A 63,161-nucleotide genomic window follows, 5' to 3' on the forward strand; every position below is an offset into this window, starting at 1 on the left:
AGGTCCAATGCAGCCATTTTTTATCTCAATATTCAAATCATTTCTAGGAAACAATTAAGCTAGCCTCGTACAAACCATCCTGGATATCCGTGTAGGGAAACAATGTGAACTCGCGAGACCAGGGTGGTTCGTACAAGGCTACAACAAAGTACCTTACTGTGATCGTTTTCAATAAAAACGATAAAAAATAGCTCCTTATATAGCTTGCTTGAGAAATAGCAATTACTCAAGCAAGAACTTTGCTAGGACTGTCTGGGAGTGGTTTGAGTGCAGAAGAGAAAACTAAGCATTTGCTGTTATTGGCAGAGAGGTTTGGAACTCTTTCTTATTGGTCTATTAACTAATTTACCACATGGTGATGTCACCATGGAAAGCCAAACTCCATTCCACCAAAACAGGCTGAAATTTCAGGCAGTCTTTTCAAACAGCTCTTAAATTAAAAGGGCATTATCATAAATTTCACAATTTCACAGTATTATTACAACCTCAGTGTGGAAATATATATAAAACAAGAAAATCTAGTTTTGACTGCACAGGGCCTTTAAAAGAATGAAGCCATTTGTGTCTAAAGTTCAAATGGACCAGTAATAAAGAAATAACCTTTCACATTGTACACTACATTTCCCATCAACCCTCTCTCCTAGGTGGTAATCCCTGACCCCTGTAGGTGCTGCTGACCTCGGGCACCCTCCCATTGGAGGCTAAGTAGCGTTAGCATCAGAGACATATTCTCTACATGGCTATGGTTAGCATTAGCATCCTCTCTGGCTGTTCCTCACATGGACAGGTAGATGGCGATGAACTGATGAGTTCTGTGGACGTGGAAGGCTAGGGAGGGAGGGAACTCATTGGAGGGGGGGGGGGGGGGGGGTCAGGGGGTGTTGGTACCCAGGGATGAGAACCCATTGGGGGTGTAGGGGCATGGTGCTCCAGGCTCTCCTGGGGCTTGGATGACTTCAGGCTGGTGACGTAAATGGAGACAGTCCAAGTCCAACAGGTGGGGTCAGTCCCTGCTGCCTAGGAGATGGAGGGTGTGTGTATACTATGTACCAATGTATGACTAAGTGTGTATGCCTATGTTTGTTTGTATGCATCATGGGTCTGTGTGTAACTGTTTGGGTAAGTGCAGGTGTCTTGTCCTCATCGGCCCTTGCTATAGCCAGGAAAGAACTGGTCCAGCAGCAGCTGTAGAGTCTTGTTTAGGACCATGACGTAATCCTTCCCCAGGTCGTGGCGACAGGCAGGGCAGGTATACACCTCAGCACGGAACGACCGCTGGAGACAGGTCTGGGGTAGACCAGGAACAGACCGAGAATGCCACAGGTCAGTCAGAAGTCAAAGAACGACAACTCCTTAACTGTACAGTGCCATATGGTCATTTCTAATTCTACACCTGTACCTTCATGTGTATGAAATCATAAAACGACAATCGGACAATAATCACATTTAAAACAGCAGATTCAGTTGAAACCTTGAACCCGACACACACACACACACACACACACACACACACACACACACACACACACACACACAGTTTGTGGACACCAACCTTGCACACGTTGTGTGTACAGACTGTGGTGATGGGCTGGTAGACCAGCTCCTGGCAGCAGACACACATAAACGTCTGTTCCACCTTCCTCAGGAAGTTCTAAAGACACAGAGACAGGAAGTACAGGTACAGACATCACCATGGAAACCGCAGCTTCACATCCATCATCATAGTTGTTCCAGTAATATTAGTCTTAAAATCAGAACTGTGTGTCGGTGTAATATTGGTCGTATACAATTAATTAATGGGACGGAGTTGTGAGCTGCTGTTGTGTTCGTTTAGATGCTGTTTGTGCTGTTGCCATGGCGTCTGCTGTACTGTGCCTTGTTGCGTCATGGCATGTCGCATTGTGACCTTTACGTACCGGCCCCTCCTTGAGGTGTCCCATGGCCTCGTCCCAGTTCTTTCTGTTGGGCTGGTCTTCCTTTATGAGGCTTTGCTGCTGCTCTGTCAGCTGGAACGACTCCTCCATCTTCTGACGCTTGGCTCGGGGCTCCGTCGATTCCTTACACACCTCTGAGAGACGCATACCAACACACATTGTTTACGGATGCATGGACACATATCGTTTCTATTCAAATATGGGTAACATTTTATTTGACACCTTTAAAACACCCCTGAAATGCCTTGGCATATCTAGTTCTATATCTATTGGAAATGTCCCCCCTTTCCCTAGCGACAATTCCACCCATGCATACATAGCAGTGCACCAGATATAAACTGTACACACAAAGGTTAAAAAAACCATCTCTCTTCTGTCTCTGGCCTATATCCCTGGCGGTGTCTCAACAGGTACCTGTCTCCTGACTGCCGTTACTCTGTGACTGGTCTGTACCCTCCATGGGCTTCTCTTCCTCCTCCTCTTCATCCTCCTCCTCCTTCACCTTCTTCAGAGGTTGTAGCCGCGGCCGGCCCCGTCCAGGGTGCTTCTTGCTCCTGGTGGACCCTGGACGAGCATTAGCCTCCTTCTTGGTCTTGTTGGCCATGGCCTCCACGTAGCCTGGAGGATACTGTAGAGACAAAGAGAAACCGATGAAAACAAAATGGCGACCAGGGGGATCCTGTAGAGTAGAGGCACAGAGACAGGAAAATGAAAACATCGGTAAGTATTACAATGCATTATAACTAACTCATAATGCACAATGATAGGCAAGAGGATACTGTACTAAAACGCACACGAAAACAGTCAGACAGACAAAAATATCAACTTTAAACAAAGGACACAGAACTACACACAATGGAGAGGCTGCTCAGTTTTACATTCAATTGAGAAATGAAGACATAAAAGAGACAACAGCAGTCATAACCAAACCCCCGTCCTCTCATACGGTTATAATGTCCTAGAAAACAGCTCCGTAAACCCCTCACCTGCACAGCCAGGCCCAGTGTCTGGATGCGCGCCAGCCCCTCAGGTGTCCAGGGAGCAGGCTCCAGGTCATCCCTTCGCAGCAAGTACCTCCACACCAGGAAACCACACTTCCCTTTCTCTGGCCAGTACTTCACCACCTGAGACACATTAGAAATAGAATGACTGACCATCCACAGAACAGACTACAACGTGAATGGCCGTTCTAGCAATTATAATTGTATGGGTACGTAGTGCCCCATTGATGCTGTTTAACTAACTGGAGATTTCTGGTGAGAAAGGAACAGCACTAAAGATGTGGTCATCAGGGATTGATCTCAAAAATAACATGCATTTCCTCATCTTGTCTTGTTTGAGAAGCAACATCCCTGAAACCACATGGGTTGTGATTACCGTGCTGGTCTGGTCTATCTGGGGAAATCAACATGGTGCTCAAAAGGCATGACTCCTAATGAGGATCAACCCCTCTGATATCTGCACCCCATTTATTTTCACTCGGTTTGTATTACATTTGTAATGAATTTTTTATTTTTCACAAGGGACTAAGAGAGACTACTTACATACATAAAGGGTCCAAAAGGACCTGATATCCAGTCCATGTTCCTGAGAGGGGGATGTTAGTGCCCTAGCTATGATTGGGAGTCCCATAGTGCGGCGCACAATTGGCCCAGCGTCGTCCGGGTTAGGTTTTGGCCGGGGTAGTCCGTCATTGTAAATAAGAATATGTTCTTAACGGACTTGCCTAGTTAAAGATTAAATTAAAATAAAAGCGAGTGTACCTTGTAGATGCCATCGTATCTGTTGCCCTCCTCCGGAGCGTACTTGCTGATGCGTCGACCCTTGGAGCTCCGCACCACCCTCACCGGCTTCCCCGCACGCCAATTCCTGGATTCCGCCCCATCCTTGTCATTGATGGGGGCGTCACAGTTCAGCGCCAGGGCCCTGAGAGGTCAAGGGTTAAAGGTCACGTGATAACTAGAACTAGTGGATGTTCCTGAAACCAGTTAAATAATTGTTCTGTGTTATAATTGTGTGTTGATGTTTTTGATGTGGGACGACCAGAAAAAAGGTCTGATAGTGAAAAAAGGTATCTATTTGAAACGTCAGGGAGAGAAACAGGCCAGGTGGTACAGTACTTTGTTTACTGTACCTGTTGTAGTGGGTCAGGGTCTGGTCAAAGGAATGCTCCCCGATGCGCTTGTTCCCTGAAAGGTCGCGACCCCCGCTGCCTGTGTAGGTGAACTCATCTCCCCTGTCCTGAGGGGTAACGTAGAGGTCATAGGGTTAAAAAGAGACACACACACACCACACACACACACACACACACACACACACACACACACACACACACACACACACACACACACACACACACACACACACACCTCTTAAAAATACTGTCTCAGGACATACTAGCCAATCCTTGTATTTTTTTGCTGAGTAAGTGGAAATCTCTTATATGACAGCCCAAAGCGCACAGCTAAATCAACATAGTTACAATTCGAAATCCAGTCAAAATAGCTAAATCCATCCTCCAAACAAATCATAAACCACGTTTCCATGCAAGTAAAGTCATATCATGACAGCTGTGATGGAAACAGGAAGTTTTGGTAAAATTTTATATATATGACTTGGTAGGATATTTGTGTCTAAAATTAATTGCGAGAATTGGCGGTGGAAACGCCTTTAGGTGCAAATTGTTATATAATAACCATCATATCGTTGTAACGCGATGACATGGTGTATGGTCCTCCCACTGAGACTTGTGAAACCATGCGGTTGATTAGGCCACAGATGAAATAACCTATGATGAACTTCACCGGGTGGTGAAAGTCAACGGTGGTGATCTGAATGCTCCTATTCTGATGACATGATAATCGACGCTTGACTGTCTTTGACAAATAAAAATATTCTCGCTCTAATAATCTCATGTAGACTAGTTTACCCGAACAGTCTACCCACACTGTACCTGCAAGCTGTTGGCTATAGAGTGCAAAGACCAGAGTAGGCACATTTGCTATTTAGCGCAACCGTTTTTGTGACAAACTATTGGTCGAGTTGAAAATGTGATGGAAACACATTGAACTTTCGACTTTTATTTGGTACATGAAAACTTAAGCGAAAAAGTAAATGTGTGCACTAAGTCATTACTTACTGATTTTAGAATATTCGTATGAAAATCTGTCACCAATTGGATGTAAACCTAGCTAATGTGAAAACATTCATCATAGTGCTGTTAATGCATTCTCCAGAGCTATGCTGTACAGTGACCATCCTTTAAGAAAGTCAAACGCGTTAGAGGGAGAGAAGGAGTGGAGAAAGAGAGACAGCGGTGTGACAACCAGATGGATGGGTAGACTACCATCCTCCCCCAGTGTCTACCAGGCTAAAAGGGCCAGAGCAAACAGCATGGGACATCAGAGGGTCTGCCAGACAGAGGAGGGAAAACAGGGAGAAAGAACGAGATCTCTCTCCACCTGTTTTTTCTCCTACACTCCCACGCTCCTAGATTGCTTAGCTCAAACAACGACAGACATTCAAAAAAAGAAAGACACCCACCACTTCATCTTCGAAGCCCCCAGCCAGCACCAGCGAATAGGAGCCATCGTTACTGCGGCCGTGGATACCTCCCACGTGGGGCCTGTGCACTCCCGCCTCGCTCACCTTGGAACAAAGGAAGGGAGAAGATAGAGGGAGTGAACAGGAGTGGGGGAGAGTCAGGATGGGTGATATGGGGGGGAGAGAGGGGGGGGGGGAGGAACGATGTTGTGATAGATGTGATTCTGGCTATGTAAACAAATCCTTAGTGTCATAATATTAGATAACTATGAACCTCTAAAGTTAACTGAAAATAACTATTTTCCAGAGTCAACATCTTCATGATTAGAAAATATTACATTTTCTCTGTTCTCTCCGAGTTTCTGAGAAATCACCAAACCTGCATCACCCCAACTGTATGGTCACATGGTACCAAACCTCATTACCATTGGCTCACCTGAACGCGGAACTTCCATGTCGTTCCCACGGGAACCCCAGGTACGGGCCCGTAATGGTTGGAGGGGACGATGGTACATTCCTTAGTGCGCCCCACACAGGCCATACCCTGTAACATCAACATGGCATTCAGGGGAAGAACTTAATCATGCATGCTTTAGCTAGCATGTATTCACACGTTGGACCACACACATTACATAAACCAAGGACTTCCTAGTACAAGCTTTAGCTACCATATAGCCTAATCAGACCTGAATAGTATTGTATGTATAACAAGAATCCATTATCCAGGCTGGAAATGTTTATTTTATTAAAGTGTTGGACAATTGGATTCATTCCTCAGTGTTTCTCTCTCATAACATTCCCAAACCATGAGTAACCCCCCCTCCCCCAACAACACCTTATTTAGCACATAAATACATACTAATGTACAGAATAGTCTGTTTTCAATTAGCATTCTATGCCTTCCAAATGGCACTAAATTCCCTATATAGTGCACTGCTTTTGACCAGAACCTTATGGGCCCTGATCAAAAGTAGTGCACTACATAGGGAACAGGGTCCCGTTTGGTACGCATCCATGGTGTATTTCTGGGAAACAATGGGGTTAGCTATTTTCCCCTACTTTGGTTCCAGGAAAAGAACTTCACTCTGCTGAGTCATTTTAAATAGCATTGTTACCATCGCCTCACAGCGTGAGAGGGAGACAGCAAACACTGTGGCTTAGTCAGAGTAGCTTATCGAGGGACTGTCTGTGTTACCTGGGCCTGGGTTGCGTTCAGTAGAACACATTGTAGCAAAACGTTTTAAATGGCATTGTTACCATCGCCTCAGTGTGAGAGGGAGTTAGCCAACACAGAATAACACACATCTTAGTGAGAGCCGAGGAACTTACTGTGGGCCTGGGTCATGTTCAGTAGGCACCAAACAGAAGACTACGGAGTAAAATGGGAAGGCACAACCTGGACTTGTCCAATAAGAAATAATACTTATTTTAGTTTGACATTGCAAAGTACAGTTTTGTTCAGTAGGGCACACTGCCGCAAAACATTTTGCAACAGAAAACAAAAATGAGTAGTTCTTAATGGAAGTCCAGGTAGTCCATCCCTGTCTCAGTCCGTTCTCTTCGGGTTTGGTGAATAATGAACATACCCAAGCTTGGTCACTGCTACCTGCTGCCAATTGACTCCTTCAGGAGCACTCAGTAACTCTGCTACCAAGCCGTGAACAAGAGATCTACTTTGTTCTGCTAACACTGACTCAACAGGCCAACGGCTTCTGTTAGCGGAACAAAGTGCTAGACAATGACAGTTCTGTTTGCCACCCCGTGTGTGTGTGTGTCTCACTCATTCTGTCTGCTGCCAAAAGAACCAAGGAGGTCCTCCTTCTGAGTGAGGCATTAAAATATGAGCTCCAGTCCAGGCCAAGATATCGCCTCTTTCTTCCGTTGAAATATGCAATGAGTCAAACAAATTAAGTTACCCCACATAGTTTAGCTGGAGTCCTTGACAGCCAGAGAACAAATTCAAAGAATCGTTTCAAATTCCAAATTCTCTCCCCAGTTCCCCCTTTAGAATTTTGATAACCACAAATAGTGATAATGCCAATGACCTGATCTGACCCAGGGTTGGGATCAATTCCATTTCAATTCTGCTGAAACTGAAAATCAATAACTTTACTTACTGACTGAATTTAAAAATGGAATTGGAATTAGATGGAATTAGAAAAGATTAGGTTCATCCCAAATGGCAACTTAATCCCTACATTGTGCACTACTCTGTACTACTTAGTTTTAAAGTAGTCCACTATGTAGGGAATAGTGTGCCATTTGGGATGTAACCTTAGTCCCTCACCTTGGGCCCAGGGATTACTGTCAAGGACCCTGTCTGTCTCACCTTGCCCCAGTCCCTCTGGCTCTCTGTATGGGCCCAGGGGTTAGTGTCGTAGACCATGTGTCTCACCTTGCCCCAGTCCCTCTGGCTCTCTGTATGGGCCCAGGGGTTAGTGTCAAGGACCCTGTCTGTCTCACCTTGCCCCAGTCCCTCTGGCTCTCTGTATGAGCCGAGGGCATCTTGGCTTTCTTCTTACTGGCCTTCAGCTTCTCCCCGGCCTTAACCACCTCACTGGTGTCGTTCTTACAGGTGGGACAGTACCTGCCGAGCACAATACAAGAACCATAACTCCCTTACTGATCTACTGCCTCAGAGCATGATCAATACAGGAAGTCAATGTAGATGGAAAGGAGAGAAACTACTACTGGTAGTATACTGTTGGTGTCAGTGTCTCTTGTATAGACAGTGTGTTACTGAGACATCTATGAGAGAGAAATCTGGCACCTACAATAAAATCTAGACTGTGGCACCCAAAGGAAAATCTAGAATGTGGAACTTATTCATATGGCTAAAGGCATATCTATATCTCAATCAGCACTAACATGTAAGCATGACTATTACACTCACAATGCACTCATTATAGTCAATTGACATCGTGCATCATACTTGCTCCACCAGCCATCAGTGCACAGGTCTACAGGTCTTGTCTACATCCCAAAGGGCACCCTATTCCCTATATAGCGCACTACTTTTGACCAGGGACCATAGGGTCATCCTGTGTGAGTATAGCACCCCCAGGTGGTCTGGGAGGACCAGGTCAGAGCTCACCAGTCCTCGTCGTCAGGTATGGTGGCTAGCGGTGGGTTGAGACAGTATATATGGAAGGCCATGTTACACTCATCACACAGCAGCTGCATATGGGCATCCTGCTTCCCTCCACACACGCAGCACGAGCAGAACCTGCACTCCGACTCGGGGTCCGTCTTGCAGTGCTTACACTCCGGCCCGCTCTTGCCTGGATCCATCCCGGCGCACAAACATACACACACAGACGCACATGTAAGCACATACAGCGGTGTGCACACACTCACAGACACACAAATACATATGCAAAGAATTGGCACACACACAGGCAAACAAAACCACAAGACAAAAACAAAATACCCATAAGCCCACACGCACCACAAACACACATGCATGTATTGATGCCAATAACCCATGTAATCTTGCCATTTAAATTGAACATGCAGAATACTATATAAGAAGGATTTGAAATGTATCAATTTCAGGCTAATTGATGAAAACAATTTCAAGTTAATTCTTTGCAGTACCCCCTTGACCTCAGCGCTTCTAGAACAGCTGGCGTACTAGGTAGACCTATCTCAGCCCTAATTGGCCGTGGTATGCCCCATCTCAGCCCTGATTGGCTGTAGACTGTAGTATTGGTATGAGTGTGCTGAGGCCTACGTTTGAACTGTCCATCTACAGCAGACAGCGAGTGTGCTCCAGTCTTCTCAATCTGATAGATCTCATCCAGAAACAACAGTTTACAGTCTGGGATGACGTCCCCTGGCCCTCTGGGGAGAGAGAATGTGTTAATCAGTCCATCAGAGCTCCACAGGGAATGTTCTCGACACCCACTCAGCCAGGCTATTAGGATGTTTTGAGGTTAACAAACAGAAATAGAGAAAGTCCTCTTAACTTATGTAAGCAGAAATATCTAAGTTACATAACTGGCATAATCATCTGACCTAGAAGAGAGAAACAGACTTTCCCAACGGAAACTGTCCCATGACAGGTCTCTGTTACCCCAACATGCCCTCTCTTACCCCAGCATGTCCTCTCTTTGTCCTCTTACCCCAGCATGTCCTCTCTTTGTCCTCTTACCCCAGCATGTCCTCTCTTTGTCCTCTTACCCCAGCATGTCCTCTCTGACCCCAGCATGTCCTCTCTGACCCCAGCATGTCCTCTCTGACCCCAGCATGTCCTCTCTTACCCCAGCATGTCCTCTCTGACCCCAGCATGTCCTCTCTGACCCCAGCATGTCCTCTCTGACCCCAGCATGTCCTCTCTGACCCCAGCATGTCCTCTCTTACCCCAGCATGTCCTCTCTTACCCCAGCATGTCCTCTCTTACCCCAGCATGTCCTCTCTTACCCCAGCATGTCCTCTCTTACCCCAGCATGTCCTCTCTTACCCCAGCAGGATTCTGATGCGGACCTCCTTGTTGGTCCTGGAGATCTCATTGAGTGCTGTAATCTCAGCATCGAACCAGAAGCCCCTCTCCTCAGGGATCTCTATGTTGTAGTTCACCATGACAACCAGGCCTACCGTGAGCTGGTCCCACCTGAGTAGGGTCCGAGCACGCGGCCGCACGTTACCGCCACACATCTCCACCACGCCGTTCTCAGGGTAACTAGGGAGAGCAAAGAATATTATCTTTATCATCATCCACCTCCTCCTCCTCACCAACATAACATCTTCCCCAAAATGCATTGATTATGTAAAGCATGTACAGGGAGTGTAAACCTCCTAAATGAATTACTCTCAAAGGGAATTGACAGGACTGCTTGGCTTAAGCTTGCCTAATTCAATGCATGCAAAATGCTCATAAGATGTCAACATACCGGAGTACATTTTCTATGAAAAATCTATTTTTTTTTTTGCAAAGTATAGTCACTTGAAATGTTCGTAACGTATATGCAATATCTGACATTTTAAGTGATGCAAACCACACATTTGCATAGAATTTTTTGTATAGCAAAATCCCAACAAAAAAATCTTCAGATATATGTTATTTGTGCAGTAGTGCTATTTTTTTAGGCGAGGGAGCACATTTATTTTATATAATGACGTCATTTTTCAATCCACATTTGTAGCCTATTGAATATCATTATAGAATATGCATAAAATGCATCCATCCTCCAATTGCAACGTCTACCTTTGCCCACACAAAAACCAAGTTAGGGGCATAACTCATTTCAAAATAGACCATCATCACTGTCGTTTGTGAATGATAATTCACGTTTTACCCGTGAAATATCCAAACAGCCAATCATTTGATCTCCAATAAGTTTCATGGGAATATGCATTTAAATCTTCTTGAATTACTGTTTCATGAGTGAATTTAAGCAGATGGTGTTAACTAACATCCTTTTTTCTAGGCACATTTTGTTTAAAGTGTAACAGGGTTGTTATCTTTCCACCGGACACTGCAGAAATACAGATTTCAATGTTTATATGTATTCCTATTGGTTGTTTGAATTTACATATCAGTAAGGTGTTATGCTATTGGTCATGTTTGCAGACAGGTGGAGATGGCAAATGTAAATCCTTCCCAGCCTGATATTGACATGCAAGCGGCAGATCACGTTCTTTAACACTTTAGCACCCTGCTAATTCACAGTTATTTCAATGCTAAACAGACAAATCAGGAATCTACAGCCATCAACATACTGTTGTCCTGCACATCTAATGCATTTCCTTTTGTCTATCGTCAGGAACTTACGTTTATTGTATTTTGTACTATTTTTTGTAAATTGTTGATGTTTGATTACAAAATCCCCAGTCTGATATTGATATGCAAGCGACAAATCACAAATCTACAGCCGTCAACATCTTGTTGATCCTGCACATCTAATGTGCTTCATTGTGTCCATCGTCAGAACAAACACCAATCAACTGGGATCGCTGGACAGCTGTTACGAAAGCGCATATCCTGCCTATCGGCATGCGCCGTTTAGTTTTAGAGCAGGATTTTTGTTGTTGACTATTCAGCTTCAGATAAGAAATGACTGAGGTGAATTTGGTGCAACATATTATAGGCCTACTATGCTACAGTATATGCTATTATATTAGATTCTGTTATGTAAAATACTTATTAATCCTTATGTGATCTTGCGAGACATTCATTCAGCTTTGATTTAAATTGACTCAATCAAATCAAATTTATTTATATAGCCCTTCTTACATCAGCTGATATCTCAAAGTGCTGTACAGAAACCCAGCCTAAAACCCCAAACAGCAAGCAACGTAGGTGTAGAAGCACGGTGGCTAGGAAAAACTCCCTAGAAAGGCCAGAACCTAGGAAGAAACCTAGAGAGGAACCAGGCTATGAGGGGTGGCCAGTCCTCTTCTGGCTGTGCCGGGAGGAGATTATAACAGAACATGGCCAAGATGTTCAAAAATGACCAGCATGGTCAAATAATAATAATCACAGTAGTTGTCGAGGGTGCAGCAAGTCAGCACCTCAGGAGTAAATGTCAGTTGGCTTTTCATAGCCGATCATTAAGAGTATCTCTACCGCTCCTGCGGTCTCTAGAGAGTTGAAAACAGCAGGTCTGGGACAAGTAGCACGTCCGGTGAACAGGTCAGGGTTCCATAGCCGCAGGCAGAACAGTTGAAACTGGAGCAGCAGCACGGCCAGGTGGACTGGGGACAGCAAGGAGTCATCATGCCAGGTAGTCCTGAGGCATGGTCCTAGGGCTCAGGTCCTCCGAGAGAGAGATGAGCACCATTGTGAGAAGTGATAATCTTCTATTTATAATAATAATAATAAGATGAGTACGACTATTTGGGTTAGGCAATGGATCTTGATGAGGGTTATTTTAAGCGATTTGAGCGCCCTTCAAAATTGTGGCGCTGAAAGGACCTCACCGTAACCAAGTGGTCAACATATCGTTCTGGAAGGGTCCGTGGAGTTTTATGAACATCAAGGCAGACACAAGAATTTGGATCCTAGATCACGTTAGTGTGATGACAAGGTTCATGTGGTGGATCACATTTCTCTGCATACACAATATAGGTGGTATGTTACTGTAAGTTAAGCACTCGGACAGTAGGGTGAGTTCAAGTACGTGGTACATGAGCCCCAAGTCAACCTCAGAAGTTCTGTCTGTGGCAGTTCAAAGTGGTCAAGCCTCCGACCGACGGGCCTCTGCACACGCCTACAGTTTATTCCTAATTTGCACCACCACTAGAGAGAGAGAGAGAGAGAGGGGGGAGACAGGTTGGTAAATGGTGGTTTCTTCCCTATATGCTGCTATACCCTACATATTAATTTAGTTTGTCATTCGATCGTTTTCATGGAACTTTAGCGGTAATTAAATATAATTTAAAATGTATCAGACTTCAATTTTCCAGAAATATTTTTACCAGCTCAGTGTATTCTCAAATTGAAAAGAAAAGAAAGTGAGGGAGCGCCGTTCACCTCCACTACGGCATCACTACACCCCTGTATTTGGGGTCTCACCCCTGTATTTGGGGTCTCACCCCTGTATTTGGGGTCTCACCCCTGTATTTGGGGTCTCACCCCTGTATTTGGGTTCTCACCCCTGTATTTGGGGTCTCACCCCTGTATTTGGGGTCTCCTTGGGTAGTCACTAATCTTTTTCATGCAAGGAAAACTGGGTCCAGGTTCACCTCTTTGGATAAATTGATATTTCACACATGCAGGCACTCAGATAGCAAATATAATATGCACTGTGAACTGGGATTCAACAGGCTTAGAGATATAGAAAGAGTTTGTCAAGTATGTATCGCCATAATAAAAGAGTAAATTATGCAAGTGTAGGCTATACTGTAAATATATATGTTTCAAATACATCCCTCCCTATTCCCCAGGTTATCAGAGTTTTACATCAAAAGAATGTCTGATGTATAAACATAGGATCTCTGTGGCGGAGATCAGGAGAGAAGAGACAACAAGGGGATCTACCGTTTCAAAGGGACGGTGTGAAAGCTGGATACTAGCTCACCTACGTCTGCTTAACACAATGCTTTTCTCACACACACACACTGCAGTGTCACAAATCACAGAGCTTTCCTCTGACCTTCTCATGCATCTGTCTGACCATCTCATTTGAGTTAGTAACACACGGACTAGACAGATGCATCTTAAAATCTTTAACACTGCTGAAATACAATTACAGTGGTTTCTGTGCTAATCTTCTCAGCCAATCCTCCATCATATAAATGTGACAGTAGTAGGATGATGGAATCCTGACCACAGGAAGACTGTTATTTAGACCTACATTTGACTATTGAATGGATGCTACAACACACATTAGCATGGGGAGGAGGCTTAGCTGCCACTGGCTGTACTATGAAACCTAGATAGAAGTGGACCTGCATTAGGGCTCTGGACTAAAGTAGTGCAGTATATAGGGAATAGGGTGCCATAGGGCTCTGGTCTAAAGTAGTGCACTATATAGGGAATAGGGTGCCGTTTCAGACACAACCTCCTCAGTCTGATCGTCCCTCACATTCTCTCTCCCTGCATGTGCTTCCTGCACAATCATGTTCATGTCCTGAATATCAAACCGTGGTTCCCCACACACACACACCCTCTATAGCCCCCGGGCCGACGCTTTACACAGAGGGAGAGAGAAAGACCAGCATATGGTTCACAGCAATACCCTCTACATGTGTGTGTATGTTCATGTGTGTGTGTTCATGTGTGTGTTTCTGTGTGTGAGAGAGAGGGATTGCACCGGGCCCCCACTGCCTAACACATGTATGCTAATGTGTCCTGTCAATGCAAGTCATTTATGCATTCTACTAGAATGCATTTTACAATTCAGTCCATCAGCATGACTAGTGTATAGGTGAGTAGACACTAGAGAAGAATGCTTGGGCACAGTAATGGCTTCAAGTCGTCAGTGTGCTGGGACACTGTGTGAGGGTAGCAGGCTAGAGGCACGGATTTCCTTTTTTGGGTGGCGGGGATTACAGAGGCTCTGTAGGGGGAGAACAGAAGTCAATGTGCTGGGACACTGGGAGGGTAACAGGAGGCTCCGTAGGGGGAGAACAGAACAGAAGTCAATGTGCTGGGACACTGGGAGGGTAACAGGAGGCTCCATAGGGGGAGAACAGAACAGAAGTCAATGTGCTGGGACACTGGGAGGGTAACAGGAGGCTCCGTAGAGGGAGAACAGAACAGAAGTCAATGTGCTGGGACACTGGGAGGGTAACAGGAGGCTCCGTAGGGGGAGAACAGAACAGAAGTCAATGTGCTGGGACACTGGGAGGGTAACAGGAGGCTCCATAGGGGGAGAACAGAACAGAAGTCAATGTGCTGGGACACTGGGAGGGTAACAGGAGGCTCCGTAGAGGGAGAACAGAACAGAAGTCAATGTGCTGGGACACTGGGAGGGTAACAGGAGGCTCCGTAGGGGGAGAACAGAACAGAAGTCAATGTGCTGGGACACTGGGAGGGTAACAGGAGGCTCCGTAGGGGGAGAACAGAACAGAAGTCAATGTGCTGGGACATTGGGAGGGTAACAGGAGGCTCTGTAGAGGGAGAACAGAACAGAAGTCAATGTGCTGGGACACTGGGAGGGTAACAGGAGGCTCCGTAGGGGGAGAACAGAACAGAAGTCAATGTGCTGGGACACTGGGAGGGTAACAGGAGGCTCCGTAGGGGGAGAACAGAACAGAAGTCAATGTGCTGGGACACTGGGAGGGTAACAGGAGGCTCCGTAGGGGGAGAACAGAACAGAAGTCAATGTGCTGGGACATTGGGAGGGTAACAGGAGGCTCTGTAGAGGGAGAACAGAACAGAAGTCAATGTGCTGGGACACTGGGAGGGTAACAGGAGGCTCCGTAGGGGGAGAACAGAACAGAAGTCAGTGTTCAGCACACGGTGGTCCACCCCAACATGGGCCACACAGACCCTCATACTGTACACGGGACCTGGGAGGAGCAGGAAGCAAGGATTCTAGAATGTGTTTTGGGTTTTAGATTGTGGAATTTAGAGTGTTGACTGGAGAGACTGTGATCACCATTGTAAGTAGACAACCAGACAGATCTCATGTACAGCATGTAGAGGAGATATGTGAAAACCAATATCGTTTTGTTGGGTCCCATGGCTGTCAGATAAGCTGCATGGTTTGATAGGGTCTCTGGGTTCAGATGAGGAGACACACACACACACACACACACACACACACACACACACACACACACACTTACACACACAAACACGGCTGTTCTTAGTTGAGTATAATTACTCCATGGTAGCATCACGGGTGAAATGATCACATTCTGTCAACCTCTCTGTTAAATTTGTTTAAATGGAAACAGAAAGAAAAAAAATTAAGATCTGTTTAATCACATTTAATCTGAAAACAAGAGGGAGGATAAGTGGAGTGAAGTGCATTGAGAGGACAGTGGGGGAGTCATTTACTAGCAGGCAGGCAGTCCTGGTTGGATCTATTCACGCAATACAAGGTTGCCAAGTGTGTTGTAACAGCGGTATTATTTTATCATTCAATGGACCTGCAGGCATTTGGTCTCAGTCTGCCTTTAGCAATAGTGAAATACACTGAATGAAAATACACTGAATTAGATCTGTTACATTCAAGTACCAGGTTTAATCCATGCAGCGAAATTAGAAAGGGGGGGGGGGGGGGGGGGGGGTGACTGCCACAATACTGAAATAGCATGGTCTCTGGGGCAATATATGCCTTCTGATCTTTTTTATATAACCATGTAATCTGATAATTGTATTATTTATGCTATCCAGGTTTTTTTCCTGGCTGGATGGATGCATTGGTTGGGCCAAATACTAGACTGACCATAAGCCAGATCTGAGATGCTTGTTAGTAAAGAAAAACAGGCAACAACAAAAACACAGAGGATTCTTTATCTTGGAGGCAACCGTTTTGATGGAAATTAGTTTGAGATTTCAATGTGAAACAGGCTGTTTTTCTGCATCAAATTATACAGCAAGAACCTTGAGAAGCCTTGCCTAACCACAACGTACACAAAGGAGAAGAGAAAAACCCTCCGCTCCGCGCTCTAACAAACAGTAAAAACCTGGGAAGGTAGATTGTGCCGTTTACCAATCAGAGCCAGAGAGAGAAGCTGCTTGGGGTCATTTGAAATATGCATTGTTGTCATTTGCAATCGTCATACTCAGTGCTTAGCTTGGACTGAAAATAGACGTCGGTACTCATTTTGGGTGTCAGTACTGTGTATATTTTGGTTCAGGAGCTCCTCAACACTTTTGAACTAATATTCTATAAGAGGAACAGGAGCTCAAGCAGTAGAACATGTGAGGTGTCAGTAGTCAGCGTCGGTGAGCTCCTGTCCAAGTCAAACACTGATCATGTTGAAATATGGCCAATGGCTGAAGAGATTGATAGCTACTCGACAACAGCAGTGGTGTATGTGGTTCACACAGCAACGAGCCTCCTGTACCTCTCCATGTGACATGCTAGATGTGCCTCTCAATTTTAGGCAGCAATTAGAATGTGGAGATGAGGCGGTTAAAGTAACGCTCCCGAGAACTCCGTGGTTACCATGGAAACGGCTCCTTCTGAACGGATTCACCAGAAAAAGATGAAGCTGCTAAATTCTATTTAGCAGCTTCCCCCTCCACCACCCTATTCTACATTCCCTTATAAGCTGGAGGCAGGGAGGGATAAATCAGGGGCTGTGGTTTTAAACAAGCTGCTCCAACCTGACCCCCTTTCCTGTTCCCTCTGAACCCAAGGGTTGTGGGTTCACATCCCCAACATCCCTACAGGGGAACTTTCACCATTCAGCAGGATGTAGGGCAATTTCTGCTTAAATTGCGTGAGTTAAAAAAAAAAAAAAAATTGCATTAATATGTTGCAGATGTTCCCTACTTTGATTGCATGTAAAACTGAACACATTGTCCCAGTTGTTGTTCAAAACACCAACTACTGACAATGTTGTTTTTAGAGAAGTTGGAAGCCATGGAAGTTGTGTAAATATAGTAAAAATGCAATTCAACATCTCAGATTTCCAAACTGACAGGATGTATCCAGAATTGAACTATAACTTGTCTATTTCTTGTCCATTTCATCTGGCTGTTACTCTCCGCCTAGCAACTGTGTGTAAATGAAAGTTATGCGTCAGTCTTAAAAACATAGTCCCTCCAGGATCAACGCTGAAGACAAATTGTTTTTATTCCTTTTTCTAATGGATCTCTGAGACAGGAAATGAGTTCCTGTTGCACAGCGATTTCCATTTGACTGACTCACCAAGGCTATCGGGGAAATAGTATTCTCTTCTATTAGTGCCTGAGCTTTTGTTTCCTGGGTTAAAGGTCAAATGAGAGGGTGGGGCTATTGTAAATCAACTCCAATGGTGTAGCACTACATCAAGAAGTATCATGGTAGATATACGGGGATTTATATGGCATGTAATCTCTCCTCCTCCGTATCTAATGGTGCAGCACTACATACTGTAAGTGCATATCGTGTATAGCCGTTTTTATGGCTTAGATCATTCATTTATTCATTCATTCATATATAGCATGCAATCTCACCAACTCCTGAACTCCCAAGCACCCCAGTCTACACAGTCCTTACTTACCTGGTAGGATCCATCACCACTCACAGTTGGTTAATCCCACCAAACTGAATTAAACTTTTCTAAAACCGTGAGCAAACAAAAAAGGAAAATATGAATCTGCGATAGCAAGCCTAGTAGGTCAGAAAGCACTGACAACTTACTCATCATATCTGATGTGGTACGTCACATCCTCCTTCTCTTTGTCTGTGGCAGTAGAGTCTGTTTGAGAGGTGGAGGGCCCAGCCCCTGGCCCAATACTGGCAGAGTTCAACACAGAACAATTATTCCCATTATTATTGTCTGAGGAGGAGAGGTGGCTTTGGCCTTGGCCCGGCTCTGTCTCAAGCTTGCCGTTAGTCCTTTTGCTAGGCCTGCCAACCTTCCCTGCTGTAGGAGCTTTACTGGTGCTGTTCTGTCCCTTTGGGCTGCGTGACACGTTGTCAATGCAGGCTTCAAACCAGGCACCGATGCTTATGTCCCTGCAGTCCACCAACTCGTTTATCTGAAAGGGGAAAAATAACAGAAAATTGAGCTTACCTTTCAACTATGAATAAAATGCACACGTACAATTAAAATTAATGGATGTGCAGAGTGCAGCTGGCTTTGAGTACTGATGAAAGCAATAACAGGTTTGTGGGTAAACAAAGCAAAAGACTCATGGGACATTTCAAGGATAGTGATGAAATGTTAAAAGGTCTTCTTATAAGTTCAAAGCCTTTTTACTTTTGTTGACATCATGAACAAACAAAGTGGCGGAAAAAAATCCTCAGTTACTTGGGCAATGGTTTTGATGAGAGAAAAAGTTAATGATTAGCGACAAAATGAGAGACACGCGGTCTCCAGTGTGTTAGCTAAACACCATTGACTATGCTATAAATGCACCGCCCTTGCCTCAGTATACAGGACGTGAGCAGCTCACATGCATAGCAGAGCTAGGAGACAGGGAGGGGCAAGGCCAACAACAGGTTGTCTGGGACCTCTGAGCATAGCAATGTTTACAATGTGTATCATGGCTACAGTGGATGGAGGTTCTCTGTCCCCCCTTTGCCTCTCAACAAACACTCACTGAAGAACTCACGGATGAAGATTCCAGAACTGATGAACATTCCAGAACAGTGACATCATCCTGAGCGGCTAACTCTATTAGCTAACAATGTTACGCATCATAGCACAAACCGAGGACGCATCAAGAGACCATCAATCCAGATCTCAGCCTTGTACAGATGCAGAATATAAATGACCAGACATCGTTGTAAAGTCCTTGAATTAAAGAGCCGAGTTAGGGTTAGGCTGGGAGGGACAGTGGGGTTTTTGGGGGCCAAGTCCATTTCAATTCAGGCAGTAAATCAAATTCCTGAATTTAAATGGAATCGACTCAAACTCTAGACTCCAAAACCCACCAGCCTGTTTATAAAGGACAAAGCTTGTACCTTTCCATATGAATTCACATCTACATGAGAATCAGACAGAGCCTTCAGTCAGGCTGCTGTTTTCATGTGGTCCTGTCATCAGCTCCAGGAGAGACGGATAGTGAAAGCAGACATGTTCATCTCTACAGGCCAATGGGGTCTGCTAATTGACAGGGACATCCTCTGGGCCACACGCCAATTTTTTATTATATTTATTTAACTAGGCAAGTCAGTTAAGAACAAATTCTTACTTACAATGACGGCCTACCAAAACGCAAAAGGCCTCTTGCAGGGGGCTGGGATTAAAAATAAAAATATAGGAAAACACACATCACTACAAGGGAGACACCACAACACTACAAGAGACCTTACTTACTGGGTTTGAGTACATTTAAATCTTAACCTACAAATCTCACCAAAAACAGTAGCACATCAATAATACCGGTACCCTGAACCTGCAACAATTGATCATGAACAAACTAATACAAATGTTAGCTTTCAGAGGAACTTGAAATCACTACTACTGTACTCCGTCTCAGTATCAAAGCAGTATCAAAGTTAAGCAGATTTTTGGTGTTTTCTGTTCACATTAAGTTTACATAGAACTACTACTTCCTGTTCACACTACGTACATACAATACATATACTACTTCCTGTTCATTATGTGTGGGTGTGCTTACCTCGTCAGTTTTATGAGTAAACCTGTTTGCTGGTCAGTCATCTCCTTAGTTATCTCCATCATTAGTCATAATATAATAAAATATGCCATTTATCAGACAGTGAGTCAGAATGCACAATGGTACATTTGAGTGTTTAAGTAATCCTGTTAGTACACTACAATGCCAAAAGTTTGTGGACACCCTTTCAATTTAGTCGATTTGGCTATTTCAGCCACACCCGTTGCTGACAGGTGTATAAAATCAAGCACACTGCCATGCAATCTCCATAGACAAACATTGGCAACAGAATGGCCTTACTGAAGAGCTCAGTGGCTTTCAAAGTGGCACTGTCATAGGATGTCACCTTTCCAACAAGTCAGTTTCAGCAAATTTCTGCCCTGCTAGAGCTGCCCCGGTCAACTGTAAGTGCTGTTATTGTGAAGTGGAAACATCTAGGAGCAACAACGGCTCAGCCGCGAAATGGTGGGCCACACAAGTTCACAGAACGGGACCGCCGAGTGGTGAAGCTCATGGCACGTACAAATTGTCTGTCCTCGGTTGCAACACTCACTACCGAGTTCCAAACTGACTCTGGAATCAACGTCAGCACAATGACTGTTAGCCGGGAGCTTCATGAAATTGGATTCCATGGCCGTGCAGAGTGGTGTAAAGCTCGCCGCCATTGGACTCTGGAACAGTGGAAATGCGTTCTCGGGAGGGATGAATCATGCTTCACCATTTGGCAGTCCGACGGACTAATCTGGGTTTTGGCGGATGCCAGGAGAACGCTACCTGCTCGAATGCATAGTGTCAACTGTAAAGTTTGGTGGCGGAGGAATAATGGTCTGGAGCTGTTTTTCAGGGGGAGCGTATCTAGTTCCAGTGAATGGAAATCGTAACACTACAGCATACAATGACATCTAAGTCTAGGTCCAAAAGGCTCCTTATCAGCCTCTATATCCAAGCCATAAGACTGCTGAACAATTAATCAAATGGCCACCCAGACTATTTGCATTGACACCACCCCCACCCTTTGTTTTTACACTGCTGCTACTCCCTGTTTATTAGATATGCAGTCACTTTACACCTACCTACCTACCTCTTATTTTTGGTTTGTTGAGATCGGTGTGGAAGAACGTGACTGGCCTGCACAGAGCCCTGACCTCAACCCCATCGAACACCTTTGGGTTGAATTGGAACGACGACTGTGAGCCAGGCCCTAACTGCCCAACATCAGTGCCAGACCTCACTAATACTCTTGTGGCTGAATGGAAGCAAGTCCCCGCAGCAATGTTCCAACATCTAGTGGAAAGCCTTCCCAGAAGAGTGGAGGCTGTTATAGAAACAAAAAGGGGGGACCAACTCCATATTAATGCCCATGATTTTGGAATGAGATGTTCGACGAGCAGGTGTCCAAATACTTTTGGAACTGAAAACACAGCTGCAGTCATCTCCTTGATGGCGCTATAAGCATTGAGCCAAGAGACTGTCCTGTCCATGTTCCAGCACATATCTTTTACAGCCGCTGTGGTTCGCCAGCAGCAGGCCCTCTCTCAGGGCTGGGCTCTGGGTATAGTGTGTCTCTTAGCTTGGGTCTGCATGGCATCTTTAGGCCCACGCTCCCCTGCAGCTTGGCTTTGGTGTTAACTGTGAACAGGACATGTCTATCAAAACCTAGCAGCTCTACCATTTACTGTAAGTGAGTATGAATAATACAAATACCAAGAGAAATTTCTAGCACCATATTACCATGGTAATATGGTTCCTAGAATCTGATATCTGATTCTAGGCCTAGGGGGAGATTAAATCTGTAGAGCAACATACCATGAGGTAAAAGACGAGGTACAGTCCCATCCAGACATCCCTCAACAGGGAGACTTGAGTACAGGGCCAGTATTCAAAATGCTTATCAGAACAGTAGTGCCGATGTATGACGCCCCCCACCCAACGTCCATATAAAATCCTGTTCATTATGATCTAAAAGGCTACACTGATCCTATAGCATAACTCCTACTCTGAGACGCTTTGTGAATAAGGACCCAGAACAATATATCAACCTCCCCTGGCTGTGACCCCATTCTCCAAGGGTGACTCGAGGAGAGTTGGGATATGCAAAAAAACAAAAACATTTCCAATTCACACATGTGAAATAGGACAGATATAAGCACCCACACCACCCACGCCACACACGTCAGTCAGCCTGACAGACCCCTGACTGGCACCCAGACCACTGGACCTGCTACAGTAGCTCAACACTCCTGAGCCCTGAGTGTCTGGGTCGGCCGGTCACTATGGAGATGGAGCTCAGAACGCTGAGGGAGTTGAGACAAGGCTGCCAATTCAAACTACCACAGGCACGTGGGCCAAAACCACAGCAATGCAAAGGGGAAAAGGTGGCGAAATGAGGCCGCATGACCTGCTGCTGGTGTACAAGTGCCATCAAGGAAATGAATGACAAAACATATTTCAGTATCTCCTAAATTGTGAATGCTCTCTCTCTCTAACCAGTTGAGCTATAGTAGAGTTGTGAATGCTCTCTCTCTCTATAACCAGCTGAGTTATAATAGAGTTGTGAATGCTCTCTCTCTCTATAACCAGCTGAGCTATAGTAGAGTTGTGAATGCTCTCTCTCTCTATAACCAGCTGAGCTATAGTAGAGTTGTGAATACTATAACTCAGCTGGTTAGAGAGAGAGCAGAGTTGTGAATGCTCTCTCTCTCTCTAACCAGCTGAGCTATAGTAGAGTTGTGAATGCTCTCTCTCTCTAACCAGCTGAGTTATAGCAGAGTTGTGAATGCTCTTTCTCTAACCAGCTGAGTTATAGTAGAGTTGTGAATGCTCTCTCTCTAACCAGCTGAGCTATAGTAAAGTTGTGAATGCTCTCTCTCTAACCAGCTGAGTTATAGCAGAGTTGTGAATGCTCTCTCTCTAACCAGCTGAGTTATAGTAGAGTTGTGAATGCTCTCTCTCTCTAACCAGCTGAGTTATAGTAGAGTTGTGAATGCTCTCTCTTTAACCAGCTGAGTTATAGTAGAGTTGTGAATGGTCTCTAACCAGCTGAGTTATAGTAGAGTTGTGAATGCTCTCTCTCTCTAACCAGCTGAGCTATAGTAGAGCTGTGAATGCTCTCTCTCTCTAACCAGCTGAGTTATAGTAGAGTTGTGAATGCTCTCTCTAACCATCTGAGTTATAGTAGAGTTGTGAATGCTCTCTCTCTAACCAGCTGAGCTATAGTAGAGCTGTGAATGCTCTCTCTCTCTAACCAGCTGAGTTATAGTAGAGTTGTGAATGCTCTCTCTAACCAGCTGAGTTATAGTAGAATGGTGAATGCTCTCTCTCTAACCAGCTGAGCTATAGTAGAGTTGTAAATGCTCTCTCTCTAACCAGCTGAGCTATAGTAGAGTTGTGAATGCTCTCTCTCTAACCAGCTGAGCTATAGTAGAGTTCTGAATGCTCTCTAACCAGCTGAGTTATAGTAGAGTTGTGAATGCTCTCTCTCTCTCTAACCAGCTGAGCTATAGTAGAGTTGTGAATGCTCTCTCTCTCTAACCAGCTGAGCTATAGTAGAGTTGTGAATGCTCTCTCTCTCTAACCAGCTGAGCTATAGTAGAGTTGTGAATGCTCTCTCTCTCTAACCAGCTGAGCTATAGTAGAGTTGTGAATGCTCTCTCTAACCAGCTGAGCTATAGTAGAGTTCTGAATGCTCTCTAACCAGCTGAGTTATAGTAGAGTTGTGAATGCTCTCTCTCTCTAACCAGCTGAGCTATAGTAGAGTTGTGAATGCTCTCTCTCTAACCAGCTGAGTTATAGTAGAGTTGTGAATGCTCTCTCTCTCTCTAACCAGCTGAGCTATAGTAGAGTTGTGAATGCTCTCTCTCTAACCAGCTGAGCTATAGTAGAGTTGTGAATGCTCTCTCTAACCAGCTGAGTTATAGTAGAGTTGTGAATGCTCTCTCTCTAACCAGCTGAGTTATAGTAGAGTTGTGAATACTATAGCTCAGCTGGTTAGAGAGAGAGAGCAGAGTTGTGAATGCTCTCTCTCTAACCAGCTGAGTTATAGTAGAGTTGTGAATGCTCTCTCTCTAACCAGCTGAGCTATAGTAGAGTTGTGAATGCTCTCTCTCTCTAACCAGCTGAGCTATAGTAGAGTTGTGAATGATCTCTCTCTAACCAGCTGAGTTATAGTAGAGTTGTGAATGCTCTCTCTCTAACCAGCTGAGCTATAGTAGAGTTGTGAATGCTCTCTCTCTCTAACCAGCTGAGTTATAGTAGAGTTGTGAATGCTCTCTCTCTCTAACCAGCTGAGTTATAGTAGAGTTGTGAATGATCTCTCTCTCTAACCAGCTGAGTTATAGTAGAGTTGTGAATGCTCTCTCTCTCTAACCAGCTGAGTTATAGTAGAGTTGTGAATGATCTCTCTCTCTAACCAGCTGAGTTATAGTAGAGTTGTGAATGATCTCTCTCTCTAACCAGCTGAGTTATAGTAGAGTTGTGAATGATCTCTCTCTCTAACCAGCTGAGTTATAGTAGAGTTGTGAATGCTCTCTCTCTCTAACCAGCTGAGTTATAGTAGAGTTGTGAATGATCTCTCTCTCTAACCAGCTGAGTTATAGTAGAGTTGTGAATGCTCTCTCTCTCTAACCAGCTGAGTTATAGTAGAGTTGTGAATGCTCTCTCTCTCTAACCAGCTGAGCTATAGTAGAGTTGTGAATGCTCTCTCTCTCTAACCAGCTGAGTTATAGTAGAGTTGTGAATGCTCTCTCTCTCTAACCAGCTGAGTTATAGTAGAGTTGTGAATGCTCTCTCTCTCTAACCAGCTGAGCTATAGTAGAGTTAAGAATGATCTCTCTCTCTAACCAGCTGAGTTATAGTAGAGTTGTGAATGATCTCTCTCTCTAACCAGCTGAGCTATAGTAGAGTTGTGAATGCTCTCTCTCTCTAACCAGCTGAGTTATAGTAGAGTTGTGAATGCTCTCTCTCTCTAACCAGCTGAGCTATAGTAGAGTTGTGAATGCTCTCTCTCTCTAACCAGCTGAGTTATAGTAGAGTTAAGAATGATCTCTCTCTCTAACCAGCTGAGTTATAGTAGAGTTGTGAATGCTCTCTCTCTCTAACCAGCTGAGCTATAGTAGAGTTGTGAATGCTCTCTCTCTCTAACCAGCTGAGCTATAGTAGAGTTGTGAATGCTCTCTCTCTAACCAGCTGAGTTATAGTAGAGTTGTGAATGCTCTCTCTCTAACCAGCTGAGCTATAGTAGAGTTGTGAATGCTCTCTCTCTAACCAGCTGAGTTATAGTAGAGTTGTGAATGATCTCTCTCTCTAACCAGCTGAGTTATAGTAGAGTTGTGAATGATCTCTCTCTCTAACCAGCTGAGTTATAGTAGAGTTGTGAATGATCTCTCTCTCTAACCAGCTGAGTTATAGTAGAGTTGTGAATGCTCTCTCTCTCTAACCAGCTGAGTTATAGTAGAGTTGTGAATGCTCTCTCTCTCTAACCAGCTGAGTTATAGTAGAGTTGTGAATGCTCTCTCTCTCTAACCAGCTGAGTTATAGTAGAGTTGTGAATGCTCTCTCTCTCTAACCAGCTGAGCTATAGTAGAGTTGTGAATGCTCTCTCTCTCTAACCAGCTGAGTTATAGTAGAGTTGTGAATGCTCTCTCTCTCTAACCAGCTGAGTTATAGTAGAGTTGTGAATGCTCTCTCTCTCTAACCAGCTGAGCTATAGTAGAGTTAAGAATGATCTCTCTCTCTAACCAGCTGAGTTATAGTAGAGTTGTGAATGATCTCTCTCTCTAACCAGCTGAGCTATAGTAGAGTTGTGAATGCTCTCTCTCTCTAACCAGCTGAGTTATAGTAGAGTTGTGAATGCTCTCTCTCTCTAACCAGCTGAGCTATAGTAGAGTTGTGAATGCTCTCTCTCTCTAACCAGCTGAGTTATAGTAGAGTTAAGAATGATCTCTCTCTCTAACCAGCTGAGTTATAGTAGAGTTGTGAATGCTCTCTCTCTCTAACCAGCTGAGCTATAGTAGAGTTGTGAATGCTCTCTCTCTCTAACCAGCTGAGCTATAGTAGAGTTGTGAATGCTCTCTCTCTAACCAGCTGAGTTATAGTAGAGTTGTGAATGCTCTCTCTCTAACCAGCTGAGCTATAGTAGAGTTGTGAATGCTCTCTCTCTAACCAGCTGAGCTATAGTAGAGTTGTGAATGCTCTCTCTCTCTAACCAGCTGAGCTATAGTAGAGTTGTGAATGCTCTCTCTCTAACCAGCTGAGTTATAGTAGAGTTGTGAATGCTCTCTCTCTAACCAGCTGAGCTATAGTAGAGTTGTGAATGCTCTCTCTCTAACCAGCTGAGCTATAGTAGAGTTGTGAATGCTCTCTCTCTCTAACCAGCTGAGTTATAGTAGAGTTGTGAATGCTCTCTCTAACCAGCTGAGTTATAGTAGAGTTGTGAATGCTCTCTCTTTAACCAGCTGAGTTATAGTAGAGTTGTGAATGCTCTCTCTCTAACCAGCTGAGTTATAGTAGAGTTGTAAATGCTCTCTCTTTAACCAGCTGAGTTATAGTAGAGTTGTGAATGCTCTCTCTCTAACCAGCTGAGTTATAGTAGAGTTGTAAATGCTCTCTCTCTCTAACCAGCTGAGTTATAGTAGAGTTGTAAATGCTCTCTCTCTCTAACCAGCTGAGTTATAGTAGAGTTGTGAATGCTCTCTCTCTAACCAGCTGAGTTATAGTAGAGTTGTGAATGCTCTCTCTCTAACCAGCTGAGTTATAGTAGAGTTGTGAATGCTCTCTCTCTAACCAGCTGAGTTATAGTAGAGTTGTGAATGCTCTCTCTCTAACCAGCTGAGTTATAGTAGAGTTGTGAATGCTCTCTCTCTAACCAGCTGAGTTATAGTAGAGTTGTGAATGATCTCTCTCTAACCAGCTGAGTTATAGTAGAGTTGTGAATGCTCTCTCTCTAACCAGCTGAGTTATAGTAGAGTTGTGAATGCTCTCTCTCTAACCAGCTGAGTTATAGTAGAGTTGTGAATGCTCTCTCTCTAACCAGCTGAGTTATAGTAGAGTTGTGAATGCTCTCTAACCAGCTGAGTTATAGTAGAGTTGTGAATGCTCTCTCTCTCTCTAACCAGCTGAGCTATAGTAGAGCTGTGAATGCTCTCTCTAACCAGCTGAGTTATAGTAGAGTTGTGAATGCTCTCTCTAACCATCTGAGTTATAGTAGAGTTGTGAATGCTCTCTCTCTAACCAGCTGAGCTATAGTAGAGCTGTGAATGCTCTCTCTCTCTAACCAGCTGAGTTATAGTAGAGTTGTGAATGCTCTCTCTAACCAGCTGAGTTATAGTAGAATGGTGAATGCTCTCTCTCTAACCAGCTGAGCTATAGTAGAGTTGTAAATGCTCTCTCTCTAACCAGCTGAGCTATAGTAGAGTTGTGAATGCTCTCTCTCTAACCAGCTGAGCTATAGTAGAGTTCTGAATGCTCTCTAACCAGCTGAGTTATAGTAGAGTTGTGAATGCTCTCTCTCTCTCTAACCAGCTGAGCTATAGTAGAGTTGTGAATGCTCTCTCTCTCTAACCAGCTGAGCTATAGTAGAGTTGTGAATGCTCTCTCTCTCTAACCAGCTGAGCTATAGTAGAGTTGTGAATGCTCTCTCTCTCTAACCAGCTGAGCTATAGTAGAGTTGTGAATGCTCTCTCTAACCAGCTGAGCTATAGTAGAGTTCTGAATGCTCTCTAACCAGCTGAGTTATAGTAGAGTTGTGAATGCTCTCTCTCTCTAACCAGCTGAGCTATAGTAGAGTTGTGAATGCTCTCTCTCTAACCAGCTGAGTTATAGTAGAGTTGTGAATGCTCTCTCTCTCTCTAACCAGCTGAGCTATAGTAGAGTTGTGAATGCTCTCTCTCTAACCAGCTGAGCTATAGTAGAGTTGTGAATGCTCTCTCTAACCAGCTGAGTTATAGTAGAGTTGTGAATGCTCTCTCTCTAACCAGCTGAGTTATAGTAGAGTTGTGAATACTATAGCTCAGCTGGTTAGAGAGAGAGAGCAGAGTTGTGAATGCTCTCTCTCTAACCAGCTGAGTTATAGTAGAGTTGTGAATGCTCTCTCTCTAACCAGCTGAGCTATAGTAGAGTTGTGAATGCTCTCTCTCTCTAACCAGCTGAGCTATAGTAGAGTTGTGAATGATCTCTCTCTAACCAGCTGAGTTATAGTAGAGTTGTGAATGCTCTCTCTCTAACCAGCTGAGCTATAGTAGAGTTCTGAATGCTCTCTCTCTCTAACCAGCTGAGTTATAGTAGAGTTGTGAATGCTCTCTCTCTCTCTCTAACCAGCTGAGTTATAGTAGAGTTAAGAATGATCTCTCTCTCTAACCAGCTGAGCTATAGTAGAGTTGTGAATGCTCTCTCTCTAACCAGCTGAGTTATAGTAGAGTTGTGAATGCTCTCTCTCTAACCAGCTGAGCTATAGTAGAGTTGTGAATGCTCTCTCTCTCTAACCAGCTGAGCTATAGTAGAGTTGTGAATGCTCTCTCTCTAACCAGCTGAGCTATAGTAGAGTTGTGAATGCTCTCTCTCTAACCAGCTGAGCTATAGTAGAGTTGTGAATGCTCTCTCTCTAACCAGCTGAGTTATAGTAGAGTTGTGAATGCTCTCTCTCTAACCAGCTGAGTTATAGTAGAGTTGTGAATGCTCTCTCTTTAACCAGCTGAGTTATAGTAGAGTTGTGAATGCTCTCTCTCTAACCAGCTGAGTTATAGTAGAGTTGTAAATGCTCTCTCTTTAACCAGCTGAGTTATAGTAGAGTTGTGAATGCTCTCTCTCTAACCAGCTGAGTTATAGTAGAGTTGTAAATGCTCTCTCTCTCTAACCAGCTGAGTTATAGTAGAGTTGTAAATGCTCTCTCTCTCTAACCAGCTGAGTTATAGTAGAGTTGTGAATGCTCTCTCTAACCAGCTGAGTTATAGTAGAGTTGTGAATGCTCTCTCTCTAACCAGCTGAGTTATAGTAGAGTTGTGAATGCTCTCTCTCTAACCAGCTGAGTTATAGTAGAGTTGTGAATGCTCTCTCTCTAACCAGCTGAGTTATAGTAGAGTTGTGAATGCTCTCTCTCTAACCAGCTGAGTTATAGTAGAGTTGTGAATGCTCTCTCTCTAACCAGCTGAGTTATAGTAGAGTTGTGAATGCTCTCTAACCAGCTGAGTTATAGTAGAGTTGTGAATGCTCTCTCTCTCTAACCAGCTGAGCTATAGTAGAGCTGTGAATGCTCTCTCTAACCAGCTGAGTTATAGTAGAGTTGTGAATGCTCTCTCTAACCATCTGAGTTATAGTAGAGTTGTGAATGCTCTCTCTCTAACCAGCTGAGCTATAGTAGAGCTGTGAATGCTCTCTCTCTCTAACCAGCTGAGTTATAGTAGAGTTGTGAATGCTCTCTCTAACCAGCTGAGTTATAGTAGAATGGTGAATGCTCTCTCTCTAACCAGCTGAGCTATAGTAGAGTTGTAAATGCTCTCTCTCTAACCAGCTGAGTTAGTAGAGTTGTGAATGCTCTCTCTCTCTAACCAGCTGAGTTATAGTAGAGTTGTGAATGCTCTCTCTCTAACCATCTGAGTTATAGTAGAGCTGTGAATGCTCTCTCTCTCTAACCAGCTGAGTTATAGTAGAGTTGTGAATGCTCTCTCTCTAACCAGCTGAGTTATAGTAGAGTTGTGAATGCTCTCTCTCTAACCAGCTGAGTTATAGTAGAGTTGTGAATGCTCTCTAACCAGCTGAGTTATAGTAGAGTTGTGAATGCTCTCTCTCTCTAACCAGCTGAGCTATAGTAGAGCTGTGAATGCTCTCTCTAACCAGCTGAGTTATAGTAGAGTTGTGAATGCTCTCTCTAACCATCTGAGTTATAGTAGAGTTGTGAATGCTCTCTCTAACCAGCTGAGTTATAGTAGAATGGTGAATGCTCTCTCTCTAACGAGCTGAGCTATAGTAGAGTTGTAAATGCTCTCTCTAACCAGCTGAGTTAGTAGAGTTGTGAATGCTCTCTCTCTAACCAGCTGAGTTATAGTAGAGTTGTGAATGCTCTCGCTCTCTAACCAGCTGAGCTATAGTAGAGTTGTGAATGCTCTCTCTCTCTAACCAGCTGAGCTATAGTAGAGTTGTGAATGCTCTCTCTAACCAGCTGAGCTATAGTAGAGTTGTGAATGCTCTCTCTCTAACCAGCTGAGCTATAGTAGAGTTGTGAATGCTCTCTCCCTCTCTAACCAGCTGAGTTATAGTAGAGTTGTGAATGCTCTCTCTCTAACCAGCTGAGTTATAGTAGAGTTGTGAATACTATAGCTCAGCTGGTTAGAGAGAGAGAGCAGAGTTGTGAATGCTCTCTAACCAGCTGAGTTATAGTAGAGTTGTGAATGCTCTCTCTCTAACCAGCTGAGCTATAGTAGAGTTGTGAATGCTCTCTCTCTCTAACCAGCTGAGCTATAGTAGAGTTGTGAATGCTCTCTCTCTCTAACCAGCTGAGTTATAGTAGAGTTGTGAATGCTCTCTCTCTCTAACCAGCTGAGTTATAGTAGAGTTGTGAATGCTCTCTCTCTAACCAGCTGAGCTATAGTAGAGTTGTGAATGCTCTCTCTCTAACCAGCTGAGCTATAGTAGAGTTGTGAATGCTCTCTCTGACCAGCTGAGCTATAGTAGAGTTCTGAATGATCTCTAACCAGCTGAGTTATAGTAGAGTTGTGAATGCTCTCTCTCTCTATAACCAGCTGAGTTATAGTAGAGTTGTGAATGCTCTTTCTCTCTAACCAGCTGAGCTATAGTAGAGTTGTGAATGCTCTCTCTAACCAGCTGAGTTATAGTAGAGTTGTGAATGCTCTCTCTCTCTAACCAGCTGAGCTATAGTAGAGTTGTGAATGCTCTCTCTAACCAGCTGAGCTATAGTAGAGTTGTGAATGCTCTCTCTCTAACCAGCTGAGTTATAGTAGAGTTGTGAATGCTCTCTCTCTCTCTAACCAGCTGAGCTATAGTAGAGTTGTGAATGCTCTCTCTAACCAGCTGAGCTATAGTAGAGTTGTGAATGCTCTCTCTCTCTAACCAGCTGAGCTATAGTAGAGTTGTGAATGCTCTCTCTCTAACCAGCTGAGTTATAGTAGAGTTGTGAATGCTCTCTCTCTAACCAGCTGAGTTATAGTAGAGTTGTGAATGCTCTCTCTCTCTAACCAGCTGAGTTATAGTAGAGTTGTGAATGCTCTCTCTCTCTAACCAGCTGAGCTATAGTAGAGTTGTGAATGCTCTCTCTCTAACCAGCTGAGCTATAGTAGAGTTGTGAATGCTCTCTCTCTAACCAGCTGAGTTATAGTAGAGTTGTGAATGCTCTCTCTCTCTAACCAGCTGAGTTATAGTAGAGTTGTGAATGCTCTCTCTCTCTAACCAGCTGAGTTATAGTAGAGTTGTGAATGCTCTCTCTCTCTAACCAGCTGAGCTATAGCAGAGTTGTGAATGCTCTCTCTCTAACCAGCTGAGCTATAGTAGAGTTGTGAATGCTCTCTCTCTAACCAGCTGAGCTATAGTAGAGTTGTGAATGCTCTCTCTCTAACCAGCTGAGCTATAGCAGAGTTGTGAATGCTCTCTCTCTAACCAGCTGAGCTATAGTAGAGTTGTGAATGCTCTCTCTCTCTCTAACCAGCTGAGTTATAGTAGAGTTGTGAATGCTCTCTCTCTCTAACCAGCTGAGCTATAGCAGAGTTGTGAATGCTCTCTCTCTAACCAGCTGAGCTATAGCAGAGTTGTGAATGCAGAAAGGCAGGCGTGAAACACTTCCAGACACAAGCATACTGTTGGGTGTCACTCAGCTGGTTCTCATCCATTACTAAATTAACAGAATATTATTCTACATCAGTGGTTCCCAAACGGTGAGGTGTGAGGGATTAGCAGGGGAGGCGCGGGGTCTCCCCCCAAAAACTTTTTTAAGGAACTCAGTCCGGCTTTCAACTTACTATTGAAAGTTGTAATAGTAGAATGCACAAGGTGTAATTTCGAAATTGGGTAATGGATCATCAGTTGCTCTTGTCATATCTATAACTTATAACAGTTCCTCTTATAGGCATCTATAACTTGTCCAGATCAACTAGCACATGTCAGCTAAAGTTTTTTTAGCCCATAGATTTTGTTGTAATGTTTGAGTCTCTCAAATATCACATGAACACACATTAGTCATGGCACAATGTATAGAAATGCAAGAAAATAAGCTTTAAACCTGTCAAATGTTTCCCCAACTAACAAGAGGGGTGTGAACAGTTTGTGTCATGAACAGTGCTTGTGCCCATAGAAAAAGACATGGCATGTGCAGGGGGAGAGCGGGATGTTCCCCAATGCTGGAAGGGGGGCCTGAGCAAAAAAGGTTTGGGATCCCCTGTTCTATATTATAAACTAGGTAGTTTGGCTCCTGATTGGCTGAAAGTTGTGGTAAATCAGACTTTATAAACTGGGTGGTTCGAGCCCTGAATGCTGATTGGCTGAAAGCCATGGTATATCAAACCGTATTCCAAGGGTATGACAATTTTTACGTTGGTAATCAGTTTATAATAGCAATAAGGCACCTCGGGGGTTTGACCAATATACCACAGCAAAGGGCTCTATCCAGGCACGACACATTGTGTCCAAACCCACCCCCCCCCCCCCGGGCCTTTTTGCTTAATTATATTCTATAGCATATAATCCCACAGCCTTTCGTACACAAACCACAAATGAATCAACCTGAGATAAAATTGTACCACAGTCCAGCAAGTTATTTCTCTTTTACCTTGAACACCCCAATTCCCGCGTCTATGAGGAAGGGACGTGCAGAGGTTGATGGCTGGTTGTCGTGCTTCTCCAGCGGTGGACCAGAAGAAGACTCGTCTGCGTTGTTATTGGGATCGCTGGTGTTAATCGTTTTCTTACTGGTAGTTGTACTGATGTTGGTGGTAGTACTGGTGTTGCCAGTGGTGGTTGTGTTGTTGTTGACTGTGGTGGGTTTGGGGGTAAGTGTTGGGGCCACGGTGGTAGGTTTAGAGGGGGTGGTAGCTGCACCAGTCGTAGTGTTGGGAGTGGTGGGGGGCATTGTGTCACACTCCTTGGGGCTGACGACAGGGGAGATGACGGAGGGAGAGATGAGAGGACTGTCTGTAGCGTCCCCCGCTTGGGAACGGATAAGCAGCTGGACGATATCGTTCAGACCCACGTTGTAGTCATACAGTGTGTGGCCATCTTCCATCTGAAAAATAAAAGACACAAATCGATCTGTCAGATAGGCAGCTATTTTTGTTTTGGGGTTTTTCCTCTTGAGAAGGGTAAAACAGCTTTGGGATAGTCAAACAGCATCTGGCCCTCTTGCATCTGAAAAATACACACGAATTGATCTGGTAGGCAGACATATCGGTCTTGTTTTTGGGGGAGTTTTTTTGGGGCGGGGGGGGGGGGGTGTACTGGCCGACATTTGTGCGATATTAAATAATCAGCATAGCGTCACTGACTCGTCGTCGGAAGCGTATGCCGAGCACAAGCTGGTTGTCAAGGGCAAACAAAGAGCACGGCAAAAAGACAGAATTCTGCAGAAGGCTGAGGTGGGACAATGTGTTGATGCTCAGCACCATTCAGAATCAAAACCTATAAAAGACCTGAACAAAGAAGAACTACTGCACCTCCAGACTCAATCAACAGCTCTGCACCACCTGTACCAGACATGTTTCTATCTACTCTGTCCATGGGCCAAATGTCCTAGTTGTTATGCGACCAGGGGGCTAAGGCTAGGGAATCATTTTACAGTAGGGGCAGCATCTCTCAAAATGAAATAATGGGAAATAATGCATCTTAGTTGTGACAATGAGAACAAGAATATTCCAATAAGAAATAACACCATTGTGAATCGGGGAATATGCTGTACATTTGAATTTGTCTCCCCAAAACCAGACATCCATTCCTGAAGTCAGCACAACAAATGAACACAAATCTCTGCCTTCCACTGCATGTTTTCCTCCAATAAATACATACAATCTTAGAAAGGGGGGGGGGGTTAAGTCGCTATGACAACCAATAAAGGACCCCCTCCCCCCCGTGTTTATGTGTGTGTCTGTCTGCCCGTGTGGCGTTGACAGCATAGTATAGAAATATAATTACTACCCATCACAGAACATCGACTTGAATGGAATGTCCGTTTTAGTAATTATATTTCTATGGTAACCATCCTGGACAAAAGGACACTAGGCAGGCTGTGTCACACTGACTTGAATTCATCTATTGTGTTGGGAAAGGGGCAATTATGATATGCATGAAACGCTATAACACAGTGTACATTATCTGCATTAGACCTTTCATCGGAGGGTCAATGACTATTCACATAATATCCCTCTGCAGCCATGAACTAAGCAATCCACTTTCTATCAAGACGTTTTATAGGCTCCTTAGGTTACAACAAGAAAAATAGTAAAAAACACACTGGTGCAGTTAGTACATGATATTGAATGTTTTCTACAGTGCATTCGGAAAGTACTCAGGCCCCTTGACTTTTTCCACATTTTGTTACAGCCTTATTCTAAAATGGATTAATTATAAATAATAAAATCTACACACACAATACCCTATAATGACAAAGCAAAAACAGGAAGGGGACCAAAACATTTCTGCAGCATTGAAGGTCCCCAAGAACACAGTGGCCTCCACCATTCTTAAATGGGAGAAGTTTAGAACCACCAAGACTCTTCCTAGAGCTGACCGCCCGGCCAAACTGAGCAATCGGGGGAGAAGGGCCTTGGTAAGGGAGGTGACCAAGAACCCGATGGTCACTGACAGAGCTCCAGAGTTCCTCTGTGGAGATGGGTGGACCATCCAGAAGGACAACAGTCTCTGCAACACTCCACCAATCAGGCCTTTATGGTAGAGTGGTCAGACGGAAGCCACTCTTCAATAAAAGGCACATGCTTGGAGTTTGCCAAAAGGTACCTAAAAGACTCTCAGACCATGAGAAAAACTGATGAAAACCAAGATTGAACTCTTTGGCCTGAATGCCAAGCGTCACGTCTGGAGGAAACCTGGCACCATCCCTACGGTGAAGCACGGTGGTGGCAGCATCATGCTGTGGGGATGTTTTTCAGTGGCAAGGACTGGGAGATTAGTCAGGATCGAGGGAAAGATGAACGGAGCAAAGTACAGAGAGATCCTTGATGAAAACCTGATCCAGAGCGCTCAGGACCTCAGATTGGAAGGTACACCTTAGCCTCAACAGGACAATGACCCTAAGCACACAGCCAAGACAAAGCAGGAGTGGCTTGGGGACAAGTCTCTGAATGTCCTTGAGTGGCCTAGCCGGAGCCCGGACTTAAACCCGATCGAACATCTCTGAAGAGACCTGAAAATAACTGTGCAGCGACGCTCCCCGTCCAACCTGACAGAACTTGAGAGGATCTGCAGAGAAGAATGGGAGAAATTCCCCAAATACAGGTGTGCCAGGCTCATAGGGTCAAAGAAGACTCAAGGCTGTAATCACTTCCAAAGGCGCTTCAACAAAGTACTGAGGAAAGGGCCTGAATACTTATGTAAATGTTTTGTTTTTTGTTTTTTTTACACATTTGTAAAACATTTCTAAAAACCTGTTCTTGCTTTGTCATTATGGGGTATTGTGTGTAGATTGATGAGGGGGAAAACAATTTAATCAATTTGAGAATAAGGCCGTAACGTAACAAAATGTGGAAAATGTCAAGGGGTCTGAATACTTTCCGAATGCACTGTAAATGTTTTTACAAATTTGGTGTTTAGAAATGTTCAAGAGATGATGACATTTTTGGCTGATTGGATAATATCCCTTCCATCCGGTCTATTTGAAATGTTATGGTTGGTTGGCTCACTGCCATTTGCTTTTGCAAAATGTCGGTCTTGGCGTACAAAGGGGTAATAATCAGAACTTGATATATCCTTATGTGAAAAATAACATCATGCAGTATACATTTATTACAGCTACTGTTGTTTTCATTGAGTCCCAAACCAAATATGAGATGGTTTGAGATGAGTCGGACCTCAGAGTCAAGGAAAAGAAGCCAACAAGTGCTCAGCATATATGTGGGAACTCCTTCAAGACATTTGGAAAAGCAGTCCAGGTGAAGCTGGTTGAGAGAATGACAAGTGCGTGCAAAGCTGTCATCAAGGTAAAGGGTGGCTATTTGAAGAATCTCAAATATATTTGGATTTGTCTAAAACTTTTTTGGTTACTATATGATTCCATATGTGTTACTTCATAGTTTGGATGTCTTCATCATTATTTACAATGTAGAAAATAGTAAAAATAAAGAAAAACCCTGGAATGAGTAGGTGTTCTAAAACTTCAGACACACAGACAGACACACAGACAGACACACAGACAGACACACAGACAGACACTACCGTTCAAAAGTTTGGGGTCACTTAGAAATGTCCTTGTTTTTGAAAGAAAAGCAAATTTTTTTCCATTAAGATAATATCAAATTGATCAGAAATACAGTGTAGACATGGCTAATGTTGTAAACAACTATTGTAGCTGGAAACAGCAGATTTTTTATGGAATATCTACATAGGCGTACAGAGGCCCATTATCAGCAACCATCTCGCCTGTGTTCCAATGGCACGTTGTGTTAGCTAATCTAAGTTTATAATTTTAAAAGGCTAATTGATCATTAGAAAACCCTTTTGCAATTATGTTAGCACAGCTGAAAACTGTTGTTCTGATTAAAGAAGCAATAAAACAGGCCTTCTTAGACTAGTTGAGTATCTGGAGCATCAGCATTTGTGGGTTTGATTACAGGCTCAAAATGGCCAGAAACAAAGACCTTTCTTCTGAAACTCGTCAGTCCATTTCTCAGAACAAAGGCTATTCCATGTGAGAAATTGCCAAGAAACTGAAGATCTCGTACAACGCTGTGTACTACTCCCTTCACAGAACAGCGCAAACTGGCTCTAACCAGAATAGAAAGAGGAGTGGAAGGCTCCGGTGCACAACTGAGCCAGAGGACAAGTACATTAGAGTATCTAGTTTGAGAAACAGACGCCTCACAAGTCCTCAACTGGCAGCTTCATTAAATAGTAAAACACCAGTCTCGACGTCAACAGTGAAGAGGAGACTCCAGGATGCTGGCCTTCCATTAAAAATCAGCCATTTCCAGCTACAATAGTCATTTAGAACATTAACACATATATATATATATATATATATATATATATATATATATATATATATGCGCTCATCTCAGTGAACTAATCCATTGCGGAGGCCTAGACTAAAAGACAATTTATGCTTGATCTGAAAATGTGGTCGGAGGCTCCATATGGAGGGTGGGACGCAATTGCGGAGCCTCCAGAGACCAAATCGAGCTCCATACCGCATCGCCATGCTTCTCCCAACTGTTACAACAATGCGGAGGGCTCTGTAAAGCTCTGCATTGACATGATTGGTTGACTGTAGGTGGGGGCGGTACATCCTGTAGAAAACACAAAAACTCACTTCCTTGACAACTTCCTTCAGCACAGCGAAGCACTGCTCAGCGAAGCACAAGAAGTATGAATGCCCTGATTTCTGCTAAGGCTTATCACCATAAATGCTGCACGGCCAATGCAGACATCAGATTAACCATGCATTACCCAGATGCACAACGCACTTTTCTAGAATGTGCTCTCTTCGGCCAATTTGTGCACATTCCTTGTTTCATAACTTCATTGTGTGAATTGTTTGCATTTGATTGTTAGTGTCTATCAATTCCTCCACTTTACATACATCACCAGTTGTACATTTACCGTTAATTCCTAATCAACAATGTTTGTTTTGTTATGGTAATTTCTGTTAATGCATTCAACATATTATTCCAGTCTTTTACCGTTCTCATTGTCGGAGTGGACATTTTGTTTGCAGAGCGCACAACCTATGCTGCAACACTTGTGAGAAACAAGTTTTGTTTTATTTCATTCTATTTACGAGTTGTCAATTTAGTCATTGTTTTGTTTGGAGCACTCCTGTCGATGCTGAGTAAGGACGCACAACTGAATACACATAGAAATAGCCATCTAATACCATCAGAAACAGCCTGAACGCAAAAGTAGGTATATTAATGTGGCCATTTGGGGATCTGATAGTATTTCTGATTGGCTTAACGCACAACCACTAATGAGCTGTGGAGATTCTCAAAGAATTGTTTTCATCACCTCAAACAAAGTCGGTTTTAACATCCATTGAGAATGACAATAGTTCCTCAATGTACTTGAACAATCTTTCCAGGCCTCTCCCTTTCGATAACAACTCAGCGTGAAAGGGAAAAATGCTATGCTTTAATCCAGTGGAAACATCATAAAATAGGCCTGACTGATTACTTCTCATCAGGGCTTGACTTGGACTGAAATAGGTTCCGGTCCTCATTTTGGGTTCTGGTACTGTTTATATTTAGGTGCAGGAGCTCCTCAACACTTCTGAGCTACTATTCTATAAAGAGGAACAGGAGCTCAAGCAGTAGAACATGTGAGGTGTCGGTACTCCGCTTCGGTGAGCTCCTGCCCAAGTCAAACACTGCTTCTTATGCAAATACCCTACAGCTGTGTATGTCTGGAGCTCACTGGTGTGGAGAAACTGAGGGCCCAGAGTATTTTATACAATGTTGCAAGTTTGCTAGCTCAAGCTTCAGGCCAGACCCATCGTTAATAGTTGATACAATGTTTCAAGTTGGTTGCAGACAGGACATGTGTAGCCAATGTGATTTATAGGATATTTATATTAAAATCTGGATGTTTTCTACCTGCAGGCTGCAATGTTTTTATTTGTTGCCTTTATGTAGGCTATTTTTATATAATTAGCAATAGAAATTACTTTTTTAGTTTGTATCATTTTTCATTTAGATAGAATTGCGATTAACCACATGACAATGATTTTGAGATATGAAGAAGTTATCATAAATGAAATGAAACTGTTCCGCAAAAATGTATATGAAAACCATAACTGTCAGATCAGAAGAAATTGTAAGATAAATTGGCATTCCACATGAGAAAGGTTGATGACGACTCGTTTATTTATTTTTTTACCGGCAACTTCAGGATATATTTTCTTTCCTGGTTATCTAGATCTCTGGCTCCCTCGAGTCATTTAAACTCAGTTTTTCACAATCCCTGACATTTAATCCTAGTAAAAATTCCCTGTCTTAGGTCAGTCAGGATCACCACTTTATTTTAAGAATATGAAATGTCAGAATAATAGTAGAGAATTATTTATTTCAGCTTTTATTTCTTTCATCACATTCCCAGTGGGTCAGACGTTTACATACACTCAATTTGTATTTAGTAGCATTGCCTTTAAATTGTTTAACTTGGGTCAAACGTTTCGGGTAGCCTTCCACAGGCTTACCACAATAAGTTGGGTGAATTTTGGCCCATTCCTCCTGACAGAGCTGGTGTAACTGAGTCGGGTTTGTAGGCCTCCTTGCTCGCACACACTTTTTCAGTTCTGCCCACAAATTTTCTATGGGATTGAGGTCAGGGCTTTGTGATGGCCACTCCAATACCTTGACTTTGTTGTCCTTAAGCCATTTTGCCACGACTTTGGAAGTATGCTTGGGGTCATTGTCCATTTGGAAGACCCATTTGCGACCAAGCTTTATCTTCCTGACTGATGTCTTGAGATGTTGCTTCAATATATCCATATAATTTTCCTACCTCATTATGCCATCTATTTTGTGAAGTGCACCAGTCCCTCCTGCAGCAAAGCACCCCCACAACATGATGCTGCCAACCCCATGCTTCGCGGTTGGGATGGTGTTCTTCTGCTTGCAAGCCTCCCCCTTTATCCTCCAAACATAACAATGGTCATTTTGGCCAAACAGTTCTATTTTTGTTTCATCAGACCAAAGGACATTTCTCCAAAAAGTATGATCTTTGTTCCCATGTGCAGTTGCAAACCATAATCTGGCTTTTTTATGGCGGTTTTGGAGTAGTGGCTTCATCCTTGCTGAGCGGCCTTTCAGGTTATGTCAATATAGGACTTGTTTTACTATGGAAACAGATATTTTTGTACCTGTTCCTCCAGCATCTTCAAAAGGTCCTTTGCTGTTGTTCTGGGACTGATTTGCACTTTTTGCACCAAAGTACGTTCATCTCTAGGAGACAGAACATGTCTCCTTCCTGAGCGGTATGATGGCTGCGTGATCCCATGGGGTTTATACTTGCGCACTATTATTTGTACAGATGAGCGTGGTACCTTCAGGCGTTTGGACATTTCTCCCAAGGATGAAGCAGCTGATTTCTTTTGATGTTCCCATGATGTCAAGAAAAGAGGCACTGAGTTTGAAGGTAGGCCTTGAAATACATCCAGAGGTACACCTCCAATTGACTCAAATGATGTCAATTAGCCTATCAGAAGCTTCTAAAGCCATTTTCTGGAATTTTCCAAGCTGTTTAAAAGGCACAGTCAACTTAGTGTATGTATACTTCTGACCCACTGGAATTGTGATACAGTGAACTTTAAGTGAAATAATCTGTCTGTAAACAATTGTTGGAAAAATTACTTGTGTCATGCACAAAGTAGATATCCTAAATGACTTTCCAAAACTATAGTTTGTTAACAAGTAATTTGTGGAGTGGTTGAAAAACAACTTTTAATGACTCCAACCTCAGTGTATGTAAACTTCCAACTTCAACTGTAAATCAAAAAATACACGGTTAAAAAGTTTGATATGTTGGAAGAACAGACGACTTTCGGTCAACCAAGATTTTTGTTGTTGTTAGGGACGACCCTAGTGTGTATTCTCATTATTATTATTTGGTTATTGATCACAATTACCACCTCTCCTCAGTCAAACTAATGTTTATCTTATCCAAGGTGACAAGTCAGCCAGACTGTCTTTGAAAAGCTCATGTCTAATCATTACAAGCACAGCACTCAGACAGTGACTTAAAACTGCATAGGATATGCTTTGCTTACGCACTGGCATGGTTGGGACAACCTATTCTGAATACGTAATTATTGAACGTCTCCTTTAGTGTTTGAATAGGCAATTGCTGGACGGGTCCCATTCATTATGATAAGAAACAGAAACCTAATATATTCCATGTGGAGCGGATGGCAACACTACACCGCCAGGCCGAACCTGGAAAAGTCCATTAGATTCTATCTTGGCTGACAGATACGACTTGGCATCTCACAATGATTTTAAAACACAACAGAGAAAAGTACTGTATATGGAATTAAAATGACAGAATATTTATATTATAACCATGGTACTTTTGTGGGGTTTATCTGCGTCTGCCAATTAAGTGAATTGGACCACCTGGGATCGACCTCTATCAGCATTGGGGAAGGTGTTTGTGAGTAGGTGCCAAACCTATCAAAGCATCAGTATATGAACTGTGCTTCCAAAATGCACTTGTTTTTGTGTGTACGCACAGTTGAGTGTGTGTGTGTGTGTGTGTATTTTCATAAGTGAGTCAGGGCTGTTGTATGTGTGACGATTAATTTCACTAACGCAACAAAGGTGCAAAACCATACCAATCAGTGGGGCCGGCGGTGAGACTAGTCTATAGAGTCAGTGGGGTGATGAGAGACTAGTCTATAGAGTCAGTGGGGTGATGAGAGACTAGTCTATAGAGTCAGTGGGGTGATGAGAGACTAGTCTATAGAGTCAGTGGGGTGATGAGAGACTAGTCTATAGAGTCCGTGGTGAGAGACTAGTCTATAGAGTCAGTGGGGTGATGAGAGACCAGTCTATAGAGTCAGTGGGGTGATGAGACTAGTCTATAGAGTCAGTGGGGTGATGAGAGACCAGTCTATAGAGTCAGTGGGGTGATGAGAGACCAGTCTATAGAGTCAGTGGGGTGATGAGAGACCAGTCTATAGAGTCAGTGGGGTGATGAGAGACTAGTCTATAGAGTCAGTGGGGTGATGAGAGACCAGTCTATAGAGTCAGTGGTGAGAGACTAGTCTATAGAGTCAGTGGGGTGATGAGAGACCAGTCTATAGAGTCAGTGGGGTGATGAGAGACCAGTCTATAGAGTCAGTGGGGTGATGAGAGACTAGTCTATAGAGTCAGTGGGGTGATGAGAGACTAGTCTATAGAGTCAGTGGGGTGATGAGAGACTAGTCTATAGAGTCAGTGGGGTGATGAGAGACTAGTCTATAGAGTCAGTGGGGTGATGAGAGACTAGTCTATAGAGTCAGTGGGGTGATGAGAGACTAGTCTATAGAGTCAGTGGTGAGAGACTAGTCTATAGAGTCAGTGGTGAGAGACTAGTCTATAGAGTCAGTGGTGAGAGACTAGTCTATAGAGTCAGTGGTGAGAGACTAGTCTATAGAGTCAGTGGTGAGAGACTAGTCTATAGAGTCAGTGTTGAGAGACTAGAGAGCCACTGTCAGCCTAGGAAGGGAGAAAGTAATTCTGGGATAAGTTAGAAAACGCCCACACACACAGTGCTCCTGCTCCGTACCCCATCCCCCACGGCCCATCCCGCCGCCCAACCCACCCCTCGCCTACCGCCCGCTAGACTGCCAAAGAGGGGAGCAATAGGAGAAAAAAACCACACAAAAACAAGGTCACGTTTCTAATCAAGAGCGAACACCCCGGCCCCAAGCAGCCCAAAACACTGACATGGAACTGGCCATCTAGAATGTACCCAAACTCTGCTGTATTTAGTCATCTATACAGAACACAGTCATTTTCTCCTCAAATAGATTCCATTCTTTAGCTCTAGTAAATACACGGACAAAAACAAGTCGACTTGATTTGGCTCGGTGCGGCTTGCTCTTCCCCCCCCCCGCCAAACCTGGTTTCTTTCTAGCCGTTGTGTTTGTAAAGCAGGACCCTGCATTTTTGACAAACCGGTCTGGTACAGTGAAAAGGAAAGCGCTCCCAATTACCTTGCATTACCAACGACCGCGGCACAGTTTCTGTAGCTAGCTGCTATTCAAATGAAGAAAACACAGGCTTCAACGTAGCGTTGCCGCTGATGGAGCCACCAACAAAAGAACTAGACCGTGCAAATACTGTGATAACCTAAAATCTAAATCCACGTGCAGGATATTTGAACATAGAAATTGCTAAACTTGGACTAAACTAGAATATTTCCATGTAACATTTTTTTAAAGACTTGAATGTTATTGTGTTTATATAAGCCAGAGCTAGGTTCATGGTTACCAATGTCCGATTGATTTATTGTCCTTATGTACTATCACAGTGTCTGTAAGGTGTTCTCTATGGAAGGACGGCAGAAAAGATAGGCTACATAAAACACCTAAAGCTTTGGATTGATTCCCTCCTACTCCCCATTTCACACTGACCTCTCTCAGAAAACCACACCAATTCCTACAACGTAACAATTACTTTGACCTTCGACCTACAGGATTCACAGAATACTGGGCTGTGTTCAGTAGGCACAAAATGGAAGAAAAAGGAGAGGGACTATCTAATGCTCATTTTCGTTTTCTGTTACAAAATGCTTTGAAAATGTCTTATTACTACAGTGTGCCCTTACGAACACGACCATGGACTACATTGATCTACCTCAACTGCCACTTCTTAATGGCACAGTGTTCCTTAACTCATAAAGGACACCAACTTTCATCAGGTTATTAAACTGCCTCCACTGCAGGCAAGAAGCACTATGTAAATGGATTCAAGTGCCCCTCAGCCCTGTCAGACGACAGGCTCCAAACCTTCAGCCAGCCCAGTCCTAAACTGGAGAGAGCAAGGCGTGCCTGTACGCATGGCTGCAGCTCACTCTTATCCCCGTCCCCCAAAACCCTGGACAACGATGGAACCGGTTCTTACAAAGCCCTCAATGCCTCTGAGCAGTACCAAGATAACTGAATGAATGCCCTGGGTTTTCCAACAGAGAAAATGTGTCACGGTTTATTAGTCTGTCGTGTTGAAAACATTGTGTGTGTATTAGTGTTTATGAAAAACAGTTGATCGGTCTTTTCTCGCATTTGGGAGCGTTTATAACATTCCAGACGTACGAGTGTTTTTTCTGGCACCGAAAGGTCATTACAACTCGAACAGTGAAATACTACTGCCTGACCTTCAAACACTCTGAGCAACACTCACTCGCCAATAGACAGGGAGCATAATTCAAAACCAGCCAATCACAAGCCTTGAGTGTGACGAGACGGCATGTTCTGATCTGAAAGAGAATGGCAATGGTGACTGTATTCCTATGTAAGGGAAAGTGGGTGACTGTTAGGCAGGTACTATAAAGACTAGAAAAGGTACCTTTACCACAGACTTACAAGACCACTGTGGCTCTGTAAAATTGACCATCTTCAAACACAAGGGCAGAGTCAGTCAATGCTTTGAACTAGGGCTGAAACGACGCCATTTTGATATTGAATGAGTTGAACGAGTCTCCTCCGGCAGCATATTCTAACAGTGTTTCGGTAGTCGGTACTGTGAGTGGCTCATTCTTCACATTTCTTCACACGTGGAAATCCCCCACCCACCCTGCCTGCTTTCCTACGAGGCAGAGGAAATAAAGGGATTAGTCTACTACAGTACATTACTGTACTACACTATTACAGTACAACTTTACTACAGTACATTACTGTACTACACTATTACAGTACAACTTTACTACAGTACATTACTGTACTACACTATTACAGTACAACTTTACTACAGTACATTACTGTACTACACTACAGTATTACAGTACAGCTTTACTACAGTACAACTTTACTACAGTACTACTAGGCCTACACTACACTACTACAGTACAACTTTACTACAGTACGTTATTGTACTACTCGGCCTACAGTACATTACTGTACTACACTACAGTATTACAGTACAGCTTTACTACAGTACTACACTACAGTACTACACCGCAGTACAACTTTACTACAGTACATTACTGTACTACAACTATACTACTAGAACTACACTACTTTACATTACTGTCCTAGTAGACCTACACTACAACTTTACTACAGTACATTACTGTACTACCAGGCCTACACTACAGTACTACATTACAACTATACTACAGTACAACTATACTACAGTACTCCACAAAATCAGCACTGAAAACCAAGGGTCTTCTTGTATAATAAGCCTTATAACCCTCAAAACCATAGCCTAGCACATATTGTGGTCCTCTGAAGCTCATTTGGTTGAACATAGTGCTTGCAACGCCAGGATAGTGGGTTCGATTCCCGGGACCACCCGTACATCAAAAAATGTATGCACGCATGACTAAGTCGTGTTGGATAAAAGCATCTGCTAAATGACACATTATGTATTATTTTCATCATCATTAACTAGGCATAAATAAAAGGATAGTGGGGAAATTCAACACTCCGTATGGAAATGCATGAAGAGAAAACCATATTGTTTCCTTAGAAACAGACAGCCATGCATAAATCACACGGTGATGAAACATATGTGGGCTGTCAACTGAACACCCGTGTCAAAGCTAACCAAGTGCAGGTCTTTTGTTGTTTAAATTAACTTTATAAAATGGAACCTGCTTAGTCGCTTACTCCCCACAAAAAAGTAGGCTTGCCGTGGCTACGTCCCATGTTTCCTCTACACAGACAAACACATGGAGGGATTCCTCATTCAAAAAATGCAAAATGGCCGACACCTCATGCTGTACAACATTATACAGCTACGAACGACTTCCGCAGGAATGGAATCCCTCCCCAAGCATGCATGTGCAGAGGCAAGACCATTTCAACTTCATGTAATAATAATAATAAGAAAACTAAATCAACCAGACAGACACGATTCTGCTTTTGTTGATTTATTTACAGATGAAATGTAGAAGTGGGGCCTAGGATTTAAGGATGGCAAACTGGCCTTCAAAAAGGAAGTAATTTCTATGGTAAATCAAATAACTAGAATAAAATGGTGTGATTAAAGTGTATTATCTGATAATAGAAAAGCAGTATTTTCTTTACGGGGTGCCTGTCGAGTCATTATTCCAACTTTAAAATATTCCCCACGCAGGTAGTGTCCCAAATGGCTCCCTATTCTCTACCTCGTGCGTACGGGCCGTGATCAACAGTAATGTACTACATAAGAAACAGGGTGCCATTTGAGAAGCACACAGGGACATAGCGCTCAGACGATTAACTGTCTGACTACAGCCTCCTCCTCCCAGCATTCTACATCTGATTACTCAGATTACCGCCAATTATGAAGTGGGTGTCTCTCGCTCTCACACACACACACACTCTCTACCCCCAAGCCATAAGGCCGCTAAATAGTTAGTCCGGGTAGCTATTTGGTTAACTATTTAACTATCTGCATTGATCCTTTTTGCACTAACTCTTGACTCGTTCCTGCTACTGTTTATTATCTATCCTGTTGCCTAGTCACTTTACCTCTACATATATGTACATATCTACCACAATTACCTCATAACCCTGCACATTAACTCGGTACTGGTACCCCATGTATAAAGCCAAGTTATTACTCATTGTGTATTTATTCCTTGTGTTATTATTTTTAGATTATTTCTCTCTGCATTGTTGGGAAGGGCCTGTAAGTGAGCATTTCACTGTTAGTCTACACCTGTTCTCCACAAAGCATGTGACAATTACAATGTGATTTGACACAAACAGGAGAGGACTTAATGGCCATTACATGGGCAGTAGGACTGCACAGGATTTGTCTCCAACCGTATTGCCAGTGTTTTTTCTTAACTGCCTGCATTTTGAGTCATTAGGTGGTTGTACACCTATTCTGACAACACTCAGGCAGCCAATCATTATTACTACATTGGGAACAGAGCCTTAAACAAATGTACCTTCACAAACACTGACATTATGACAAGGCATTATGTGAAGTCTCAGAAAATACAATGTTGCACTGACTGATCAATGTCCTACTGTAAAAGACGTAATGTTAATGAGAAAAAATGTGTCAATCCACTTCAGCTTCTAGAATCCCCAGGAGTATTGTCTAGAATCCCCAGGAGTATTGTCTAGAATCCCCAGGAGTATTGTCTAGAATCCCCAGGAGTATTGTCTAGAATCCCCAGGAGTTTTGTCTAGAATCCCCAGGAGTATTGTCTAGAATCCCCAGGAGTATTGTCTAGAACGGCAGGTAGCCTAGTGGTTAGAGCAGTGGGCCAGTAACCAAAAGGTTGCTAAATCAAATCCCCAAGCTGACAAGGTAAAAATCTGTCGTTCTGCCCCACAACAAGGCAGTTAACCCACTGTTCCTAGGCAGTCATAGTAAATAAGATTTTGTTCTTAACCGACTTGCCTAGTTAAATAAAGGTTACATTTCTTAAAAGAAAATTGTCTAGAATCCCCAGGAGTAATTGTCCAGCAGAATCTAACTCATACTAAATTTGAAAGACAGTATTCAATATATCACTAAGAAGTTATGATTTACATGTACATGCAGAATATGGGGGAAACAAAGTAATCATGCTTAGATCACTCTGACCGTAGCATCTTTCACTAGAAAGCCTAACCACCGTGTTCACTATCCAGTGACGTCGAGCGTGTCAAACCAGTAGCGCGCGGGTGTAAACACTGCACTTCACTGGATGGCAATGCACGTGGAGCAACGCATCCTAAGCGTAAACAAATGCATCATACAATCACATTCCGCATGAATATCAAAGGCAATGAAACATTAGTAAAGATCCCAGATGTTTTTGCAAACATGATTCCGCCGCGTTTTCAACATATCTAAGACTATTACCGGGTAATTATATAAAATATGCCCACCTATCCAAAATATCAAAGAAAATAAAACAGAAAAAAATCTAATTGGTAATTGGATCTGAATGAGGTTCTAATGAGTCGACATTTTCTATTTCCTTCCCGACACTAAATATCTGGAAAAAAGACCAGGAAGTATACGCCATTTCTCAGCTCTCTAGCTCAAGTGTTTGCGATTGTATTTTAAATAGGCCAACTGAAAACGTTGCAACAATATATCCAACAGTAGATAAAGCATGAATGGGGACAGCAGCAGCAAATTAATATCACTGGCAGAGTGCGTCCTCTTGGTTCTTGCGCAAGAACTGTTGGCGAATTCCCTTCAAAACAGGAAGCTCCGGTATTAAGTATAACGTAAGCAGCCTGACACCTAATCCTGCAACGTAAACAAACAACTGTTACGATGGCCATAGGTGAGACATCTACCTGTTTGCCCCGATAGAATAACCGTTGTTGTCCGGGGTTTACATTGAAGATCTCTTGGATTTTCAGCCTCAGAGACTCAATTTTGGTCAGCCTGGAAAGATCCTCAATGGTTCGTGTCTCCTTTCCGTCTATGGTCCGAATTTGAATCCACATTGTTCCACCGCCCGATAGCCACCAAAAAGGTTACAGAAATCTAATCACAACAAATACAGGGGCTTGGGGGGAAAGGGGGATAACAGTGAAAACGTTCAGCACTCCATAGCCTTTTCCTCTGCAGGGGAGAATGATTCTTGCAGGAGGTGTCGCTCACATGGGTCACCGCGCCAAGCAAATCTCGCGAAATAAAATTCAGTACAATTTGCCGTTAAAGACGCAGGGCCCCTTTTTTGTATTTTCCACTAGATAGCGCAGACAAAATCAAAATTGGCAATATGTCGCAAAAAAAATATGAAAACAAAACATTTGCTTTTTGGTCTTAATTTAACTTTAGGGTTAAGCATAAAGTTAGCATTGTGGTTAAGGTAAGGTTTAGAATTACATTTTAAGATGAATTGTAAAAATGGGCGGGGTTTATGACTTTATGAACGGTGTAACTAGTGAAGACCCTTTTTTTGTGGGCATGCAAATACAGGAAACCAGCCAACGGATGTCAGTATATCCAGAGATACTCCATTGGAATCGTATTAACGCCTATTGTGTAAATTGCCCATGCGTCGTCAATGGGCCGCACGGTGCATTCTGGGCGATTCTTGTACAAGGAAAGCTCTCCTTCAAGTGGGGAATGGGAGTCAATAGCATAGGTGTATAAAGATGGCTAATAGCTAAGGTGTATAAAGATGGATACCCCCATGTACTTACCTAAAATGCCTTGTTTTCTAAATTCGCCGTATTGTACAGTGCTCTCCGTTATCCTTTTGTATCAGCAAAGCACAGTATATTAAAAAGTAGATTGTGCTGATTTACTGGCACATTTTGTTCAAGTTGGGAGCCATAGTTTAAGAACTGCGGGTAGTGCTAAAAACAATGACGTCATATCTGAATTTCTCCCCCCCCCCAAAAAAAATGTTTTATCTGAATTCCTCCATCTTTACGCACCGTAGTTTTAAAAAAACATTAGCAAGAATTTCATGAAGTACAACATTGCAAATCTTTTCTGAAATGTGAAATAATTAACTTGTTCTCTGTAATGTCATATAGCTTTGGAATCGGGACATTACACACTTGAGGAAAATAGTTAGGTTTCTCAACTTTTAGAACAGATGGCGTGACGATTAGTTTAGCAAAAAAGTAACAACGTGAGCACAATTGGTCGACAGTCTGCTGGGAGGGGCGTTATACGTTTCTCCATTAATTGTCCAGTGGGATTCCTATCTCCTTTCTCTAAAAACTCTGGTATATCTCACCTTTTTTTAGAATGTGCAATGTACACAGTGGTCATTGTCAAATTAAGTCATCGATATTGAATGTCTAACTTCAATGTCAAATTAAAGCCTACACCGACTTGCATTGTAAAGAGCTGGGTTGATACATACAACTAGACAGTTATAAAAATTGAAAAAATATAGCTACAAAAATATTTGTCTAAATCAAATTGTCACATGCTTTCTATACGGGAGTAGACCAACAGTGAAATGCTTACAGGCCCTTCCAACAATTCAGAGAGAAAAATAAAATAAATAAATACACAATGAGTAACAATAACTTGGCTATACACACAGGGTACCAGTACAGAATCGATGTGCATGGGGTACGAGGTAATTGAGGTAGATATGTACATATAGGTATGGGTAAACTGACTAAGCAACAGGCTAGATAAGCAGTAGCAGCAGTGTGATGAGTCAAAAGAGTTTGTTCAAAAGGGGTCAATGCAGATAGTCCAGGTAGCTACAGTAACTAGTAACTAACTAGTAACTAGTCATAATGTGGCTAATAGACTAGAGTATCTACAGTGCATTCGGAAAGTATTTAGACTCCTTGCCTTTTCCACATTTTGTTACGTTACAGCCTTAATCTAAAATTGATTAAATTAACTTTTTTCCTCCTCGATCTTCCCCTAATACCCCATAATGACAAAGTGAAAACAGGCTTTTAGAAATGTTAGCAAATTTATAAAAAAAATAAAAAAAACAGAAATACCTTATTTACATAAGTATTCAGACTTTGTTATGAGGCACGAAAATGAGCTAAGGTGCATCCTGTTTTCATTGATCAACCTTGAGATGTTTCTACGACTTGATTGGAGTCCAGCTGTGGTAAATTCAATTGATTGGACATGATTTGGAAAGGCACACATCTGCCTTTATAAGGTCCCAGAGTTGACAGTGGATGTCAGAGCAAAAACCAAGCCATGAGGTTGAAGGAATTGTCCGTAGAGCTCAGAGACAGGATTGTGTGGAGGCACAGATCTGAGGAAGGGTACCAAAACATTGCTGCAGCATTGAAGGTCCCCAAGAACACAGTGGCTGTTACGGAGTCTAGTTGATAGGTAATCGACTAGCTGGACTGTTCCCCAGACTCCACGTGTAGGGATTTGTACAATGCTTAACAAGGCTGTTGAACTTGACATTGGTGTCTGTCTTTATTCCCTTATCCAACCTAACATACAGAAACATGGTATCAGAAGTGGCTCGGAAAACACACGTTTGTTAATTTTGTAGCTAAGTACAGTATAGGCGCAGTTACGTTCCATATGCGAACACACGCCGTTTCCTACTCACAACACTGATCAACTCGTTGTTAGCTGGCTAGCTAGCATCACTACTTACCTCCATGACTGAAGGGACATTTACATGCATGAATCCATTGGGGCTGTACACTCAAGAGGGAAGAAATGGTTTGTGACACTACGATTACACAACAAGCAACAACAATGTCAACTGGATTCGGGTGCTACATGCAACGTAATGAGCTACAAAGACAAAATCAATCTGGCACCTGACACACATCTATTGCCCAGCGATACTAGACTAAAGCTGTACTCAGGAGAACTAATGAGCTCTATGGGCACCTTTGAGACCGAATGTGTTATTCGGGGACGCAAACACAAGCTGGAGTTTGAGATTGTGAAAACCAGTCAAAATCCTCTCCTCTCAGGCTCCACATGCGAACGCCTGGGACTGATGCAGTTCACTGTACCAAATGACCTGCACATTGTGGATCATGTCCAGCATGGACCCCTGTCCAAAGAACAACTACTCAGCAGATATGACGATGTATTCAACATGCCCGTTGAATCAGTGCCTGGGGAGGTACACTTTGAAGTGGATGAGAGCATCACTCCAGTCCAGTGTGCTCCTCGCAATGTGCCCATTGCAATGAAAGTGGCTGTGAAGGCCCAGCTGGACAAGTATGAGGCCGATGGCCACATGACATCTGTGACTGAACCAACTGACTGGATTAGCAATATGGTCATAGTGAAAAAACCAGAGAAGCTGAGGGTCTGCATCGACCCAAAGCATCTGAACCAAGCACTGAAACGATCCCACTACATCATGCCGACACTAGAGGATGTCCTCTATAAGCTTCCCAAGGCCAGGATTTTCACCTTGGTGGATGCCCGAGATGCATTCCTTCAATGCAAGCTGGACGAAGAAAGCAGCTTCATGACTACCTTCTGGGGTCGGAAACGCTGGCTCAAGCTCCCGTTTGGTGTCTCAGTGGCGCCTGAGGTATACCAACGCAAGCAGCACGAGTTACTGGCTGGGCTCAAGGGCATTGAACCCATCGCCGATGATATCCTGATCGTAGGCTGTGGTGAAACAGACGAAGAAGCAGAACGCGACCACGATGTGAAGCTCCTGGCACTGATGGAGCGCTGCCGATCAGTTAAGCTTCGTCTTGGCCTGAAGGAGCTGCAGTTCAAGGTGAAAGACGTCCACTTCCATGGCCACATTCTCTCGGCAAAAGGCCTGAAGCCGGACCCAGACAAGGTCCAAGCGATCCTCGACATGCCAAACCCGTCTGATGCAAAAGGAGTACAGCGTCTCATCGGCTTTGCAAACTATCTTGCAAAGTTCATGCCACACCTATCAGCAGTCTGTGAGCCTCTGCGCCGGTTGCTGGACAAAGACACACCGTGGCACTGGCTACCCAAGCACGAGGCCGCAGTGCAGGAGATGAAATCTCTGGCTTCATCCATGCCAGTGTTGCGCTACTACGACGTCACGAAGCCTGTCACAATCCAGAGCGACTCTAGCCAAAGGGGACTTGGATGCTGCCTTATGCAGGAAGGCCAGCCCGTTGCGTTTGCCTCGAGAGCGCTCACCCCCCCGAACAAAACTATGCACAAATTGAGAAAGAGTGCCTCAGCATCGTCTTCTCCTGCCAGCGATTCCATCACTACTTATATGGTCGAGAGCTGGTCACCGCTGAAACTGACCACAAACCACTCATTTCCATATTCAGTAAACCTCTCCTCAATGCGCCCAAGAGGCTTCAAAGCATGCTCCTGACTCTGCAAAACTACAGCCTGAAGGTCATTTACAAGCCAGGACCAGAGATGTACATCAGCGACACACTGAGCAGGGCAACAGCACAATGTACAGGTCGAGGCACTGCCTATCAGCGGCAGGCCATCTGTTCGCTACAGCAGGAACAACAAGATGTTCAACAGATCAATCAGGCAGACTACTTAAACGTCACAGATCACCGCCTAGCCCAGATCAGGCAACATACTGACAAGGACGAACACCTACAGTCACTGAAGTCCATGGCTCTCGCAGGTTGGCCATATCTGAAAGAGGAGACACCTTTCACAGTGAGAGAATACTGGACCTTTCGAGATGAAATCAGTGTGCAAAATGGCGTCTTGTTCAGAGGTCAGAAGGTCATTATTCCCAAATCACTACGTCCAGAGATGCTTACCCGCATACATTCCAGTCACGTTGGAGGTGACGCATGCTACCGCCAGGCTCGTGAAACATTATACTGGCCAAACATGCAAGCAGAAATTAAAGACTTTGTCAGCAACTGTACCACATGCAACGAGTACGCTCATGAACAGCAAAAGGAAACCATGATGTCACACGAACTGCCCACAAGGGCCTGGCAAATCATCAGCATGGACTTATTCAGCCACAGACAAAAGGACTATCTTCTCATCGTTGATCATTACTCTGACTTTTGGGAAATTGAACTGCTCCCTGACTTGTCTGCAGAGACGGTCATAAAGCGCTGCAAGGCGCAGTTTGCAAGGCAAGGTCAGCCTGACAAGGTAATCACGGACAATGGCCCACAATTCACTGCACAGTTTAAGCGTTTCGCCTCAGAATGGGAGTTTGACCACGTGACCTCCTCTCCAAGACACCCAAAAGCAAATGGCAAGGCAGAATCAGCTGTCAAGATTGCAAAAAACCTGTTAAGCAGGGCCTTGCGCGACAGCAACGACCCATGGAAAGCGATCTTACAGTGGAGGAACACACCCACCAAAAACATGGACAGCAGCCCAGCACAACGCCTTCTGTCCAGACGTCTGAAGACTACTATCCCCGTAGCTAACAAGCTACTTGAGCCCTGCGTCATGGTTGGCGTCACGGACAAACTGCGTCACAGAAAGCAGCTCGCTAAGTGCTTCTACGACCGGACTGCTCGAGACCTACCAGAGCTGGAGGTGGGTGAAACTATAAGGATGAAACCGCTGCCGGGAGACCACACAGGACTTTGGAGGCTGGGCACATGCCTACAGAGAGTTGCACCACGTTCTTACCTGGTGGATGTTGGTGGCTCCCTCTATCGTCGCAATCGGGTGGATCTGCGCGTAGCAGAGCAGACAAACCAGAACATGCCATACACTCACCTAGATGAGCTGGATCACAGTCCAGGCCTAAGGGTAAGGGGTGCAGAATTGAGACATGAGCCAACTGAAGGTGAGGCTTCTACCCCACCAAACTCTCCAGCTCGTGGCCCTAATCCTACACCTGTCAGAGCCAATACTTACTCACGGGTGGGTCGGCTGTGCAAGCCACCGGACAGGCTTACTCTGTAAGCAAGAGACTTAACTTGTTGTCTGTTCATTTTTAAAAAAAAGAAGAAAAAAAGAAAGAAAAAGGAAGATGACAACTAAAGTAAAAAGAAAATGTCATGCTTTTCAATTGTTATGACTGTTAAGAACTCAATGTTATGCCGTTATGTTTGCACTTTCTATTGAAAAGGATGATGTTACGGAGTCTAGTTGATAGGTAATCGACTAGCTGGACTGTTCCCCAGACTCCACGTGTAGGGATTTGTACAATGCTTAACAAGGCTGTTGAACTTGACATTGGTGTCTGTCTTTATTCCCTTATCCAACCTAACATACAGAAACAGTGGCCTCCATCATTCTTAAAATGGACGAAGTTTGGAACCACCAACACTCTTTCTAGAGCTCGCTGCCTGGCCAAACTGAGCAATCGGGAGAGAAGGGCCTTGGTCAGGGAACCCGATTGTTTCTGACAGAGCTCCAGAGTTCCTTTGTGGAGATGGGAGAACCTTCCAGAAGGAAAACCTTCCCTGCAGCACTCCACCAATCAGGCCTTCATGGTAGAAGCCACTCCTCAGTAAAAAGGCACACGACAGCCTTCTTGGAGTTTGCTAAAAAAAACACCTAAAGTACTCTCAGACCATGAGAAACAAGATTCTCTGGTCTGATGAAACCAAGATTGAAAACTTTGGCCTGAATGCCAAGCGTTACGTCTGGAGGAAACCTGGCACCATCCCTGGCACCATCCCTATCAGAGCTTCAGAGGATCTGCAGAGAAGAATTGGAGAAACTCCCCAAATACAGGTGTGCCAAGCTTGTAGCGTCCTACCCAAGAAGACTCGAATCTGTAATCTCTGCCAAAGGTGCTTCAACAAAGTACTGAGTAAAGGGTCTGAATAAATGTGATGTTTGAAGAAATTTACAAAAATTTATAAACTTTTTGGTTTGTCTTTATGGGGTATTATGTGTAGATTGAGATTTTTATTTATTTAATCCATTTTAGAATAAGGCTGTAATGTAACATTGTGGAAAAAGTCAAGAGGTCTGAATACTTTCTGAATGCACTGTATTTGTTTAACTAATTAGCAGTCTTATGGCTCGAGGGTAGTAGCTGTTCAGAGTACCGTTGGTGCCAGATTTGGTGCATCGGTACCGCTTGCGTGCAGTAGCAGAGAGACCAGTCTATGACTAGGGTGGCTGGAGTCTTTGACAATTTTTAGGGCCTTCCTCTGACACTGCCTGGTACAGTATAGAGGTCCTGGATGGCACAGAGCTTGGGCCCCAGTGATTTACTGGGCTGTACGCACTACCCTTTGTAGCGCCTTGCGGTCAGATGCCAAGCAGTTGACATACCAAGCGGTGATGCAGCCAGTCAAGATGCGCTCAATGGTGCAGCTGTAGAACTTTGAGGATCTGAGGGCCTATGGCAAATATTTTCAGCCTCCTGAGGGGGAAGAGGCATTGTCATGTGTTCTTCACGTGTTGGTGTGTGGCCCATGTTAATTCCTTAATGATGTGGACACCAAGGAACTTTAAGCTCTGTTCCATCTCATATTGTTCAAATAAACAGTAAACCTGGTTTCAAAAAACAGAAAGCAATACCTCATAGCACAACGCCTCTCTCCTATTTGACCTAGATAGTTTGTGTATGTATTGATATGTAGGCTATGTGTGCCTTTTAAAAAAACATGGATGCAGTTCTGTCATTGAGCTGTTCTTTTCTATGAATGTTCTGTATTATGTCATGTTTTGTGTGGACCCCAGGAAGAGTAGCTGCTGCTTTTGCAACGGAGATCCTAATAAAATGCCAAATACCAAAACAGCATTCTCACATAGGTGTTCCTCTTGTCCAGGTGGGAGAGGGCAGTGTAGAATGCAATAGAGATCGCGTCATCTGTGTATCTGTTGGGGGAAAGATGTGGATTTTTTTAAAAGAGAGAAAAAAAGCAGCCCATACTCAATATGATGGACAACAATTGATCACGTCTAGCTTCCTCTTACCACTTGCTCTCTCAATGCAATACTCTACCTAAACTGTTAACAACCGTGTTTGGCCGGAGTAGGCCGTCATTGTAAATAACAATTTGTTCTTAACTGACTTTCCTAGTTAAATAAACGTTAAATAAAATGCAAATAAAACAATTGGCATCAGGTGCGGGCAATTAGTGGGTGTGGCCAACGCACCTGTCTTCTATCATCAAAACTGGAAGTGGAACATGCCTGGAATAAATTGGACCAAAGACCTATTGATTGAGCTCTGCTCTACTACTACTGTGGGTCTCTGTCGACACCTAGTGGTTGAACCATAGACTGCATGAAATTGAACTTGGAAAAGTTATTGAGCCTCTGAATACTGAACAGTAGCCTGCAGTGCAGTGCATGTATGTAGGCCTTCTGCAGATGTCAACCAGCACTAACCTATTTGAACTGATTAATCTAAGTGGCATGCCGCAGTATCAAGGGGTCCCCGCAAGGTCTGAGCAAGCCCCCCCCCCCCCATCACCAAATAATTCTTAACATTTTTGGGAAACTGCTAACTTCCTACAATTCTACACATTTTGCCATGGGGCAAAGAGAATATGTGCAGTTTTATAGCTAATCTCATGCTATTCTACACATTTTGCGATGAGCTGAGAGAAGATGTTGCTGTTTGAAGTACATTTCCTGCAATTATACACATATTGCCATGGGGCAGAGAGGAAAATGTGAAATTTTATAGGTAATCTCATGCTATTCTACACATTTTGCAATGAGGCTGAGAATTTTTTTTCTGTTTTACAGCTAGTTTCCTGTCACTCTAGACATTTTTGCCGTGTTCATATCCTGTCTGGGGGGTGACCATAGAGATCCTATTAAATTACTAAAGGGGCTATGTCATAAACTCTCAAAGTTCCAGTATGGGGTGCAAATGGTCAGGGATAAATCCAAACCATTCTCATTGGAGTGAATGGCAGTATAAGCATAATCCTGATTTTACTTATGCAGGAAATTAAACAAAGGCATGTGTTGTATCAGAAATTGTGTAATATAATTATTGTCAACCTAACATATTGTCATATAATCATAAATACAGTTTATTCTGGTTTTATACACATTTTCTGTATAAATAGCCTCTAAAAATATATGTAAACAGACCAAAAGTGTATCATTTTGTGTTTTCTTGAAAAGCTGAGAGTGGTATTATATCATACAATATCAGTACTTGTTGCATTTACAACTTGTCTAAGTCCTATCATCAACTGATTTCAGCCAGTGTATGGCTGTGGATGGATTGCATTGTTTGAATGGAATGTTGGCATATTTGCAGTTAAGTTGAAAATGTTATGGAATCATTCCTCTAAAACTGTCTGTCAAGCTAGTGAACAAACATATATAGTGCAGATAAATTCTACAAATTCATTATTTTACACAATATCGTATCACAGCACTGCAGTGGTGTAAAATACTTAAGCAAAAATATTTTAAAGAACTACTTAAGTCGTTTTTGGGGATATCTGTACTTTACTTTACTATTTATGTTTTTGACAACTTTTACTTCACTACATCCCTGAAGAAAATCAGTTAGCTTTTACTCCATACATTTTCCCTGACTCCCAAAAGTACTCTTTACATTTTGAATGTTTAGCAGGACAGGAAAATGGTCCAATTCAATAACATGGTCTCAGAGCATTTTGTATTATTCTGTATGTAAATATGTGACGTTCCATTTTACCTAGTCAGTTGTACATCTGAATGCATTCTACTGAAATTAGTATGATATGTTACGTTTCGTATGGTGTTTATTAATTTGTGGATGTCCATCACCTATTTCGTATGATATGTTACGAATTACAATTCATATTAAATGTTACGAATTTGCGAAACGTACAATACGTTACTGATTTGCCAAATGTACAATATGTTACGAATTTGCCAAAAAGGTATGTTATGTTACAAATTCTAGCTAGTGGCTAGGTGGCTGACATTCGCTAGCTTGCTAACGTTAGCTAGGCTAGGAGTTTGGGGCAAAGATCAGGGTTAAGTTTAGGAGTTGGGTTAAGATTAGTGTTAGGGGAAGGGGTTAGCTAAAAGGGTGAAGGTTAGTTGCAGGGTTAGCTAAAAAGGTTAAAGTTAGGGTTAGTTAACATGCTAAGTAGTTGCAAAGTAGATAAAAGGTAGTAAGTAGTTGAAAAGTTACTAATTAGCTAAAATGCTAGAGTTGTCCATGATGAGATTTGAACTTGCAACCTTTGGGTTGCTAGATGTTCGTGTTATACGCATACCCATCCACCCTGACCAACCACCTCCCTGTCGTTTTTGCTTTAAGTAACCATCTGTATTATGTAACCATACCAAACATAACATATCATACTTAATAGCGTGTCTTGGATTTACATACAGAATAATAGGAAATGCTCTGAGACCAGGTTGAGTGCACGCACTTATCAAGAGAACATCCCTGTTCATCCCTGCTACCTCCAATCTCTCAGATTTACTAAACACTCATGCTACGTTTGTAAATTATGAGTGTTGGAGTGTGCCCCTGGTTGTCCGTAAACTAAAAAAACAAGAAAATTGTTGATTTAGACTCTTACTTTTGATACTTAAGTATATGTTTGCAATTTGTTTTACTTTTGATAATTAAGTATATATTTGCAATCTGTTTTACTTTTGATACTTAAGTATATATAAAACCAAATACTGTTAGAATTTTACTTAAGTAGTATTTTACTGGGTGACTTTCACTTTTACTTGAGTCACTTTTTATTAATAAGGTATTTTTACTTTTACTCAAATATGACTACTTTTTCTACCACTGCAGCACTGGCAAACCATGGTTGACTAACTCCGACCAAAATGTCTGACCTTTATTCCATCATAAGAAGGTTCATGTCCATTCTAGTAGTATTCTAATGCCTAATTCTATGTGGGGAGGAAGCACGGAGCGACAGTGAGAAAATGTGTTTGTGGTCTCAAGGGTCGGTGGAGAAGCGAGATAGAATCTATCATTTTATATTGTGGTAGGCGGTTTAGCAACAGCTGTGCTGAACTGTGGTCGACATGGGTGATAGTTATGATGGTATGGGTGGGGATGATGAAAGTCAAGAACCTGGATGGTCTGTGGTGAAAGGTAAAAGGAAAAAGCGCTGCTGACAGCAGTGGCAGTTCTAGTGTTGAGTGCATGAAGAGGACGAAGGTAGTGAATAACCATATTAATGATGTGTTGGAGTGGAAAGTTGTAATCGTGTTCGATGTGACCACAGGGTCTCATCTATACCCTATTTGATTAACCAATGCCGAAAAGAAAGAGATAGGTGAAATCACATTAGCCCCGTTCATTGGTAATGGTAGACTGATAATATTCTGTGCTGACAATGTTCAGCAAGGGAAGATTCTGAAAATGAAAACTCTCAATGGGAAGAAAATCACAAGTCATGTCCCTGGATCTTCGGCTAAGCTGAGGGGGGTCATTTCTGGGGTTCCACACTCTATAGATGATATAAAAGAAAATGTAGAAGGGGGCATAGTGGTTGAAGCCAAAAGGCTGTTCAGTAAGAAAGAGGGGCAGAGAAGTGAAAGCCTGTCAGTACTATTAATGTTTGATCAAGTTTTGCCTAAGAAGGTACAGATGGGCTCCCTGGCTTTCAGTATTAGAGAGTTTGTCCCACCTCCATTAAGGTGTTTTAAATGCCGAAGAATGGGACATGTAGCTACTCTGTGCAAAGGAAAGAAAATATGTGCCAAGTGTGGAGGGGAACATGATTATGGTGAATGTGACAACAATGTCAAGGGTAACTGTTGTAATTGTAGGGGAACACAGTGCAGCATTTGGTGAATGCCAGGTGCAGAAAGAGGGTAGAGAGGCCCAAATATATCAAATCACTCATTACTACTACTACTACTACTACTACTACTACTGATAATAATAATAATAATAATAATAATACTTCTTCTTCTTCTATGGTATATTGGCGAATGCACAATTTAATGTGCATCCCGCCACCTACTGTGCGGGATGGAAACAGGATTCCCAAAAATTTTACAAAATACCAACAAAAAAACACCAAACTACCAAAAAATGTATAAATAAAATAAACAAAATCAAACAACTTTTCCGCTAAAAAATAAAACATATCTGATCCCTACACAGGCTCAAGGGGAACCTGGGAGGGCGGGTCTTCTGGCTCCAGTACCCCTTGCAAGCCTTCAAATGTAAAATCCTTAAGTCCCAAAAACTTTTCTGCCGCAGCCACAATAATGTCCAGTTTCTTAAACTTATTTGAGACTTGTACCTTACAGTTTACATCTGTGGCAATGAATGCCTCAAAATCCACCTTTTTAACACACGTGGTATTTTTTTGACTGGGAGCAAACATTTACTACAGGCTATGATGCGTCCCGTACCATGTCTTCACTAGCATCACTTGTTTTCTCAATTCTTTTAATCGTCTTCGCATAGGAGATTTGATTGACCGCACTAACTTTTGCCACCTCAATCTCCTTCACCCTTACAGGCCACTCCAGGAACTTGGGATCATGATCTCCACCACAATGGCAACAACGTTGTCCTTCTACACACCGTTCTTCAATATACTCTGTCCGTCTGCACACATTAGAAACATGGCCAAATCTTTTACAATTCTTACACTGCAATGGTTTGGGGACGAAAGCTACAGCGTATCTTTCATAACCAAGCTTCATATGCGTAGGTATTTGCTCTTTATCAAAAAACAACAGGACCGACAGACTTTCTTCTTTTTCTTCATTCACCCAGCGTGTCAGACGCCGGGCACCAACCACACCAGGAATTCTCTTTAGGTATTCAACCTGAACATCTGTCGTCACCCCTGAGATGACTCCTTTGACAGGTGCTCTACTCCGAAGTTCAAAACACAAAACTTCTGTTGTCCAGATTCTATTGAGACTCACTGCAATCTTCCTCTTTTCTTCAGAAATACAATGAATCGAAATAAGGCCATTCCTGGTCACTATTTCAGACTCCACTTTTCCCAGCCCATACATCACAATTTGACACCTCAAATGGGTCTCCCACATATGCATCCTTACTCAACAAATTCATCCCAACAAGAAGCGATTCATTATCATATCTTTAATACACGTATCCTCCACTCCAATTTTAGACACTTTCACTTTCACTCTTCTCCTCCATCAACAACCTCCCTTCCCTAATAATACTAATGATGGAATGTCTCAGTATGATGACAATTAGAGTTATGGGTTTTGTCATCGTTCAGTGGAATGCCAGAAGCCTTATTGCTAACGGTCAGGAGTTTAAGAAATATGTAATATATTTTTTTGTATTTTATTAGGATCCCCATTAGCTGTCACAAAAGCAGTAGCTACTCTTCCTGGGGTCCACACAAAACATGAAACATGGCATAACACAGAACATTAATAGGCAACAGCTCAAGGACAGAACTGCATAAATAAATACAAAATTACAAAAGGCACACGTAGCCTACATATCAATACATACACACAAACTATCTAGGTCAAATAGGGGAGAGGCGTTGTGCCGCGAGGTGTTGCTTTATCTGTTTGTTGAAACCAGGTTTGCTGTTCACTTCACAGAGTTCCATGCAATAATGGCTATATAATACTGCACACTTTATTGAATTTGTTCTGGATTTGGGGACTGTGAAAAGACCCCTGGTGGCATGTCTGGTGGGGTGTGTGTCAGAGCTGTGTGTAAGTTGACTATGCAAACAATTTGTGATTTTCAACACATTAATGTTTCTTATAAAAATAAGTGATGCAGTCAGTCTCTCCTCAACTCTTAACCAAGAGAGACTCGCATATATAGTATTTATATCAGCCCTCTGGGTAAAAGGACGAGCAAGACGTGTTGCTCTGTTCTGGGCCAGCTGCAGCTTAACTAGGTCTTTCCTTGCCGCACTGGACCACACGACTGGACAATAATCAGATAAGACAAAACTAGAGCCTGCAGGACTTGCTTTTTGGAGTGTGGTGTTAAAAAAGCAGAGCAGAGCATCTCTTTATTACAGACAGACCTCTCCCCATCTTTACAACCATTAAATCTATATGTTTTTACCATGACAGTTTACAATCTAAGGTAACAGCAAGTAATTTAGTCTCCTCAACTTGTTCACCAGCCACACCATTCATTACCAGATTCAGCTGAGGTCTAGAACTTAGGGAATGAGGATCCTCTTAGGGGTCCTCTCAAGATCTGTCAGGTTGGATGGGGAGCGTTGCTGCACAGCTATTTTCAGGTCTCTCCAAAGATGTTTGATTGGGTTCAAGTCCAGGCTCTGGCTGGGACACTCAAGGACATTCAGAGACTTGTCCTGAAGCCACTCCTGCGTTGTCTTGGCTGTGTGCTTAGGGTCATTGTCCTGTTGGAACGTCAAATCAAATCAAATTTTATTGGTCACATACACGTGTTTAGCAGATGCTTGTGTTTCTTGCTCCAACAGTGCAGTAATATCTAACAAGTAATATCTAACAGTTTCACAACAATACAGACAAATATAAGTAAAGGAATGGAATTGAAAATATATAAATATATGGACGAGCAATGTCAGAGCAGCATAAACGAAGATACAGTAGAATAGAATAGAATACAGAATATACATATGAGATGAGTATTGCAAAATATGTAAACATTATTAAAGTGGCTAGTATTCCATTATTAAAGTGGCCAGTGATTTCATGTCTATGTATATAGGGCAGCAGCCTCTAATGTGCTAGTGATGGCTATTTAACAGTCTGATGGCCTTGAGATAGAAGCTGTTTTTCAGTCACTCGGTCCCAGCTTTGATGCACCTGTACTGACCTCGCCTTCTGGATGATAGCGGGGTGAACAGGCAGTGGCTCGGGTGGTTGTTGTCCTTGATGATCTTTTTGGCCTTCCTGTGACATCGGGTGGTGTAGGTGTCCTGGAGGGCAGGTAGTTTGCCCCTGGTGATGCAATGGGCCCTCTGGAGAGCCCTGCAGTTG

The 63,161-nt window shown here is 43.2% G+C and overlaps 1 protein-coding gene across 3 annotated transcripts; it reads right to left on the reverse strand.

Annotated features, from left to right (window-relative positions):
* Positions 1-409: 409 nt before the first annotated feature.
* LOC120044888 (E3 ubiquitin-protein ligase UHRF2-like) lies at positions 410-49,217 on the reverse strand. 3 transcript variants are annotated; one of them, XM_038989610.1, is made up of 16 exons: positions 49,103-49,217; positions 32,918-33,370; positions 18,227-18,567; positions 9,940-10,158; positions 9,211-9,320; positions 8,572-8,758; positions 7,941-8,064; positions 5,914-6,021; positions 5,478-5,582; positions 4,069-4,175; positions 3,698-3,860; positions 2,921-3,058; positions 2,349-2,562; positions 1,917-2,068; positions 1,553-1,651; positions 410-1,287 (listed from the first exon to the last, which is right to left on the reverse strand). In XM_038989610.1, exons 2-16 carry the CDS (start codon positions 33,368-33,370, stop codon positions 1,141-1,143), a joined length of 2,667 nt encoding a protein of 888 aa, XP_038845538.1. In that variant the 5' UTR covers positions 49,103-49,217; the 3' UTR covers positions 410-1,140. The 3 variants fall into 3 exon arrangements, with proteins under 3 accessions (XP_038845538.1, XP_038845536.1, XP_038845537.1); XM_038989608.1 differs by lacking the exon at positions 49,103-49,217 and adding an exon at positions 48,245-48,561; XM_038989609.1 differs by lacking the exons at positions 1,553-1,651; positions 49,103-49,217 and adding an exon at positions 48,245-48,561.
* Positions 49,218-63,161: the final 13,944 nt, after the last annotated feature.

Source organism: Salvelinus namaycush, chromosome 3 (assembly GCF_016432855.1).
Source record: "Salvelinus namaycush isolate Seneca chromosome 3, SaNama_1.0, whole genome shotgun sequence".
Classification (NCBI taxonomy): domain Eukaryota; kingdom Metazoa; phylum Chordata; class Actinopteri; order Salmoniformes; family Salmonidae; genus Salvelinus; species Salvelinus namaycush.

What these genes read in the sequence shown, in the direction of transcription:
- LOC120044888 (XM_038989608.1), bottom strand. Translation starts at nt 48,397, where the DNA reads ATGTGGATTCAAATTCGGACCATAGACGGAAAGGAGACACGAACCATT. An exon ending in GCCAGAGGGACTGGGGCAAG is followed by an intron (nt 6,022 to 7,940) that starts GTGAGACAGACA and finishes TTGATGTTACAG; the next exon opens with GGTATGGCCTGTGTGGGGCG. An exon ending in GTACACACAACGTGTGCAAG is followed by an intron (nt 1,288 to 1,552) that starts GTTGGTGTCCAC and finishes GGTCTACCCCAG; the next exon opens with ACCTGTCTCCAGCGGTCGTT.